General features: G+C 38.4%; 2 protein-coding genes across 2 annotated transcripts; both read left to right on the top strand.

The window, feature by feature from the left end:
• The first annotated feature begins 9,963 nt into the window (after window positions 1–9,963).
• On the top strand, window positions 9,964–34,664 carry LOC139943482 (gamma-aminobutyric acid type B receptor subunit 1-like). Its single transcript, XM_071940293.1, has 6 exons — window positions 9,964–10,200; window positions 27,856–27,993; window positions 32,872–33,042; window positions 33,595–33,696; window positions 34,419–34,484; window positions 34,587–34,664. Exons 1-6 carry the CDS (start codon window positions 9,964–9,966, stop codon window positions 34,662–34,664), a joined length of 792 nt encoding a protein of 263 aa, XP_071796394.1.
• A 588-nt stretch (window positions 34,665–35,252) lies between these two features.
• LOC139943481 (gamma-aminobutyric acid type B receptor subunit 2-like) lies at window positions 35,253–48,528 on the top strand. Its single transcript, XM_071940292.1, has 11 exons — window positions 35,253–35,429; window positions 35,938–36,168; window positions 38,205–38,268; window positions 39,276–39,365; window positions 39,882–40,038; window positions 41,574–41,706; window positions 42,521–42,628; window positions 43,243–43,368; window positions 44,285–44,430; window positions 47,094–47,286; window positions 48,367–48,528. The coding sequence occupies exons 1-11, from the start codon at window positions 35,253–35,255 to the stop codon at window positions 48,526–48,528; spliced, it is 1,587 nt and encodes a 528-aa protein (XP_071796393.1).
• Window positions 48,529–51,614: the final 3,086 nt, after the last annotated feature.

Here is a 51,614-nt window from a genome sequence, read left to right as displayed (position 1 = left end):
GGTGTATGTTGTTTGTATAAAATCAGTAACAAAGGCATGTAATAGACATAAACCATATGCAGGTTTCTTGAGAGATAGCGTGCTTAAAGCAGTTATACAGTGGAGAATATTAGTTATGAAATTGGCACTTATGTAAAGTGATGATAACCTTCGGGACTGATATAAATTGCTTGATTTTCTACAAAAGTTGATGGTTGATGCATGTTGTTGAGTGCAAGCCGATGTCCCAATGCGTATAGCAAACTGAATTTGTATGCAGGCCATGAACGATTGCGATGGGAATATAACTCATCATAATTGGTCAACAAATATTTTGTTATGGTTTCTGTAAATGGACATCATACACTTTTAAATGAACATAATTATAGAGAAAAAAACTCGTCTTAGATCACATCTTGACATGAAACTTACACATAGTCCAATGATGATGACAGTAGAAAACATCCCATTAAATATTGTTGTCTTAAAAAGTCATTTGATGGGAAATCAATAAAACTATTTTCCCTTTTTGAGATTAAGCTCAGTGAGCGTTTTATTATTATTTTTTAATGGATGTCATGCAAAATGTGTATTAATCGGTTTTTCACCTCAAACTTAAGTTTTGTCGGTTTGTGATGAACGATTTAACGTAAAGTGCTTTAAACACTGTGGAGCAACTGTTTTGTTAGCCAAAACCAATTATGTAATGTAAGAGAAGCTCGTGATATCATACGGCGTGTCCGATGTGTTTCAACTGTGTGATAGGCCCCTATGCTGTTTGAGCTCAATTTCATTAAACTTCGTAAGTTATTGGCAGCGTTTTCGTGAACTAATTAATGTTCAATACTTTTACGCTGTGTAATGGCATGTCGGGGACTTTAAGAAAATATCGAATCAAAACATTCTTTATGTTAATTTGGTGGAGCTGTAAAAATATACCTTTGCGATTAAAAACAAACATGATTTGTTATATTAGTCTAGACCAGATTTCCAAAAAGGGCTTTAATTAAGGAAGTGAGCGGCATTTTTGAGTAAAAGTTGGTAACGTATCTGATTTAACTAATTTGTGGGTGCTGAATCCGAAAATGATGGATACCGAGGCAAATTTTTAGTCCTTGTCCCTGAAAAAAAACAAATTTAAAACAATACAGAAAACCTAGCAGACGACGGACTTCTCACGTGAAAAAAGTCAGGTTCTGCTGTGGTTCCATATTGATCTTGTCAGGATACCATACAGATAGATCTACAACCAAATTGCACTTTCAGAGGGACCAACAGGTGCTTTCAATGTCAATTTGAAAGTATCTGAGTTAGTGTTTTATTCTAATAAAGAGTTATTTATTATTTGAACATAATTTATCTGTTGTTAAAAGCACAAACCGTTGATTATTTTTTCTTATAATGTAGGCCTACACTACTTAAGCAGGTATAGGCCTATCCAGGTGTAGTTTAGACTCAACAATGATACTTTATGGCTTGAAATTATCTTACCAGTCAAAACAAATTTGATTTTAAAGGATTTTAAAGTAACTAATTATTCGATTACAATTCTCCCCCGTTTTAAAAAGTATGTATCCCCTAGGTTTTCTGTATTGTTTTAAATTTGATTTTTCAGGGACAAGGACTAACAATTAGCCATGGTATCCACCATTTTCGGATTCAGCACCCCCAAATTAGTTAAATCAGGTATGTTACCAACTTTTACTCAAAAATGCCGCTCGAAGTTTTTTTTTTTTTTAAATCTGGTCTAGACTATATTTGTGTATGACCGGCCTTTCATATAGATTTTACGAGGTAGGAAAAATCATCGTTAAGATGAGTTTTAATATTCTGGCAACTGTGACATCACAGTGACACTGACATCACATGTGTTCTTCCCACTTTAGATTGCTTTCTTTGAGTAACTTATCTGAAGGTGAAACAAGACTAATTGTTGTTGGTCATTTTGACTAGATACAGTTTGCACATTAACACACTATGTGTGCACACAAACGATAGGCGATTTCGTACATACGAATACAAGCAGCTATAGCACGACACAGGCCTATTGTTTTTGTGATTGCGCCCGTGGTATACGTACCCCCCTCTTACCAGTTTTCATGGTATTATGCCTTTTTCTATGAATTGGGAACAAAATAATGATGCGATACATCAACCGATGCCCTAATCATCTTCATTTGTTTATATTAAGTATCCAAACATAAATTAAAACTTGATGGACATTGAAATTTTCACACCACACACCGATCTTCAATGACTTCAACTGGTCCCATTTGTTTTGAGTTTTTCCTGTTTTCAAGGCAAACGAGAAAGAATGGTTTCCCGGTGAAGCCATACGTGGAAGAAATATCTGCAGTGACTGCAAGTGTTCTGTGAGACTCTGTGTATGACTCTATAGCCAGCAGTTGTCTTCATTTTATTCACAATATTTTTTATGACATTTGAAAAATTACCATGGTAATTTGCAAAAAAAAAAAAAAAAAAAAAAAAAAAAAGTTAAATAAAAAGTGTGAATAACTATTGGCTTTTAAAGCCATTGGACACTTTCGGTAAACAGTGTTGTCCAAGGCCCACACTTCGTGTACCACAACTTATATATAAAATAACAAACCTGTGGAAATTTAGGCTCAATCGGTCATGGCGGAGTCGGGAGAAAATAACGGGAAAACCCACCCTTGTTTACGCACGTTTCGCCGTGTCATGACATGTGTTTAAAATAAATCCGTAATTCTCGCTGTCGAGAACTGATATTGTTTTATTGTTTTCTCACAAAGTAAAGCATTTCATGGAATAATATTTCAAGATAGGCTTTCACCACTACCTTCTGTAAACCTCGTAAATTATTTTTAAATCTGTGAACTTTTAATTTTTTTTCTGTACTGAAAGTGTATAATGGCTTTAAATCTGACTTTTATTTATTTATAATAAAAAAAATCCCCTTAATATTTATAATAAAGCATAAAAATAAAAAGTGATAATTGAATCACCAAGCTGATGTTAAAATTTTAATATTTTTTATAATAATATTTCTACGAGGGTTAAAAAAATATCTTAAAAAATAATAGAAAATAATATAAGGCACATGGCTTCTTTAAGCCTCTGTACTTCTTTTCCAGAATGCTCAGCAGAATGTTCAGTCACATGATTTGATCATCGTGAATTGTGAATTGAAATAGTGTTTGATGAAACTTTTTTCGGTGGGCAATTTTTTTTATATGGCCTCAACATTATGACATATTTGTGTACCTTGTAGAAATGCATAAAATACCAAACTTTTTTCATTTACAAGTGCGAACAACCAGTGGAGCCTTACGTGTTTCTAAGTTTTGGTCAAGGGAGAGGAGACTCTTTGCTTGGCAAATAAAACAAAAACAATTGTATCTAGGGACTGTTTACATCGCGCACAGAGAGGTAAAAGATTTGCCACGATTTTAGAGACACCTTGAAAACAGGACCTCATATATACACGCAACTAAACTAGCTCAACAAGCTTTTGTTGTTTCGTCCTTTTGCTGTCGTTTATCTTTAAAATATTCAGACCATACACCACAGTATTCTACATTAAATTCTTGTTTTACAAGTATAAATAACAGGGTGAAATTTTGAGATGTTTTACTTTATTTTACTTGATAAACGTCGCCAGTATGCTGCAATGGAGACATTAAAGTCACCTGGAAATAGGATTTTTTTTCTTTCAAACATAAGAGTATATGCTTACGAACAATAAAACATTTTTTTTAGTAATTGTTTGTCACGATTTATATGTTTAAAAAATGTATAAAGTTGTTTGGGGGGCTGACTCCGCCTACCCCTTTTGTGACGTCAATCGAGGCAGACTTTGCCTGCAATGCGTATAGTAAACACACGTGCAAAGTACATGTACGTCCAAGTCGTGAGTTGGTACATTTCAAAAAGTGTTTTTCTGCATTCAGCAGCAATACACCTGGTCGGCATTGCCGGAAAAAACAATAACATTTTTTTTTTGAACGTACAAACTCACGACTTGGTCCGTACATGTACTTTGCAATTGTGTTTACTCTACGCATTACAGGCAATGTCTGCCTCGATTTACGTCACGAACAGCGCCCTCTCGGGTCGGGTCTACTCTTAAATTTGTAAATAACATAAGAACTGATTTTTTAAAACCTTAGTTAACTGTTTATTCACATTCCACTCATCAAAACACATATATTAGTGACAAAAGCTTTATTTTGAAAAAATACCACTTCCAGGTGACTTTAAACGAAATACCCAACACCATCGTTATGTCAAACAGCACAAACTTGTCCGTGTGCAATGTTTAACGTTACACATCATTGACTTCAGACTATATTCTTTACAGGCAAGTATCATATGATTATTCCAATAATTAATGCTCATCTTCACCAGTCAACTTGAGCTCTCATCCCATCTATCTCAAAACAACAACGTGATATGACAATCATCCGATAATCTGTGCCACGCCCCCAAGCGGGCTTTTGGGAAACCCGGCACAATCAAAAGTCATCCAAAAATTAGTCAAAAGTCATACTGCCGCCCAAAACAATTGGCGGGATCGCGCTCTTAATTAGTCGTAACGCAAAAAGTTAGTCAGTTGGATTGTCATGAAAAAATACTTCGTCATGTCTTGTTTCGTGACGATACTGTCAATTGACGAATTAGCCCGCCCTTCAAATTAGTCCATTATTCAAAGTAGTCTTTGACTTTAAACGATGCGTATTGCACCAATTATAATTTGTCATTCCCTCAAAGGAAATCGTCAATTGACTAATCACTCACATTACTAATCATTTTCGCCCAGTTTAACGTACTTTTCACTAAATAAAACTGTTATAGTACGCTTACTCAAATTAAGATAATTTTCTCCATCATTTCATTAATTATGGAGATTGATCTTTCCTGACTTCATGCCAAGTTGAAGGTTAATGTACTCTTTTGCGCACACTTTCTAATGGAGCTACAGAACTATACCTTCCATTGTCGCCAAACAGTCTAATCCAACATGTCGAAGCCCCCTGGTAAATCCTTCGTTGTTCTCAGTGATGTGCGCCTCGGACGAGTTGGTATATTAAAAGCGTAGTGTAACCGTTTATTATATTATGGCTAGAAAGATAATTTTAGGGTAGATACAATGATCCACACAAGTTTGCCTCGAAATTGCGTGGTTTTCCTTCTACTTTGTGAACTATCACGGTCGGCCATTTATGGAGAGTCAAACATTTGGCCGACCGTGTTAGTCGACGAGGTAAAAGGAAAACCGTGCAATTTCGAGGCATGCTGGGTGAATCATTGTATCCCACTTTTATATAATAGCATATTATTTCTACCCATATGCATGTTATAAAAAAAACCTGTTGCACGGCTATTGAGATAGACCTACAGCTTTCCAAAAATATAACATTGATGATTTAATTGGTAACAAGGCGCGCAACTATTCACCCCTCAAAGGGTTTTGGTTGTAGACTCCCGCATCTACAACAGTCTATTTGTAAGAATATATTCATAAATTAAAATCTAGTATCTGAATGATCATATCTTCACTTTAAAGGCACTGGACACTATTGGTTATTACTCAAAACAACTGCTTGCATAAAAACCTTACATATTGAGCACCGAAGAGATGTTAAAAGCATTGTGAGACATGGTTCCCTCTGAAGTAACCTAGTTTTTGAGAAGCCTTTAATTTCACACTCAAATAAAATTTAAAGACTTCAGGTCTGAAGCCTTTAAATATTGGGCATCTGGAAGCACACAATTACATTTGTGCACCTAGGTTTAAACAAATATATATATTTTTATTTTTTATTCTCTTGCGGATTCGATATGTAGTCAAGTTGCACAGATGTGTCTTGTATGAATGCTTTGGTTGGTATACACAAAGTGAAAATATTTAATACTGTCTTTGACAACAATTCACCAAAAGTGCCCAGTGCCTTTAAAGAAACTCTCATCAGAAAACTCGCGTTACGAGCTGGATACCGCTGCCATTTATATATTTCGTTGAATGTTTTATAACACTCTCGTGGCCTCTTCAAAATCAACAGTATAAGTACTTTAAGTTCTTACTGACAGTAAGTACGCTATATAGATGCTTAGGTTGTTATTACTTTACATCGAAACATATATACGTAACATAACATAAGGACCGGGGATATTCACAATTGTTTGAAATGATAACAATGTTGTTGCCAGACGTCAACGGATACCACGGCAACCGTTTGTGTGACATAGGCTTAAACGACCCTTTCGTGGTTGGAGTGAGGTATAGTGCCCCACAAGTTTCCCGATTGCCTTTATAATTTTTCCGGCAATGTATTACGAAAACAGTTACTAAGGATTGCGAATCATTTACTACAGGGGTTGCGAACCTGACCAACGGATTGTGAAATCCGTAATGCACGGGTTTGAAATGTTTTTCTTGTTGGCGCTTTAATGGCATAGACCTTTAGCCCCCTTTAGGTGTCCGTTTCTCATAATGTTTTATGATCAACAGCTCCCCATTGCTCGTTTCCAAGTATGGTTTTATGCTAATATTTTTGTTGAAAGGCAGAAGTATTTATGATACCGAAGGCGGCTTTTAAAGGCAGTGGACACTATTGGTAATTACTCAAAATAATTATTAGCATAAAACGTAACGTGTAATGTGGAGAGGTTGGTAGTATAAAACATTGTGAGAAACGGCTCCCTCTGAAGGAACGTAGTTTTCCCAGAAAGAAGTAATTTTCCACGAATTTAATTTCGAAACCTCAGAAGGAAATCAAGCAATCGGAAGCACATCACAACTTCATGTGTCGTGTGGATGTTCTTTCTTTCATTAATATCTCGCAACTTCAACGACCAATTGAGCTCAATTTTTCACAGGTTTGTTATTTTATGCATATGTTGAGGTACACCAAGTGAGAAGATTTGTCTTTGACAGTAATCGGTGTCCAGCAGTGTCTGTAAAGAAGTTGTGGATATAACCTTGATGAATATTATTAAAAAGGGGATTGCACAGTAAGAGTCAACATACTGCTGTATACACTAAGCATTGCAACCTTGAGTCATTATTAAATTGAACATGAAGTCGATAAATTGCGAAATGCACTCTCTATAGGCTAGCCTTGATCAAGGCGCTACAGCCAGCCGCGATCTGCAAAACACCAGTCCCAATCACTGAATTCCGCCAGCGCACCCAGATACATAACACAGTGCATATAATACGTGTACAGCGTATGTAGACACAAACGTATACTGTACATGTACATGTACGTACGCGTACGCGTACTGTACATGTGTACTTTGAGCCACGTGTACGAGGTTGAAAGTAGAAAGACACGACCGTACTCAAGACTTCGCTACGCTGTTCTCGCTGTACAATGTACTGTACATACAATGTACTGTATGCACAGCGTGCAGACTGCCGAATCGTGCATGCTGCGCCGGGCCGGGGCACACTAAGACAACAGCCTTAAGTCAAGGCTATCTCTAAGCTCGATGTTTTCGTTCAGTGTGGTAAATAATATTACTATTGCAGAATCCACTTGGAATTGATTTCTTGAAACATAGAAATTAGAAACAAGCTAAAATAATTGTTTCCCATCTTACATCCTGTAAAAAAAATTTTCTGCTTGAATTTTGCCATATGGCATCCTTGCCTGGGGTATATCAAGTGTTTATTTATTGAATCGTATTACTATTTTACAATAAAAATCCTTTTGGAAATATTAACCACGCTGACTTTCGTACCCAATCTATAACCCGTTATCATTAATCATAGAACCCTTCTTACTTCAGCTCTGTATATTTATAAATCAATTCATTCCCAACAGATTACATAAGCCCTTCCAGAATATATGCTTAATTCTGAAATCCACTCATATCCAACTATAGACACTCAGATGGTTTCCATACCCCAGTGTTCATTCACCAAGTCCATTAATTGTGTTTTATTTCGAGGACCTTAGTATTGGAACTTCCTTCTATATAGTGGTACTCGAAAATAAGGCAAGAGCCCTTATATGATTGTATTAATACATTTCTGTTGGACCCACTATTCTTATTAAATTTCCGGCAATAATGTCTCTATCTACTTATCTCATGTTCATATCACCTCCATTACTGAACCATTATTACTGTGTTGTCCTTTTTGTGTTTTGTCTGTGTCTTTTCTTGTCTATCTAGCTTGTGTGCCTTCGACATTTCAGTCTATTCCTGCATTGTTCTTTCTCATAATAAGGGCCTACGGCCTACACAGATTCGGGGGGGGGGGGGGGGATCGGGGTGGGGGTGGGGGCTCCACCCACCAAGGGAGACCTTCCTTACCTGAACTATTTAGTGGTCTCTCCTGTACGTTATTTTAATGATCGAGTGGAACAATGAACGAGAAAAGGTTCATGCTGACAATTAACTTGAGTAATTACCATATTAAGTAACTGATAGTTTTCGCAAAACTTTGAGTTTTGCGAAAGAAAAGCCCGTGATAAAATCTTTCTCTGTGTAAACCATGTGACGTCAGTTGTGATACACCACTGTGCAGTAAATGTGCGCCTAGCACTGGACGCATGCAGGATGAACGCATAGCGATGGAAAGTATCACATTCTTAGGTAACATCGAAAAGATGATCCTCCAAAGTGTTTGGATAACAGCGGGTCTTTTGAGGGATGTGTATAGTTACCGACGACGTGTGCCAAGCACTGCTGGCAATGTAATGAGCTCTCGTTTTAGGCCGATTTTGGTGCTATAATTACTGTGTTATACGTTACCCTGACAACTTATTAAAGGCAGTGGTCACTTTTGGTAATTACTCAAAACAATTGATAGCATAAAGCTTTTCTTGGTAACAAGCATGATAGTTTAAAATATTGTGAGAAACGGCTCCCTCTGAATGTATAGTTTGCGAGAAAGAAGTCGTTTTCCACTGAAATATTTGAACTTGATTTCGAGACCTCAGAATGAGATTTTGCGGTCCCGAAATTAAGCATCTGCTGAAAGCACACAACTTCGTGTGACAAGGGTGTTTTTCTGTTCCATTTTTATCTCGCAACATCGACGACCAATTGAGCTCAAATTTTCACAGGTTTGTTCTTTCGTGCATAAACTGAGATACACCAAGTGAGAAGAATCGCCTTTGACAATTACCAAAGGTGTCCAGTGTCTATAAACATGTAGTTATGTTTAAAGAACATCGGTGCAACTCAAATTTTAAAAAGAGCTTCGTACGTAAAATGACAAAAACACGGCAAGTTTTCCCGTTATGAATGTCGGCCGTCAACTATACTTTACTAATATACTGGTTGACTTCGATTAGCTAAAACGCATGGCAAACCCGAGAACGACAACCTGCATGCCTAGGAGACCTGAGACTTACCGGTACTTAGAAAAGCTTTTCTGGCAGTACCTCATGACGTCACGTTTACCTTGCCCCTAATGAAGCGGCCTTCGTTTTTTAAACGGGACTTTGAAATAAAAGGTAAAAAGTAAGGTAATTAAAATTTTAAAAACATTTGAGGGTCGGCAGCCGAAAATAATAGGGCTGGTCTTAAGTGGATGCATTGATGGGAACATAAAACACACTTACGATAACACACAAATTGAGTATCCGAAAATTAATTGGCAGTACTGGATAAACCAGCAACGATGTCTTTGTCTTTACCACGGAGGCTCTGTGATGATAGCAAGCCTCCTTTTTAGTCAGTAAAATTTCGTGTTATGTTTGGTTTTTGAAGAGCTCGAAAGCTTACGCAGAAGTAAATCGTCACACAAAGGCCTAATGCTCACGCTCACTGCTGTGGATATTTTAATACTGTCCAACGAATGAAATGGAATGGTCCGACAGTCACCGACTTGATACCGTAATACACAATCCATAAACAGGTAAAACCACGGGTTAATGTGATTGATGGCTTAATTTATACGTCGATGTTAATTTAAAAGCTGAATCGACGTTGTAGCTCCAATATATGTGCTCGTTTCATATTTTATCCGTGAAGAAAAATCACAAGATGACGACCAATTTGTGGGTAGCTTTACTGAGTGTGATTGTGGTCATCAGTTTGCTACCCGCCATGGGTGTCCGAACGCCGCTGTACATCGGGGGCCTTCTCCCGCTCTCTGGTGGTTCAAGTCGGGAGTTTGGTCGAACCTCTTTCGTTGGTTCAAAACGGGCTGTTGAAGATATCAATAATAGAAGCGATGTGCTGGCAGACTATGAGCTTGTGTTGGAATGGGCAGATACAGAGGTAAGTTTAGTGAATAGTTAGTGACACTAAATTGGTATCATGACTGGGTACTCAACAAAAAGTCAATGATACTCGTTGTGGTAATAAAATAGTAAAACATAATCTTATATAGCGCACGTATCGACCAACAAGGTACTTAATGTACTTAGTATAGTCATTTTACATAATATAGGCAGTAGACACTATTGGTAACGAGGAATTGGGGGAGGTTGATAGTTTAAAATTTTCTGAGAAACGGCTCCCTCTGAAGTGACTTCGTTTTCAAGAAAGAATTAATTTTACCAATTTGAATTCGAGACCTCTGAATTAGGTTTTGAGGTCTCGAAATCAAGCAAACTAGCTCACATTTTCACAGGTTGGTTATTTTAAGCATAATTTTTACACCAAGTTAGAAGACTGGTCTTTGTCAATACAAATAGTGTCCAGTGTAATTAAAAATACGTTATTGAATTTATGAATGAGACCCACATAATGTGCAGTAGTATCTTATATATTTTTTATAAAGGGTTTACAAAGAGCACTGAGCTCAGGAACACTGAGCGAAACAATTCTCTTTTCGATAAGTGCACTCTGGTTTTTTGTTACCACATTTCAATATTTGGACGGACTGTGCTGTAAGAACAACACAGCCCTCCTTTGTTATCCATTATTTCATTTGTTCCAAAAGATTAATTGGTATATAATTAAAAGAATTACAACACAAAAAATAGTCAAAGTTGCAATCCACTCTTTCAGCGCCTGTGTCTGTGCTGTCGCATCTATGATATTTCGTCATTATACAAATCACTCATCCGAATACATAGTGGTATCCTCCATAATCAAGTTCAAATTAGATGACGTACAAAACGGCAAACAGGCTTCCCAGTTCACCATTTCGGTTATTTGAGAAACAATCTGGCCCTTAAATCAAGGGGGGGGGGGTCATTAAATAACATATTGTACGAAGTCTTGAACGTTCATTTATATATAACTAGGACATTTTATCCATTATGATTGGTCGAGAGGTTTTTAAACCACTAGTTGAAAACCTCTTAACCACACATTGATTCCCTTAATATAAATCGACAGGCCTGATTACGGACATAAGAAAGAACAACGTGGGGGTGTTTGAACGGCTGATTTGAAACCAGTAACAAGTATTAATAAATACCTTGGTTGTTGGCTGCCGCTGTTAACGGACCTCGCCTCCGGCTCGGTCCGTTAACAGCGCAAACCGCCAACCCGGTCATTACCACGCAGTGAAGATCGGGTGCTCGCACTGTTATTTCGTTATTGAAACATGGGTGTGACACGCGAGCTTGCACCTGTTCTACGAGAAAATTTTTTCATTCCCATTGGTCGAGAGTGCCGGCTGGAAGTGTGCCACATCACGCAATACTCGCGACGCGCACAGCATCTCCTTCATAGCTTGAGGGGTGTTGTGTTAAAAGAAACTGTTCTAGCCAGCTAGAAAGTGTACGCAATCTTACTGTGACTGCGCAACTCAGTGCCCGGCGAAACATGACGTATAGAGTGTTTTGTCAACAGAGGGCGGTTTGAATGTAAACATAGGTCACATCGTCTATACTGTAATAAGCGGTAATCAGCTCATTACCATAATGCCCGCGAAAGACGAGGCATGTTTACATTACACACCACCACTACGGACGCATGATAGGGTCCAAAGGTCGTAATAAGGGGGAAGTGCGTGATTGGACGTCAAAATGAATAATTCATTTGCCTCACAATATTATTATTATTAATGGTTTTTTTAATCTGAATAAAAAAACAACCAAAAGGTTGACAACATTCAAATTTACAAAGTTTTTACAGAATTCAGAAAAATTGACTCAAAAATAAACAGGCAAAATCTATACATAAATACACACAAATTTAAGAAAAGAAAAACATCAACTAGCAGAAACATGTCATAAAAATTGCAAAGATATACATAAAAAATAAAAATAAAAAAAAACAGACAAAAAATTTCAAATTTGCCAAGCAGCCCCAAAAACTATTTCAATATTCTAGCTAATGAGGGCAGCGTGGATTTACTATAGCGCCCAGTTTTGCATTTAGGTATTTGAAAGCTAGTAGTTGAGGCTGCTCTGAGATGCATGTTAGTGGTGTTAGATCTGGCAAGAGGTAGTTAGTGACAAAATCTTTGAGAACAACGAAGACTATTACCAAACATAAGCAACAGATTATGGCGTCCAGATATTTAAGTGGGAATATTAAGACTAGTCAGAGCATGTGAGTAGGAAATATATCCTTAGCCTAAAATAATACGACTGGCTCGTTTCTGCACACGTTCAAAGAGACATTTTGCTCCTTGCTTATTGAAGTAAGCCATACTTGGCAGGCATACTCAAGAACTGGTCTTATGTAACAAATGTAAACCGCAAGTATGTCAAAAACAGGAACCTTAGCTTTCTTAAGAATACAAAGAGTGTAAAGTCTGCGAGAAGCTTTAGAAATAATGTCAGTAATTTGCAAGTTCCATTTAAGGTCACTCTGAATGGTTACTCCCAGTAATTTCAAATGACACCTGACTTAAGTTACTCGAGTTAATGATAAGTTATGAAGCAGGTACTTGGCGCTTTAAGAAACTAATCACCATACTCTTACACTTGGAAGGCTCAGGTAACACATCGTTATCCTTACACCAAATAATTAAGTTGTTAAGGTGACTTTGCAATTTTTCCTGTTGCCCATGTTGAATAATTTCCCCCAGAGTCAGATCATCCACATATTTCCATCGTCTACAGCAATCTATTGAAGCATCGTTGACAAGAACAAGGAAAAGTATTGGCCCCAATTTTGTTCCTTGAGGAACACCACAAGAGATTGACTTGGTGGATGAAAATTGACCCATGAGTTTAGTATTGTGTGTGCGACCATTGAGAAAGCTGCAGACGATGGGAACTATGGACGGTCTGACTCCGAGATTCAAAAGTTTCTGAATAACAATAGTGTGGTTAACACGGTCAAAGGCCTTAGTAAAATCAATTGTGCAAAGTTGGGCATAATGGCCGGGTTTATCCAGTCCTTCAACAATGAAATTTAACATTTCAACAAGATAGTGTGTAGTGGAACAGCCCTTAATGTTACCATTGTTTAGCATCCAATTTAGTAGAAATGTCTTGCAAAATCCATTTAGCTATGAATGTTTCAAAAACACGGGCAAATATTGACGTAAGCGAGATGGGGCGGAGCTGGTCAAGAGACGAAATGTTCTTCTCTTTAGGAACTGGAACAATTGTAGTAGTTTTCCAGACATCGGGAAAGATTCCATCGGTAATGCAGGCAATACATTTGTCAAAGGATATGATAGTTCAATGGGCAACTCCTTGATTAATCGAAGTGGAAGATCTGATCGAAGTGGAAGATCTGACATCCTGTGTTGTCTGATAGGTCTGACGAACGATATACATATTCATGAGCTGCATACTAGCATATCCGAGATAAATAAATAAATAAATAAATAAAAAAAAAAAAAAAAAAAAAAATAATAATAATAAAAACTAGAGATTGAGAGTTTGTGAACAAACTCAAGGTGTTCGGTTTCCGGGAGTAAAAGCCTGGATTAAAAAACAAATATTACACCTTGCTTTGTTCTCAAGATTTGTAATAAATGATTCAAATTACAAAAACTGTCAAACCACATGATTACGTCATCTAGTAAAAGTGTATGTTTGGTGACGTCATCGGTAATATTTGTTTTCTACCAGACCTTTGCCAGACTTGTATGGTGTGATGGTAAAGCATCAAAGGATGTTTATTTCGACCTAAAAGACAATAAACCACGCCCTTTCAAATCATTTCACAGTCACCTCCCGTTTAAACAGGTCAAAAGGTCAACGAAAGTTCACCAACATATCCATTTCTGTCAAGTACGTAAAGCCCTTTCATATGATGTACAGATTGTCAAAATAGCTTATGTAGTTTAGGAAATATGAACTTAGGAAATATTGACTGACGACTGAAGAAAAGACTGTAAGGGGCATGTATGTTTTAACCGCCTTGAACGAAGACTATTCTTCATGAAGCTTTTTCGCGCTCTATTGATAATATTTTAAAAAAGAAGTAAAAAAAAAAAACGTGGATCAAAAATAATGATTTTTTGAAATAATAATTTGAATTTTTATAACTCAAGAATGGATGACGTCATCATGACCTAACTAACACATTATTCCACTCCTAATTTTATCTACGATTTTGGGACGTGTGCTTTTGTTCGAGGACAAGGGACGAAGAGAAGAAGAAGATGAAAATCTGGATTGTTTTATTGATTTGTTTGTACTAAAGTTTTGTTTAATCCGGCAGTTTATTTTAGCAAGAACACTCCTAATTGCTTGGGCCTTATACTTTAACCATTCTGTATTCTTTGAATGTTTTGTATTGTAACATCCATGTCTGTGCATGGAGGTAGAAATAGATTAGTTTACGTAACGTCCTTTCCTACTAGAGAAAGTTTGAAAGGGCTTATGTTATTTCAGAGATTTTTTTTCTTCAAAATATTTAACTCAAAATAACTTGGATAGTTGTTTTAACAAATAATCAAAACAATTGATGATTATGCTAAGTTCAAGAAGTAATAGATATCGTAATACTGACGTGAATTCCGTGGGCCCAAAACGCCCTTCACCCGGGGGGAGTGGTCGATCGATGTAACGTCTCTATTCTTCTCGGTGTTTAACCAAAACATGACCAATGTTCGTCATTTTGTACTGTTGTTTTCTCACATCATTAAAAGTTCTATGAATCACTGAAGTAGGTGGCCATCTCAGCGAAACTTCGTCTTCAATTCCACATTGACCACTAAGCCATCAGAAGGGTAACATTTGAACATTTGGACGCTGAAGATTGAAATGAAATCGTTTTCGCAGCGTTCTGCATAGCTATATAGCTCTATGCATATCACGCTATGGCACAGAGTACAACAAACTTGGCAGCATGCCACCAAATAAATTATGCCTAATACACTACACGTGTACGCCACAAGTGTTAGGCACAACCAATGGGGAAATTTCGTAGTTCTTTTTACAAGAAATTGTGAACTTTCAAACTCGATTTTGAACCAGAAGACGAGCTCAAAATGGGATCACGTCTGCGAGGCATTTACGGAGTTTTTAACGAACTTTTCGATGATGTGTCGATTGTAACAACCAATCATGTAGATCAAAAGTTATGATTTTTTGAAATAATAAACTTTGAAAATTCATAACTCAAGATTTGAAGACGTCATCGTGACATAACTCAAACGGTTTCTTCTCCTTATACATATCTAACTATGTGTGAAGTTTCAACTTTATATGTGCTTGGGAAGTGTGATTTTTTTAGCGGACAATCGCCGCTAATAAGCAGAATGGATGATCACTGGAGCGTGCTCTGCTGCACCGCTAATACACTACACGTTGTGTGTATGTATGCCTACGTGCAATGTTTATGCACATACCAATGGGGATTTACGTTGTTCTTTTGACGTGAATTTTGAAATTTTCAACCTCTCTTTTGAGCCGGAAGACAACATCAAAATGGGGTCATGTCTGTGGGGCGTTTACGGAGTTTTCCCATGACGATTCCGATGATGTTTCGATTGTAAAAATCCCTCATGTAGATCAAAAGTTATGATTTTTTGAATTAATAAACTTTGAATATTCATAACTCAAGAATTGATGACGTCATCATGACGCAACTCACACGGTTTCTTCTCCTAATAAATATCTAACTATGTGTGAAGTTTCAAGTTCATACGATGTTTGAAAAGATGTTTTTGTAGGGGGACAAGGGACGTACAGAAGAAGAAGAAGAAGAAGAAGAAGAAGAAGAAGAAGTATCAATAAAAAAAAAAAACCGAACAAAAATAAGAGGTGTTCCGGGCTGTTGGCCCGAACACCTAAAAATTCATCCACTAGTGGAATTTTTTCAATACAACACAGTAAACTCGGAAGATACAGACCCGACAAGGCTGTCGGCCTGACGGCTTCCGCATGTGGTTAGTGGTACGAGGGCGATGACTTGTGTGAACAGTATTCGAACGATCTGACAGTGTGTATACGGTGGGTCATGCGTTGTGACCGCAAGCACCATACCACGAACAGGGTATACGTGTGGGTTTACAGCGGCGTCTTTTCGGAGCGAATAATGCGACTGCCTTGAGCAAGGCTAGGCCTGAATACGAACATAAGAAACAACAAAACTTATTAGACAGAGAAAGCAAAACAATACTAACCGCATACTAGTTTTATTATCAATTTAAAGGAACACGTTGCCTTGGATCGGACGAGCTGGTCTATAAAAAGCGTTTGAAACCATTTGTTAAGAAATGTATATGGTTAGAAAGATGTTTTAAAAGTAAAATATAATGATCCACACAAGTATCACTCAAAATTGCACGGTTTTCTTTTTACGTCGTGAACTATCACGGTCGGCCATTTATGGGAGTCAAAAATTTGACTCCCATAAATGGCCGACCGTTATTGGACGAGGTAAAAAGAAAACCACGCAATTTCGAGGCATTGTGTAGATCATTGTATTCTACTTTTACATCATATCCATTTTATAACAAACGGTCACAAAACGCTTTTCAAAGACCAACTCGACCGATCCAAGGCAACGTGTTCCTTTAATGTTTCTAACTGGTTTGTTAAACATTAGGGGAAATCAACCCCTCTGCCTAACCCTTTAAATTAATGACAACCTTTGCTTGTACAACACGATAGAGGTCACTCGTCCAATAGGTATAAGTTGACCTCCAGAGACTACGAGGTTTTGCGAGAATCTCTAGACTTCGGGGCACCTCCAGCAGCTACGGCGTGTATTGTGACAGTAGAGTTTGAGGACAATAAAGTATTGCGATGTTTTTTTTCTATGAATTTCACCCATTTAATATGGTTTGATTAAATAAAATCTAAATTAAGAAATCTTGGGAAAAACAGTAATATTTTTTAAAGCTGACCCTCAGTTCCACTTCGCATTGGAACATGAGGGTTATAATCAAAATGGCGATTAATTTAACACGTCGTTGTCTTGGCAACGCCATGCAATATCCTGTAGAACCCATTTCTTACAATGTCTGTTTCAGCGCTAAGTAAAATGCTCGGATTTCCTGTTTTAAATCTTCGATTCGTTAGTAATGCAGTCGACAGCCAGGCAATAAAATACAAATGCTACTTCAGGCCGCTGTTTTGGGATGTCTAGCTCTAAGTCTTCATTTCTCTTGAGTTTACAATTTTGATTTGATATCGATATCATATTCTTAGTTTTAATAGTGTTCAATAAACCCAATATTATACTTTAGGATTAAACAGAGTGATGTGGCAGACATAAAGAAAATCACACAAAATTGCCCAAGCATTAATTTCCCATATGATGGTTTAGAGGTGCCTGTCTGTCGACAGGGGCCAGTACGAGATAACCACATAGAGCTATATTGTCTATATATAGACGATGTGACCTATAGACCTTTTCGGAAATACTGGGGCGCGCGCGTAAAGCTTGGAATTAGGTGCATTGTGGTCTAGCTGATTACAAATTTGATTCATATATATCCCACAATGCACCTCATTCAACAGTCTGCGCTTGCGCATTGGTATTTGCGATAAGGTCTATGTTTACATTCAAACCGCCCTCTGTTGACAAAACACAACATACGTCATGTTTCGCCGGGCACTGAGTTGCGTAGTCAAAGTAAGATTGCGTACACTTTCTAGCTGCCTGCCAAGGTTTTGCCCGGCGGTATGCGCGCGAATCATGTTATGGTTTTCGTATGACGTCAGAGGTCACGTCGTCTTTAGCTCTATGGATAACCATGATCAAAACCCCTCCCAATCCAAGCGTGCAGTTCAGAGCGCGCAGTTCAGAGCGCGCAGTTCAGAGCACGCAGTTGAGAGTTCAACGCTCTAAAACTACCACCAGCAAGAATGTGTAGGACGAATGGAAGTCGGTTCCGGAATGAGTCCAATTTGTTTGTATAACTGTTCAAATTCTTCTAAAATATTGCAAATTTGCAACAAATTCGGCAATAATGCATTCTCATTTTTAAAAGACTTTGACGATTTTGGCAATAACAACTGAACTGTGTTTTGACCCAGAAAATTGATTGAGCCCAAATATTAGATCGATTTATCACGATTTATTTATAACTAAAATAAAATACCATAAAGTATTGTGACAGGTATACATGTTGTATTCGGTTTGTAAACAAACCGTGGTCCTAGTTTTGGACTAGGCTGAGGAACGAGATTCGTTTAGAAGAAAGTATACTTCCACAGAGTACAACTGATTGCTCGGCCTAGTGCTACATCACACACACCTCACTATATAATAAACAGATCGACAGTGAACTCGAACTTGACTTTTGTTCGGTGACCTTCAGATTCAGAAGTAGGCTACATTCAATAAAGCATGGGAGCACTATGGGTGAATTAGTAATGTCAGAAATATACAGGTTATAATAAATATAGCATGGGAGCACTTGAAGAACACTCATTGTGAAGTAATAATGGAAGAATTATGGGTTACAATAAATATAGCACGGGAACTCTAACTCGAGGAATACTCATAGTGGATAAGTATTGGCAAAAGTAAATGGTACAATAAGTATAGCATTGGAACATTTGAAAAATGTTCATTGTAAATATATTTTGGCAGAAGTATATAAAGTTGATAATAAAAATAGCATGAGAAAATTTGAAGAAATTTCATACTGAATAAATATATGACAGAAGTATAAGTTGCAATAAGTATAACATGGGCACACTTGAAGAATATTCATTGTGAATCCATACTGGCAAAAGTAGAGGCTACAATAAATATAGCGATGGCGGCCCGGAGGAGCTACTGCAATTATTAAGTTTCATGGTTACGAAACAGGACAAATTGGTGTACATTGTCTTGCCAAAGAAGTATTTGCATAAGATACTAGATGCTCTGTGGCGCAATTAGCGAATTTAAGTCCTTTTAAAGGAACACGTTGCCTTACGATCGGTCGAGTTGTGATAATAACAACATTATTTATTGAATTTTGCCCCCAAATTTAAAGACAAATGGGGTAAATTCAGCATTTTTATGAGATTTGGTCCGAAACCTTAGAAAACACGCGGCGTGAGTCCAAGCTTTTTATCAAATTTGGGTCAAACATTGAATCAATCTCAAAATTTTAGTCCTGCATTTTCATCAAAGTTGCCCCCAAAGTTAATAAAACACATTATTTTCATATTTGGATTTAAATTGAAACAAAATCAAGAGGGGCAGTCCAACACTTTTTTCCCAATTTGAACCCGTAGTGGCAATAATCAAAAGGGGGTAGCCCAAGTTCAGCATTTTGGACCGAAATTTTGGATTTTTTCAGCTAACATTTTAGACTATGGATTTTTATTTTTATTTTGAGTGATATTCAAGGCAATAATTTATTTTCTCAAGGAAGGCCAAGGATGATACTTTGTTGTGATATAAAAGGTTTTTTGAAATAATTTGGCATTTTGGTGGGGTGAAGTTGTAAATATTTATGAGCTGAAAAAAAAAGAAGTTTTTCAGACCCCACAATCGGCCTAAAATGGCCAAAAAACAAAATGAGCCGTAACCATGGCAACGGGCTATATATAGAATTAAAAATGCAATTTTGTTTACCCGCACCCCAGGGCCCTTCCACCCACAAAGTATTTAAAAAAAATCACTTTTTGACCGTTAGCAACTTCTCAATTAGTTACCTGAACTGACTCTTATAAGTTATTAGCCTAACGTCTTTTTTAATAGTGTTATTAGATTCAAGCCAAAACTGAGCTGAGCAAACCATATTTAACACGCAACTAGGCTGTACTAAAACAGGTTGGTGTTTATACTGTTAAGTTTTGGAAAGAAGGTTATCGTGGAAGCAGTTTTAAATTTAAAGACCAATTAAAGGCAGTGGACACTATTGGTAATTACTCAAAATGATTATTGGCATAAAACCTTTCTTGAATACGAGTATGGGGAGAGGTTGATATAAAATATGTATAAAATATGATATGTATAAAATATGATATGTATAAAACATTGTGAGAACCGCTCCCTCTGAAGTGCCATAGTTTTCGAGAATGGAGTAATTTTCCACGAAATATGATTTCAAAACCTCAGATTTAAAACAATTGAGGTCTCGAAATCAACCATCTAAACGCACAGAACTTCGTGTGACAAGGGTGTTTTCTTCTTTCACTATTATCTCGCAACTTTGATGACCGATTGAGCTCGAATTTTTACAGGATGAAATTAAGGATGGAAACAAGGTCCTGTATGTACTTTGGAGAAAGACCATGAAGAGCTTTAAATGTCGACAACAGGATTTTAAAATGAATCCTGTACGAAACAGGCATCCAATGTTATTGACGATACAACAGTAAGCTCCGTGTAGACAATGATCATTGTTGGTAGGCCTACTATGAAAAAGGACACATTTTGACTTTAGAAATGGCGCCCATGCGTGTTTCATGTTTCCAGACCATCCAGTGCGCCCTGTAATCTTTGGTCATGCGGTTAATTTTAAAGGAACACGTTGCCTTGGATCGGTCGAGTTGGTCTTTGAAAAGCGTTTGTAACCGTTTTTTATAAAATACATATGGGTAGAAAGATGTTGTAAAAGTAGAATACAATGATTCACACAAACATGCCTCGAAATTGCACGGTTTTCCTTTTACCTCGTAGACTAACACGGTCGGCCATTAATGGGAGTCAAAAATGGCCGACCGTGATAGTTCGGGGGCGCTGGGCAATACATCTTTAATTAAACTGTTTAGTAGCGCAACGAGTGAAACAGCTCCTGGATTCGTTAAACTTGTATTAACTGTTTCGTACGTGGTTTATGAAAATTATGAAATGACGTCATGATGACATCATCACAACAATTGTTATGTTTTCCCCATTTTAGCACCTTTAAGTCACAAATTGCCAATGGAGCATTGTTTAATCTTATAAAAAATAAAGCACAATAATTAGTTTTGCACTTGAAAGTTTTCGGGTGCAGACTAAAACTTAAGGACGTGTTAAAACGCAAAAGGGAACAACTGTTTCAATTAAAAAAATACAAGATGTAAATAATGATGTAAAATACATGGAAACACCTCTTACAGAGGACAACTTATGTGCTAGTAAAGGAGCTTATAATTTTTCTTATAAAGCCATAAGTCATCTATGCAAAGAAGTTAATTTCGTTGATACATAAATGAAAAAGAAACCGCAAACTAGCAGCAAAATCATGTTCGCTTCGGTGAGTCTTACATGGAATGCGTCAACTGTTTATGGTAGTAGAAAATCAACTGAAGAAAGGTCAAAGTGTAGTCTTGAATGATCTTCAATTAAATTGAATGCATTAAGAGCTAAAAAGAAACCCTAGTTTGAGAGGATAGGGAAAAATGCATGAATTTGAATGCATAGTAATGAAAATGAACGATCTTTTGCTAGAATTGGCCCGGAAAACATAATGTTAAAGAGTGAACAAGCACTCTTTGAAGAGCCATATGAAAGACAACTTTTTTTCGAGTGGTCTTCCACTCTTTTAGATTGAAGTTTGCATCTTTTTAAGTGATTTTTCACTCTGTCCTGGAGTGAAACCCTTCTAAAAGAGTTAAATAACCACCACTCTTTTTGAAGAGCCGTATGGAGGACGGCTCGAAATATGAAGAGTGGTGTTTTTCACTCTTTTACATGTAGAGAGTATGACCTGCCTTCGATTCGTGTTGATTGCAGTAGGTAATCTCCCCTTGACAGTTATTTGACTTACTTAGTACCGATTTCACAAAGTAAAAAAGTTCATCGCAAGACAAGTTGTCAGTATCACCATGGTGATTTGTATTGTGACATCACAGTTTACTAAGCAACTGGGATTGATTTGCAGTACAGATCAATCTAATAGCCCTTTGTGAAGTCGCGCACAGGCATTCCCTATCGTGCTCAAAATTATTGGTTCTGTCAATGTCGTTTCTCTGACTCAAGACAACATCCTGATGGTCATTTACACACAGCTGAACTGTGGTAGAGTTCGCGGAACTTATCCTTTAAGGATTGGGTACTTTTTTCAAAATGTCCACAGGGTTTGAAGATAATGATAGTGGACAGTTTTTAAAAGGTAAAACTGAAACAATTTTAATTTTTACAAATTAAAAAAAAAATACAGCACCTCAGTAAGTAAAATTTCAAGGGAAGCTTTCTACTATCATAAATCTTCACAAACTGTGTAAGTTTAATGTAAATTTGTGGCATTGTTTTTTGTGTTAGGAAAAAGTACATAGACCCTTTAAGGTGGGCTGTAAGGCCTATCCCCTCCCATACAACTGGTGAAGTGATACACATGGAGAGTATACAACTCACGCTGGACCCTTACTCTCTGAGAGGATGCCCACTGTGATCAGCTGAAGGGGATGCCCACTGTGATCATCTGAGAGGATGCCCACTGTGATCATCTGAGAGGATGCCCACTGTGATCATCTGAGAGGATGCCCACTGTGATCATCTGAGAGGATGCCCACTGTGATCATCTGAGAGGATGCCACTGTGATCATCTGAGAGGAGGCCCACTGTGATCAGCTGAGAGGAGGCCCACTGTGAACATCTGAGAGGAGGCCCACTGTGATCATCTGAGAGGAGGCCCACTGTGATCAGCTGAGAGGAGGCCCACTGTGATCATCTGAGAGGATGCCCACTGTGATCATCTGAGAGGAGGCCCACTGTGATCATCTGAGAGGATGCCCACTGTGATCATCTGAGAGGAGGCCCACTGTGATCATCTGAGAGGATGCCCACTGTGATCATCTGAGAGGATGCCACTGTGATCATCTGAGAGGAGGCCCACTGTGATCAGCTGAGAGGAGGCCCACTGTGATCATCTGAGAGGAGGCCCACTGTGATCATCTGAGAGGATGCCCACTGTGATCATCTGAGAGGAGGCCCACTGTGATCATCTGAGAGGAGGCCCATTGTGATCAGCTGAGAGGAGGCCCACTGTGATCATCTGAGAGGAGGCCCACTGTGATCAGCTGAGAGGATGCCCACTGTGAACAGCTGAGAGGATGCCCACTGTGATCCTCTCACGGGCCAATCTCTTTCCCGCCCAGGGTTACGATTCTCCATATCTAATGGGGATCTGCCTAAGGCTAGGGTTCGCAATCACTACGAGCCTATAGCGGGTCTACCAGGGACAGGCTGGCTAGCATACCCAATCACAATCATTTAACTATTTACACCGGCACACACTGAGCCCCCCCCCCCCCCACCCGCATCCACACACACAGCCAGACGAGGCCACTTAACGTAGTTGGGTTATAGCCACTTTGCTGAAAACTGGCATACTTGACTGGGGTATATAATTTGATGTACTCTCCTAATTCGAGCAAGTCTTTGCGTCGTGACACTATTCGATGGTCCTTGCACTATTATTATACATTAGCTCAACATCTGAGTTGAGTTACCTCAGCTTTTAGTCTCATTTTATTCAAAAGGTTCTCTTTGCCTGTAGGTTTAGACCTACATTCCTTGTGGGCTTTGACAGTATTACAAAATAATCTAGGGTTTTGAGCTAAAGAAAATGTGTTATGTTAAGGTCTTTCGACCTAGTAAATACTTAATGTAACCGAGTCACCGAATTACTTGGAATGGGGACGGCCATCTTCAAACCCTTTATTCTTTACGTTTCTTGTAGTTCATGATTATACTTTACGTACTTGCCAACACAGTTCGACATTACAGTTTAAGTTTTCATATTATATTCGTTATTCGTAGCCTTAAAAAATTCACTCGCGTGTACGTTTTTTTTTTCGTAATCGCATGATCTAAACACGCAATGAATCCTAAGACATTGAAATGACAATAATGTTTTTAACACTCGAAAAATGACTATGGGAACATGGCTGATCTACCCAAAATCATAAATACACAAATTTAAAAGAAAAAATATCCGACAAATAAAATTTTCTAAAAGTCAGATTGCAATATTATTCCTTCTTCTAGTCAATATTCTCCCTCAATTTACATTGGTATAATAAGATACTGTACTTTAAGTAGTTGTACTTTTTGTTTATCTCAATTCTTCTTCTTATTATTATCATTATATTCTTGATAATTTTCAAGAACCAGGCCTTGGCGGGTTTAAACCACTAGTTGAAAACCGATTCAACACACTTTGATTCCCTTTCATAAATACCTTTTTGGTTAAAAGGCGTAATAAAGTCAGAAACTCTGTCAAACTTATCCGTTTCCGAGTGCTTGAGCTCTGAATGTTTCCACGAGTCCATGGTATGTCAGTAACATGTTACATGTACATGTACGATGTCCGTACGTGTATGTTTTCCGGTTCCGTTCGTGCGCAGGCGCGTATAGTCTTGGTGCATAATTCGCTGGTTTTCCTTTCACACTCACCGACAGCGCCCGGCCTGCATCGCCCGTAACAAGAAACGTCTTGCATCAAGACTAGCGCGGAGTCTCCGCTCACAACCGGTTATAAACAAAGGTTGAAACACCTACGTGACGTGCTCTTCACCAATATGAATAGCGAAACTGTCTGATATTTATGAATGACCTTTTTTATCCTTTATACAGATTCGTTATAAATCAACAAAAAATATATAAAGTTTTTACTCGGCTAAACTTGTGATTATATTCGTATAGAAGTCATGTACCGCGACAAAGCGTTGGCTATTGCCTGTGGATCTTAACTTCATTGTTCCTCTTACTTGAAGGCCGAACAGGCAGCCTGCGTCTGTGTGCCAATCGCGTTCAAGCCAGCTCAACCCAAGGGGAAAAAAACGAGACGCGAAACAATACGGGTTCATCAGTGGAGATCACATCTTTCTTCGTTACGTTTTCTCAAACACATCTATATTGTTTTCTGCAATCGCTAGTTTGAGGGATGGATAAGCATTTATGTTAACTTTTTACCTCTTGCTTTATTCGACAGTTCTCATTTCGGTAGCACCTGCCACCAAAGTTACATTACTTCAACAACTTCAAACTGTGCACAAACTGTGCACAGCTTTAAAAAGTACTTGAAAAACACGTGGTCGACACTAGGTTTTGCATGTACTTGCGCGTACGTGTGTTTGATGTTCGATCGAGGCAAAGTTTGCCTCGATTGAAGTCACAAAAGGGGGGGGGGGGCGGTAGGCAGAGTCACCCCAAACAACTTTATCTATTTTTTTAAAACATATTATAAAGCGTTACAAACAATTACTCAAAAAACTATTTTATTGTTCATAAACACTCTAATGTTTGAAAAAAAATATTTGTTTCCAGGTGACTTTAAAGGTTTGTTTCATGCACTGATATTATATGCGTCAATTACCCAAACCTCTTCGCTTACTGCATCGCCGGTGACTAAAATGGTCATAAGGCTAATTAACCAAAGCTCATCGGTTAACCATTCCATGCAGTCTGTATTCTTACGAATCACCATTTCGTAACTACGTGCAATTAGTGAGAAGATAACGAGGGATAACGAGGGCTTTTATGGTAGCCGAATGTTTTTTTCTTCTTATGCTTGTGCTATTATTTATAATTATAATGACGACAATCAACATTTCCGTTTTACTCCGTAAAACCTTAGCGGAGTTTTCACTGGATAAAAACTTTACTCTTGTATTGGGCTAAACTATATGAACATAGACGATGTGACTGTGACATGTGACTGTCCACAGAGCCTGGACTTCCTGCAGGCATGATTTGTACACAACCTAATGGAAGAAAACATTAAATCTTATATTTAAGATCGCACCGTATTCTTTTCAACTTTTGATACGATGAAAGGGGGCACATCTCAAAAAGTGTCCAGCTATATACTTTCATAATATTGGATTTATGTGAACATTATTCAATTCAATTCAATTCAATTCAATTTTTATTGGTCCTACAAATATTACACAAAATTTAAACTTTCCCATAGGACCAGTGCAGTATCTTGCCTGCCAGAAAATCCAAAGAATGCACACTAATTGTAAACAATGTTCACATGGTCTATACCACAGCGGGTCCGAATCGCAAACTTTCTCGGATAATTTCAACCGAGATTGACCGGTTTGACCAACCGTCCCAAACCATTATTGCGATTTTTAAATAATGCTAGACTTCAATTTATGCTATATAGTGCACACTGTTAAAACTGTGTTTAAATTGTTGCCTTCAAGTGCACTTACTTTACCAAGTCTTTATTTTCTGTTCCTTGTTTCACGGCATTCGCTTAATAGCACTAAACAATAAATGTTTAATGTTTTTTTCATTGTAATTTTTATAACTGAATTACAGACAACTGCCTCAACCTTGAAGCGAGATTTGTTTGATCATGTGTTGACATTATACGGCATTTTGAAAGCAACCTGCAATGATTACAAAAGAAACTCATTACTAGCACCCATGACCAAACCCGGTCTATCTATGCGAAGGTTATGTAATAACCTTGATTCTGATTTATTCATTGGACGTTGTTAAGAACGTCCTCGACATCGCAGCTTCGTCGTATACATATTAAATCGGCTGGCCACTATAACCGTCCAAAGATATATGACCAAACGACTCTCTCTGTAACGCTTTAGAAGAAGGCATGTATCGTACAAAATATTGTGGATTTTATCTCTAAACAAAGTAACTCAAATTTCCAACACAAGCCGCATGTAACTCAATGCATTAATATAACCAACTCTCTCAAAGTTTCAGATTGAAATTCATTCTAATCTACAGATGATCTTGTTAATATTTTCAATCATTAAAATGAATTTCACTCCTCGGTCAGTAATATGAACCTTTGCATTAATATTGTAGGAATTATAACAAATATAATTTAAATGCGGGTATGTTCTCCCCAGGGCAAACGGCATGGCGCATGTTTGTTATGTACAAAATGTCCCTAACACTATATCTTGCGAAAGACAGTGGCTTAAACCCTCATAAACAATGGGAGGGGTGTCCCGGTGTACGTCCCCCTGTAGGTCTACATGTTTCAATTGGTCGTCCATGCTTGATTTAGAGACCTCAGAATTAGCTCAGAATCTAACTCTGAGGTCTTGAAATCAAATTCGCGGAAAAATATGTCTTTTCTCGAGACGTTACCTCAGAGGGAGCCGTTTCTCACAATGTTTTATGCTTTCAACAGCTCCAAGTTACCAAGTAAGGTTTCATGCTAATAATCATTTTGAGTAATTTTACCAAGAGTGTCCACTGCCTTTAAACTCCAAGTTTACAAGAGACTATCAGATTATTAAGCCTATCTCTTCAATCCAAATACAAAAGTACACTCGTTGACATAGCAAGCTATAAAACGCGGTGGATTTGTAACTCGGCAAAGTGGAGGTATACAAATAAGAGCGGTTTGCGGTAACGCCATGTGCATATCTCTTTTGGATCGTGTTGGTTCTTAAAGGGGAGGTTAGAGGAAAGTGAGAAATTACCTTTTTTCAAAAACTATGTTACTTCAGAGGGAGTCGTTTCCCACAATGTTTTATACTATTAACTGCTCTCCAATGCTCGTTACCAAGTCAGTTTTTAAGTTAATATTTGTTTTGAGTAACTACCAAACGTGTACCTTACCTTTAAATGAACCGTTGGTTAACGACTCATCACTGACAAGACTAGTAGTCTTTACACTATTTTTAGTGGCCGACAAAACAAAATAGTAAAATTCAAAACAATTGCTTATTTTTTTCACCTTTTTTTCTTCAGCAAAACGTACCGAGTGCGCTCAACAGGCTTTTTGAGTTTCTGTATACACCACCAGTTAAAGTCGCTATCTACGGCCCGCTAATGTCTTCAATGACTACGGTCCTTGCAGAAGTTGTTGGTCAATGGAATCTTGTCGAGGTAAGTATACATCGTAGAATTGTCATCGGTATGATATACATTCATGCACATATGAAACAAATTGAAGTGGAATATTGGTTATTAGGCCCCTTCTGTGTCATATTTTTGCCCGAACGTGTATAAATAGTGGGACGGACCAGTGTCATATAGCTCCTTGTACAAAGTTATAGCGAAAAACAAGGATGTGATTTGTTGAAATTATGAAACTTGTTTTTATGTAAAAGTTATGAATTTTGTCAATGTTCCCTTGGGTTTATTTTTTTTTTGGTTTTTTTTTTACTTTGGGGGATTCCGTAGCTTTTAGAATATTGAGTTCGTAAGCTCGTCCTCTCTTTGGTTCTGTATCAAATTAATGCTATTTGCTTCAAGCCTATACTCGCAACAAGATTGCCAGTGGACAATTGGAGTTTCTTTTAACCGTTATCAGTAATAATAATGATTAGTATATTGCTAATTTGCACTGAATATTTCGCTTCAATATGAAACAGTTATTCAAGAAGGTGACCTTGACGGAATGACAGTCATGCCGGTAATCTGTAATGTATCCATATCACATAATGAATAGGGTAGATGGCCTTAGCTTTCAATCCAAACCGGACCTTCTTCAGAGGCATAAAACAAGTACAAACAAATGCATATCCATTTATAGAAAAAAAAATGAGAAAGGGGTCGAGGGAAGGATCCAGGAAAACGCGGAAAAATTATAGCCAATAAAAGTTTGTCTTTAAGAAACAATAAAATTGGTGGCTATAAACCAATAGGAGTTAAGTGATGAGGACGTATCTCTGTAACAATTATAGTTGATCGAGCTGTTGCAGTAGCCCTTTAAGAGTAGGCTAGAGTACATTTTGTAGTTATTCCATTAGTGTTAAAGAGTTGAATCCAACACTTGCATGAGTTCGGTGAGTGACTACACTTTGAAAGTGTACGAATCCAGCATTTTATATGTTAGATCTAGCATTTTAAAGTATTCGGTCAACAATAAAAGTGCCAATTTAACGTAAAGCTACTCCAACAATTCAAAGGAATTTATTTGAAAATGTTAAAATAACACTTAAACTGTTGAATTAACCCTTTTTGCGTTGGATCAAAATTTCAGATTTATCAACAAAACGGTTCCAACACTTTCGAAGTGTATATTCACTCACCGAACTCATGCAAGTGTTGGATTCAACTCTTTAGTTTTTTTTAGTGTATACCGTAAGTGTAGCATAACAATGATTTTTACTGAGAATTTAACACTATTTAACAATGGCTATGGGTACAGACACAAACAATTTATTGTTATATTATAGTTTTGTTCAATTTGAGTGCCGCCATCGATACCCTAACCTATGAACCTTTTACTACACCGCAAGGTTAGTGCCACTCACATATTATTTTCAGTACACCGCAGCGGAGGGTGTTGTACTAATATCAATTCATTCAATTTATTATAAACATCACGTTAAAACAAGAACATTGCCTTCCAGTGTGCATCAACGATAAAAACAAAAACGATTATGTTATACTACGTCCAATTTCAGTCTTGATTGGATGAGACAACGCCGTTATGCAAATGCTCACACTCCTTTAAGGATTATTTTCAAAAAGGGCAAGGAATCCTGAATTTCAAATTATTACTAGAACACCGTTTGCACACCTTCCATATCTAATTTTTTTTCAAAAAGCGTTACCACGTAGTCTCTTATCCAAGCCAGGAATTTGCAGTGTACAGTAAAACCCCTCACACTGCGGTGTAAACAAAAGTACCGCTCTTAAGGCCCTGTCACACCATGGCGTATCGCCTGAACGTAAGCAAACGTATGCGAAATATCGAATACGTTGGTGTACGCTGATATAAGTTTAGGGTAAGTTGGGGATACGTCTTTTACGTTAATAAGAGCACGCTGGGATACGCTGTTAAAATTGTGAACACGTCGAGCCCGCGAAATAGTTTTGAGCATGTTCAAAATTTATCGGCGTACTGAACGTGTGCTTCATACGTTCTGCATAAGTTCCCCGTAAGTTCATGGTACGTTAGACATACGTTGACATACGCTGACATACGCTGGCATACGTTATAGGAACGGTACTCGTTGGTTGGCATACGTTGATGTACGTCGGCTACCGGGAAACGTACAGCCAACGTAGTGAGAACGTACATATTGTGTTCTACAGTACAGCTAGCGCATTCGCCGTACAGCCAGCGAGCATTCGGAGTTTTATGAACTTATGGGGGGGGGGTCAGTATAGTGGATCCCTTGAGTAACTCATCCTCATTTCGTTTTTAAAGCTTGCCTCTTTTGCGACGCAAAAAAAAAATGTGTTCCCATTTTCCCGCAGTACAAATTTAAAAACCAAACAACTGCAAAATTAAGAGCAACTATAAACATAAATATGAATAGTAAACTTGCGGGTACAACCATGGGTAAAAACTCTTTTGAAGGAGTGGTGGCTCTGAAAAGAGCCGGTTTGGTCTCGACTTTTCGAACAGTATACTCTGCTCGTGTTCAGGAGAATGGAGACGAGCAGAGTATACTGTTCGAAACGTGCGCGCGCTAACGAACACTCGCATTTTCTTGTGAATTCTGAAAGGGTTCGAGAGCGCTTTTCTGATCAAGATTTTGCAAAGAAACTCTGCGCGTCAGCTTCATTATCTCGAAATTGCGCACTGACTGCTATGTATACGTTCAATACGCTACGGATACGTTATCATCTCGTTATCACAACGTTGGCTGTACGTTTCCCTTTTAGCAGACGTACATCAACGTTTACCAACCTACGAGTAACGTTCATTTAACGTTTGTCAGCGTATGTCAACGTATGTCAACGCATGTCTATCGTACCATGAACTTACGGGGAGCTTATGCAGAACGTATGAAGCACACGTTCAGTACGCCGATAAATTTTTGAACATGCTCAAAAAAAATTCGGCGGGCTCGACGTGTTCACAATTTTAACAGCGTATCCAAGCGTGCTCTTAACGTAAACGACACGACGTATCCCCAACTTACCCCAAACTTATATCAGCGTACACCAACGTATTTTCGATATTTCGCATACGTTGGTTACGTTCAGGCGATACGCCATGGTGTGACAGGGCCATCACTAATCCTCATTTCTTCATGGTCGGTCGTGCTGAACACACCAACCCATCAATACGTTACTCATACGCTTGCATACGCTGCGATACGCTGTCATAACTTTGTTATTTAGTTACGTGAAACGGTATCAATGCGTTAGTCATACGCTATGTATCGTTCAACACGCTACGGATACGATATGGATACGTCCTTTCCAACACCGATGTCGACATTTTCGATGCAATTCGTTGGGAAGTTGGACGTTCTTGGACTTTGAAAATTTTCGAACTATTTTGTGCATACGTCGGCATACGTTCAGGCGATACGCCATGGTGTGACAGGGCCTTTACCGCGGAGCACGCGACGTGGACATTCAAATTTCACACGAAATTAATAGTCATTTTGTTTAGAGGATTCGGGTACCCTTTCAAAAAAACTTACACGGTTTGAGCATAATGAGAGTGGAGAGCTTCCCTTCAAATAACTACTGAGGTACCGTGCTGCAGTTTTTGAGAAAAGAGTAAAACAAATCACAAAAATGTTTAGGCTATTATTAAGAAAGAAAGAAAACCGCATAGCGCAGGCCCCCCCCCCCCCATTTACCCAAATGAGCGGTATGTATAGTTCTGCGAGTGAATTATATTATCCAGTGCAACGTTCATTGTGCATTATTCAGAACTGTGTGTACGCCAAATGGAATAACTAGGTACCCATGTGACACGTACAGGCTTATCAGATGCGGCCTAACTGCACACTCATGGACGATATGTTTAGGTTTCCGTACGTCCTTTCGTTTACGTTCTGGTACATCCCTACTGAGAAGAAAATAATTTTAGCATGTTAAAACTCATTAGCATAACATAACTGGTTATTACTTTTTACATGCTTAAACTGAGACGAAAGTTATTTTCGTGACATTGTTTTACTCGTTTCTCAAAAACTACACCACCTCGGTAATAATATTTCAAGGGAATCTTTCTACTATCATCTTCAAACTGTGTAAGTTTAATGTAAATCTGTGAACATTGTTTTTTTTTTTTTTTTTTTAGAAAAAAGTACATGGACCCTTTAAGTAACCTTCCAAATGATATTATACAAACATTTTCTAAAAGTTCCTTGTAACGGTTAGAATAAAAGACATTTCGTATAAAATTAGCAAATTGCAAATTGCATTGTGGTGGCGTGTCATATTATATTAAGAGTTTATGCTTGTGTGTGTATGTACAACATTCGCCCATAATAATACGCATGCTTGAATGTAATGAGTACTTGATGGAAATGCTAAATAAGGTAAGTGCGACACTAGGGTGACCACGGGAGTCATACTGTCTTGAAACATGGGGTAGGGGGGACATCGTCAGTCATAACATTTACGGCGGGGTCCGGACCCGCTTAAGGACCACGAGAAAATGTTAAACCGTAAATGCTCTCCCTGGTGTAATCTCTATGGAGTCTTAGGGGTGGTATGCGAAATACGCTTGACGTAAGCAAATACATCCCTCTTCCGTAAAACTGGGCCTAGCTGCACAAAACTTCTGTTTAACTATGGAGAATGCCTCCATGGTTTAAACACAGCGGAATCACCGCGAGATCGCACAGTGTAAACGCGACAACAAAATGCGGGATCAGCCTCTCTTGTGATGATCTTTAGCTCATCATGGCCGGACCCAATGTCAACACGGTGCTGACGTTGGAGCATCAAGCCTGCATCAACATTTTAACCACGATATGTCACATGAAAAAACAAGCTGTCTTATTTTACTCATGCAGTTTTGAATAAAAGCTAATTTTTGGTTGTTTTTGTTTGGTTGAGATCTCCCCAGGTGCATCAGCACCCATCCTGACTGACCATGACAGATACCCACACGTCTACCGAATGGTCGTATCCTCAGCGGCCTTTGGCTCTGCGCAAGCTCAGATTGTCAGCCAGTTCGGCTGGAAACGGATTGCTACGCTACATGAAGCTACGGAACCACACAGGGGAGTATGTCATCTTTGAATATTTAACAACTAATTCAGCTGCATTGGCAGTCTCATAAAGAACGTATTATTTATTACCGAAATAGTGTTATAAAATACGAGAAGTTAAATATGTATCCGCTTCAGAAACCGTGCCTAGTATTCAAACAGGGCCAGTATGCCTTTCATATTATTCACTTCAGTTTGGCGAATAAAATTTAAATTAGCGCCCACCTACAAAACTTTCATTCCAAAATTTTTCGATTTTTATTGTTATTCTTTAATTGTGCCCTAATTATTATCCAGCAAATAATTAACGATAGAAACACTATCATTGTTATAGATTTAATGACCAAAGAGGGTGGAACACCTAGACTTTCAGGGGTGGATTTCACGAAGAGTTGAGACTAGTCGATATAGGACGAGTTACTCGTCCTAACTTAGGACTAGCCCTTAGTTTTTTTTATATTTCCTGAGGACTAGTCGTAAGTTTAGGAGTTTATAGTCCCGACTTTTGTGAAATCGGCCCCTGACCCGCTGTATGGAATGCTACTTTAATGTATTACATACCTTGCAGCGAATCAATCAGCTCCGGGAAGAGTCAGCGTTATTCAACTTCTCTATTATAATCGGGGAGAGTTTTCTTACCGACCCTTATGAAGCTATGGTTCTTCTCAAGGTACGATAATTACATATTTGGCTCAATAATCGTTTTATCAATTCATCGTGTAAAAATCATCTTAATAATTAGACTACACCGTGAAAGTTCTAAAAAGTTCTTTGTGAACTTTGTCCCGTACTTACGCACCATTGATGGCGTGCACCCAGACTTAAACTTACAAATGTAACATGTCTACGTGACAACTTTAGGTTTTGTTTTAACTATTTACATTTTCACTCACATTAGAGTATCTTGATAAAAGAAGTGGTAAAAATGCCACACAAGTACTATGAAAAGGGGTTTGTTTCAGAGAAATGCAAAGAAACGGACTATACAGCTTTTTTTTTTGGCCAGAAGTGTACCCCCATATATTATGGTGCCCCCCCCCCCTAGAATCTTATCGTATGTTGTTTTGGCGCCGAGTTTTTCCCTTTTGAGTCTATGGAAGACCCGTGTAGTGTACCACAAGGTGGAATTAGGCACTCGCAGGGAATGGGTCACGTTTGTATAAAAAATATATTTAGCTCTTTGTTCACATGGTCTGGTTATTTCGTTTGTTTGGTTGTTAACGTTTAAAATGTTTCATGTTTGAGAAAAGTCACTTTCCATTTTTTCTGCTCTGTTTTGCATAGTAATTTTGCCCCGATAGTCGACTTTTTGGAGTACGCTGTTCCGAAGTTATTAAAACGAAGTTGTTCTGAACTGCCAATTGTTAAAGTGCACATTTTATCTTTTAACAGGAAAAGAATGTGAGAATAATAGCTACTAGTTTCTACGAGAACATGGCTAGGAGAGTGTTTTGTGTCGTAAGTTTAACTAAGAGTATTTTGTTATTAGTTTTAAAACGATAATATTGTTTTTCGAAAATAATTATTTTGTCACCACATTTTTTGCTTTTCATTTTTCAGTCTGTCGATGAATACCTGTTGGTCAACAAAACGAGGGTTTTAATGATTCAAGTTTCCAAACCAATGTGCAGGAACTGAAGTGCGCCCTAAGACGCAACGATATCTCTGACAGTAAAATATCCCAATGACTGTAGCTCACAAAACATCGGGAGTATATCCAGATTGATGTTAGTTCATAAATACCTCAGACAGTTTCGCTATTCCTATTGGGCGCTGTTGGTTCGTTGGCCGCGCTGTTCGTGAAAGGAAAAACGGAAACGTCTTGCACCAAGACTTACTACGTGCGCAATGCATACTCGAAAACTGTCTCAGTCATGAAAATTCAACACACGTACAGAGCTGAAGGATGTCGGAAAACGAATAGTTTTCTTACTTTATCATGTCTTTTAACCAAAAATGCATTTATGAATAGGAATAAAAGAGTAGTGACTCGTTCTTAAACTGCCGTTTAAAACATTAAAAGATCTTGGCCGTGAAATAATAACCCTCGCTTTCAGTCCGGGTCTTTATCGCACGGCCACGACCCTGCGAGGTTTTAAACGGCAGTTTAAGAACGAGTCGCTCCTTTTATTCCCTTATCGGAAAAGGGGTTTATGAAACCAAACAACTTTGATTTTTAATTCATATCCACATTTCCCCTCCTCTTTGAAGGCCTACAAATTGAAAATGTTTGGTGCATCCTACGTGTGGCTGGTACCCGGGTACTTCTCAGCAGATTGGCAGTATGTACCCGCTGAGGAAGTGAGTTGCTCACCTGAAGAGCTGCTGGAGGCCAGTGAAGGTTACGTCACCGTTACGTTCAGTATGTTTAGCATCAACAAAGAGGTTGGCCGGTGTGGAATGGTAAGCCCCTAGTGAAGCCCAGTGCGAATAATAATTATACGAAATTTGACGTCACAGAATAATCGCAAAGAATATTTTGCTGAACTACTGCGCTGTGAAGTCAAAAATACGCTCTGCATTACATTCGCAACGGGGCTTTAAGTTAAACTTAACTAATTAACGGTGATGAAACAATGGCGGGGTTTTGACAATGTACGTTTTATTCGCCTGAGTTTTAAATTAATGTTAAACATCGCGTGAAAGAATAACCTTATTGTCAAGGCGTTTTCGTGGCTTGGTCAGCAGCTTCGTAAAAATGAAAGTCATCGCCCCTCCCCTTGAAAAATAGTCACCACATCGCCCCTCCCCTAGAAAAATAGTCAGCACAACCAAACAATTGTGCTCCCCGCAAAAAAAAAAAAAAAAAAAAAAAAAAAAAAAAAAAAAAGAAGGTCACCATGCGACAAGTGTACCTTATTTTGTTCTGCAGATAATAAAATAACTTGTGTTTGAAACCTTGTTTGTATAGACACCAGCAGAGTTTCGGCGGGCAATGGGGGAACTTCTGGGGAAGAATATTTCAGTGAGTGATCCTGGATTTTCTGCTGTGAGTTATGACGGTGTGTGGGCTCTAGCGTTGGGAATGCACGACGTACAACACGAAATAGCAGGCGGGTTGGCTAATTACACCTACGGTGACGAAACGTATGCTAAGAAGGTCGGCAGGAGTATACTCAACCAGAAATTCGCCGGGATGTCGGTAAGACTTGACAAAGTTATGATGAAGCTAAAATGGGGCACTCGGCCCAGGTTAATGAGCTGTCTGTTACGATCCTTGAGCCCAATTCAATAACCGTTAAACACTCAGTTACTTGAACGATAACTTTTTAAAGGAAATGCTATTTAATATTGCCTATGATTTGTTGGTTTGTCTTTTAATTTTAGATTTGATGTGTTTTCCCTCTTTTGTTTTTCCTAAATATCGGCAAACAAAGGTCCCCAACATCAAGGTTTTAAAAACCATAAATACTTCTGCTGTTGGCGGCGCGCGTCCATGTGACTCCGTACACAAAGTCAAAGCAAAGCAACGTTACCCGCGTTTACATACAGTGCACAGTGTGACGTCATGTGTGGGAGTTTGGGTTTTGAGTGATCAAATACGACACTGGTTTTGTGGAGGGGGTTAGATAGTTTCACGAGGAGTTTTTAGTTAACTGTTTTCAACCTGTGCCGTTTGTGGATGTTTAGAGCTTTTTAGAATCCGCGGAGGCACATTTTTTCCTGCTTTTTGTTTTTTTAAACTTCCTATAATAATGATAATAATACTATTGGCCTGTTATCGTCATAACCATAATCACCATAATCAACATCATCATGTCCTTGGACAAAATAGATGACAAATGATGATGATGATGGCCTCTAGGTTTCAAGTCCGTCATGCATGACGCTCCTGGCGCCCGTACAAGCAAATCATAAATACAAACAAAAGTGCAATGCATCAAGAGTTTCGAAAATTGGCATGTATGAACTAAGGAGGCCCTTAAATGCCAAAGGACAGATTAAAATGTTTATGGGTAAAATTATTTAGTTCTCTCCAAACATAACTTGAAACATATTACTTTGAGGGGACGAAATCGAGTTGTTTCGATCGCACTTTGCTATCATAATTACCAGCAGTGCTTCTTCCATTACAATGCGTACAATGCGTACATTGTGCAGAATTTATCAACAAAAAGCAACGTTGAGCTGTGGTCAAATGATTTGTTGATGATTTGTTTATGTTTTTTCGAAACCACTTCCGGTGGCAGCCTCGGCGTTGAACGGGTGCCGTGCTCGAGCTACCATACTGGGGCCAATTTCATGGCTCTGCTTAACGTAAGCACAGAATCGGCGTTTACGGAAGCAGGGAATTCTGTGCTTACGGCAAGCGTATTTCACGGGTTAGCGGCGAATTTGGGCTTCTGCGCGTGCGTACTTCACGTTACTAGGCATTCTACGCTTACAAGGCTAGCGCAGAAATTCGGCGCTTGCATCTAAGCGGGGAATCGCGATCGTAAGCGCAGAGTTCGGCGGTAAGCAGAGCCATGAAATTGGGCCCTGATCTCTCGTCCGGTTCTATGTCATCGTCTGACTACCTTGCCACATAACACGAGTTGTTGCCAAATTTTAACTACATTCTTCGTCAGAACTTTCCAAGTCTTTTTTGGAGTTACTTTAGGCAAAAATTTTGGTTAAAACCTTGCCGTGTCACGAACAGCCATAGTTCATAAAGGCGACCCCTATACAAAACACGCCATACACTCAAGATACGCTTTCAATCCCTCAAACTCCGATTTCTTTCCCTTGAGGGACGCTTTCACTCCCACAACTATAAGCTATTGGTGAATGCACTACGCTCCCTCGATATTTCGAAGAATAATAAAACAATAATTTGGGGAACAAAATATTTAGCAGAAAACACAATATTTTTTAATGAATTTGTTATGTATTATCATGGTGCACTCGTTTAGTTTTGTATAAGTACACTGCTGTAATGTTCTTGCTTTCGTTAAAATAATTTATCATCGCCTATACGGAAGCAGGTATAGCCTACCATTTAAATGAAGCAAAAGCCTATAGCCAGATTCTTCTGATAAACCTACATTCGGCAGAATAGTATATACCAGAGTAGTTTATATGTGTTTCTTCATGTTTGAAAAGTGAGGTGTCATGAAAAAAGAAATCTTTTAAATACACACACAATTACCAGTTCGGCAAGATATCAACATTGTTGTGTATTTTTGTTTTACCTTTTAGGGTTTCATCCGCTTTAACCCTGCTGGACACATCGTTGGAAACCTACTCATAGAACAAAATATCGGTGAGCTATAAGCGGCACTTTTTTAGTGGTACGGTTAGCCGTATCGATCCACACTAGCTTACTTTGGACAGGTGTGCCACAAGGTTCTTGTATTTCTGCATAGAGGCATTTTGTCCAGAAATGAAAGTGTACTGGAAGAAGTAAAATCAGAACCAGTGGTCTGTATACGTTGTCTGATGGGCACCATACAATGTGGACTACCGCACAGCAAGAGCTTTATTGACTATCGTGGCGCGGCCATTTTGCTTTTTGCCAAGAATCCGAAAACATGAGGCTTGAAAGGAAACAGTATCGTCTGGTCCATGGAACAGGAACTACCTGTCAATGTCAATTTTTGAGCAGGGAACCCTAAAGTTAAAAAGGTTATACTATGATAAAGGTCTTTATGTAGCCAGCAGCATGCTCGTTGACACCTTGCGCTATACCCCATCACACTTAACTCTTTCTCACTACTTTCTGAAAAAATTAGTCTTGCTGCAAGACATTCTTATTCACACTAAGGGTGCGTTCGTTTAGCTTCCCCCTGGGTCGACCCCGGTCTGCCCCGGTACGTTCGAATAGCTTTGACGTCATTCAAGGGGCTCACCCGGGTCAGTGCCCTGCTTGTGGAGTGGTTCACTTTGGTCTGGCCCGAGGTGCATGACGTCACCACGAGAGGGCAAGTGTGATCGTTCGATATAGCTCTTGTCAGAGGCTCACCGGAGTTAGCACCGCGTGGTCGACCCAGGGAAGGTAAAATCAAACGCACCCTGTACATGTATCACTCAATATCATCGCGTTCCCCGCTCGCTCCCTCCCTCCTCGCCGTCCACGCACTATCGTCTTGCACCAAGACAACGTAATGAGAACGAGTTCGGTGTAGAGGTATTTGATATACATGTCCTGCCTGATATGGGATACGTCCAAAAGACCTTCTCCACATGCTTTGCTGAAATAGTAACGACAATACCGTAACCAATGAAGTATCTATTTATTGTACTGTATCCTTTGCTTGTTACATTTGACAGGAGGTAAAGAGGAACTGATTGCAACATATGATACTATTGCACATGAGATCACGTGGTCTGTTTCACCAGATTCACTGTGGTATTACAGCGGTGAGTCAACTTCTGTCAATAATAATAGTAGTAGGCTATAGATTGACAGTCTGAAGTCAAAGTGCATTGTGTCATCTCGTTTTCATTTATTCGATTGGTGTAATCAATCAGAGGTTAGTATACAAACATTGACTGCTTCGAGTTTTATAACACCCCAACAGACTATATATCATCCTCGTACACGTAACGTTCGTACGCGCGTTTCAGATACACAGATGCACAACTGATTGGGTTCGAGGTGGGTAAAAAGACGTGTGGGTACTGCACGCCTTGCGAAGACTAGCACACGGCAAACGATGCACTATAGGCACACGGCCGCCGTTTCTAGTAAAACTAAAACATATCATGTGACGCACTCTAAACCAATGAAAGGGCAGAATATTTGTATGGGGTGTTATAAAGGCAATATCCCAACACGTGTTTTACACGAAATCATAAAATTTGCTGCAGTAGAATAGTTTAGATGATATTGTTTGATTGAATGTGGTTTGATTCAATTCTTTGCTTCATTAATAGGAGGTCAGCCTCCATACGATTCAGACATAAGAGAAACTGTGACTATACTCCAGACAACACCCATCGCTATCATGGTGGTTCTGTCGGTGTTTTCCTGCATGGGTCTTATTCTTGCCTCAGTGTTTCTAGGATTCAACATCTGGAAGCGTAAAAACAAGTGAGTCATGGCGCACAGATTAGGGAGCTTTCGTTTCGGACGACGGATGGTTCTGCGGCGGTAATGATGACATTGCATCATCTGCCCATGCGTCGTCCCTCAACGTGTAGAAGAGTACTTGGGATGAATATGCGTTGTGCTCAAAACTACATACCGTAGCAGGAACATCCGTCGTTGGAAACGACAGCTCCCTTCAGTAAAGCGCCGACTGAAGTGTGGAAATGTGCAATGAACACGTGCCGTGTTAGCAATAAATAATAATAACAATAATATTTAAAATTGTTATTGCGCCCCCTACATACAAAATGATCAGAGGCGCAGAACACTTGTTAAAAAGCACAGAGTGGAAGAAAAAGACAAAGAAAAAATACTGGTCACCAGGCTCAAACAAAAGTATGGGGATACGTCTGTCCCGCCAACAGAGAACTAATTAATTATTATTTTATTACATAGGCCTTTCTCTGCTGGCCTCGGTAGTGTTTTGACCTTTTCAGGAGACAGACGCCTCTAACCCTATCTATGCTAAAATTCTAAACTAACTGGCAAGGTGACCATAGAAGAAGACATTAAAAAGCTAAAAAAGCGGTATTAAAAAGATAGGTTTTTATATTGCATTTAAAAGAGATGAGTTTCTGTTCGCTACGTATGTTAAGCGGTAGCGCATTCCAAAGCTTAAGGGCTGCCACAGAAAAAAACCCTATCACCTGATGCAGTCAACATTTTACCAGAAGGATACTCCTTGCCTGACCTAAGTTTATAAGAATATACTTTCCGGATGGAAACAAGATCCTGTATGTACTTTGGAGAAAGACCATGAAGAGCTTTAAATGTCAACAACAGGATTTTAAAATGAATCCTGTACGAAACGGGCATCCAATGTAGTTGACGAAGTATATAGCAAACAACTATTTCGATACAAGAGTAAGCTCCGTGTAGACAATGATCATTGTTGGTAGGCCTACTATGAAAAAGAACATATTTTGACTGTTGAAATGGCGCCCATGCGTGTTTCATGTTTCCAGACCATCCAGTGCGCCCTGTAATCTTTGGTCATGCGATTAATTTTAAGGTAACGTTAAAGGCAGTGGACACTTGGTAATTGCTCAAAATAATTATTAGCATAAAAACTTTCTTGGTGAAGAGTAATGGGGAGAGGTTGATGGTATAAAACATTGTGAGAAACGGCTCCCTCTGAAGTGCCAGTTTTCGAGAAAGAAGTAATTTTCCACGAATTTGATTTCGAGACCTCAGATTTAGAACTTGGGGTCTCGAAATCAACCATCTAAACGCAACTTCGTGTGACAAAGGTGTTTTTTCTTTCATTATTATCTCGCAAGTTCGAGGACCGATTGAGCTCAAACCTTCACAGGTTTGTTATGTTATGCATATGTTGAGATACACCAACTGTGAAGGCCAGTCTTTGACAATTACCAATAGTGTCCACTGCCTTTAATAACAATATAAGGACTTAAGTTATATAGAGAAGAATTGCTCTTCCACTTCTTTAGATAGTTCTATTTATTTTGTTTATGCAGACAGATAAAGATGTCGAGCCCTAAACTGAACAATTTGATTGCTTGTGGTATGATGGTTGCGTACGTGTGTGTCATACTCATTGGAATTGATGGAGGTATGGTGGATAAGGAATCGCTCGTTATTGTCTGCAGGGTAAGTTAATCACGTAGAATACCAAGCCGCATTTCATTATGGTATCGTTCAAGTTCAATTTTGCGCTGATTTGAAAAGTGTATGCCTACGTAAGATGGCGTGCACATTTTAAATTATTTGTTAATTTCCGTCGAGTGCGAGTAGCAGACACATATATGAAGTCAGCACGATCGAGCTCATAAAAGCAGCTGGCGCTACTTTTGACTTTCTACAGGCCGCGGGATTTTCGAACGGCATTTTGGTGTATGCTTAATACACAAACAATAACGTATAAACAAGTTACTAAACTGTATCTACGATGTTTGCTCAGTCATTAAAAGGTTATAACTTGTTTAAGAAAAGTGCGAAAGAGCCACACTTTAACTGCCATCAGTTTGACCAATAAACACTTCTGCGATTTAAAACAATCTCCTGTGTACGAAAAATTTACCCGGTTCGAGCCTGACTAATTGCTGGGTTGAGCTGAAATGGAATATTTTGAAACTTCCTACCGAAGTTTTTGAAGTTTTACAGATGAAGCGCTTCTTATGAACGGGCCATATAACCTTTTAAAAGTTCTACACTTGCGTGTTTCTTTCTCAAACACTGGATATTTTGCAGTAGTTGACGACTTACGACAAAAACACTAACCGGGAGGTTTGAGTGTAAAGATCACAAACAATGGTTTATAATTTGATTTCAGTCATTAGTTTCCAACTTTCTAAGTTCTGGCCACAGCCACCGAAGGCCCTCTTGTTTATATCTGTTTGTTTCATTTCGAATCCGTTAATCTTGGGCACTCTTAGTCTTGAATGAAATCATGCTTTTGTCGCAGGCTCGTTCATGGCTGATCGCTTTGGCATTTACCTTTGCCTTTGGGGGAATGTTCACCAAGATGTGGCGAGTATACAGCATCGTCATCACAAACAAAACTAAAAAGAAGGTAAATATTATGTCAATCTAGACAGTATTATGCCTAACCTTTAAGTTCCTTTGAGGGGTTAAAGACTTTGAAAATGCAAGTTTCATCGTACGGTGTTGGCATGCCTAACATATAAAAGCAATGCATTTGCACGCAATCGGTTGTCCATTAAAGTACCCTGCCCCTTTTATTTAAAACTTACAGGCCATGGTTTTTAAACTATGTTTACCTGTAAAAATGTTAACAAAAGGGGTTTGTTTAGGAAAAGGGGTTTGTTTAGGAAACAGGCAAACGGAAACTTCGTCAGAAATCCCCACCCCCGAAAAATTGTGCAGTCCCTGTGCCACCCTCCCTTACCTTAACTGTTACCCTACGGTGGCACAGCGCAACATTGCGACGGCACAAAATGGATACTGCTTAAGATCCAACTAATAAGGTAGTAATGGAATTCCATATCCGGGCTGTACTTGTCTATAACACACGTTCTCCCATCCAAATGACACGGCAAAGACTAAAAGACAAATACTATAGTTAAATTTTCAAAACTAAATGAGGAGTATTTCTTACCTGTTCTTAATGATTAATATTTACTCTCTTTAGAATTGATTCCTTCTTGTCTCTTTCAAATCGACTAGGTGATAAGGGACCGTTCTCTATTTGCAATAATATGCGTGATGTTACTTGTGGATGTTGCAATCCTCCTACCTTGGTTGATAATTGATCCAATAAACGCCAAGGAAGAAAGACTCGCACTTCTTCAGGTTCGTACTTTCAAGACTTTAAATCAAGGTCAAATGTTCTCCAAACATTCCGTTTTTTTAATGTTTACTTTAAATCATCAACTTGTTGTTAACTGAATTATATTAAGGACGTATTTTGTTTGGGACGCATTTTATTTGTTTTCAGATTTGGTATGTTCAAATAGTCTGTTTTAAGCAGCCGACTTAGATTAATCCCCCTATCTCGAGTATGAACGAGTAACCTGTTCTTAATTAGGATGGGTTTAATGCGTCCTAACGTCTTCGAATACGGGACAGAATTCTTCCTACAGTTTTGTGAAATCGACGAATGTGCACATACTCGTAAATGTTCCTCTCTCTGTATTCCTTATAAGGATTTACAGTAGGCCTACCATTTATTTATTATTTAATGAACCATTGGCTTTGCAGAAGTGTTTTTATTTTTTTTTTTTATTTTTACTATTATCTTTTTTTGAAAAACGATCGTCAGTTTTTGCCAACTGTCTGAAGCTGTAAGCAACAATTCAAAAAGATATAGTTCTCCAAAAGATGAACCAAAAATGTCAACACTTCCACCACAAATCAACATCCCCTTTCAGAGTTCTGTACATTCCTCAGTCCACCCAAACCAGATAATGAATTCCAATGGTCCATCCTGTACTATACGTGTCCAGTGACCATCAGTCAGTGTTAATATACAAGATGTATTTATTATTTTGTTACTATTTGCTTTCCCTGCTGTATCTTCAAATCAGACCGTCTGGTTTGTCGACTATAGTATACACTATATCCAACTCAATCCGCCTTGAATCCCGAAACAATTTCTATTAAGAATTTGCTGTCATTTCATTCTGATGAATTCTGATTCTTTTTTATACAAACTAATAAAATGTTTCTATCACTTTGATCTTATTTTTGTATTGTCTTATTGCATCAGACAGCTGAAGATATTTCACACCGGCAGATACGAGAGATGTTAAACATCGTATGTACATCGGAAAACAACACCATATGGATTATGGCTATGCTTATCTACAAAGCATTTGTGGTCGTCTTCGGGGCTTTCCTCTCTTGGTCAACAAGGTATAACAGTATTTCAGCACCTTACTTTTTGTTTTGTGATGTGTATCCATCTCCTTGGGTGTAACACTTGTGTCCTTAAGCAAGACACTTAACCATTGGTTCGTCCTTCGGATGGGACGTAAAGCAGTTGGTCCCGTGTGCTGGGTAATGCATGTAAAAGAACAAAGTGCAATTATCGAAAAGAGAAGGGGTTCGCCCGGTGTTCATGGCTGTGGCTGCTGTATGCACCGTATCACCCTGATGTAAACTCTAAAGGTGCTACATAATTGGGTCCCAGAATTCATCACTGCAATAATCTTTATGAAAGTTTGTATATTATACTCAGCGCCTTGAGTACCTTGTTTGGTAGATACGTGCGCTATGTAAGACGTCGTTAGCTTATTGTCTCGCTGAACCTTTTCAAACGACACGTGCAATTTGTGTTTTAAACCGAGGACACAACCACTTGGCTAAAATAACCGTGATTATTGTAATGAAACTGTTTTGTCAGTTGGCTTTCTCAAAGTTCCTTCCAACCTTGTGATTTTCACAAATGGGTTTATTTTACGGATTACAATAAGTGAGCAGAAAAACAACGAGGAAACACGCAGTTTTGTATTCAAGAATTATTTGCCTGTCATGTACGTGGTTCAAATGTTTATTTTGGTCAATCCTTTCCCATTCGCTTTTATTTCCTTCGTCTTTTGCCTTTGTTTGCTTCGTGACCCTATAATAGTCAACTTTATGTTATTGTTACCACGTTTGTTTTGCTTATTTAAAGTGGCAACCATTCTGAAGATGAATGTTTTCATTTCATATTTTAAACAAAACGCCGAGAGACTAACATTTTCAATTTATAAAGACTTGCACCAACGTTATTATATAAATTTACGTACAACTTATCAATAAAACATTTTGCAATTACTGACCTTGTGGATTGGAATATTCTTCACTACAACATTTAAAGCATATTATGTTTCTCTTAGATCCACACAGTTTCTGAAACTGAGTGTTGGTGAAAGTCGCCCCATTTGTCCATTCAAGTTGGTTAGGTCGTGGAATCCGAGTGAGGCACCTCTTTCGTACTATATACCTCAGACAGTTTCGCTATTTCTATTGGGTGGAGAGCGCGTCACGTGGGGGTGTTTAAACGGTTCAAAATAATGACCAGATAGAGCTGTTTATGACTGGTTGTTTTAGGATACGTTTGTGCGGGTTAACCCATAACCTCGTTCCCATGGGTGATCGATCTCGCCGTGCAATCTTAGCCCATGAATACGAGGATGCATAGGCCTACTACGCACACGAATGCATATCTGAAAACTGTCTCAGTCATAGAAATGCAACACACGTACAGAGCTCAAGGCCGTCGGAAAACGGATAAGTTTTACGGAGTTCCTTACTTTATAATTACGCCTTTTAACCAAAAACAAAAAACCTTCGGCTCAGGCCTTTATCGCACGACCATGGCCCTGCCGGTTTTAAACGGCAGTTTAAGTGTCCTTCAACCCTAACTGCGAATCGTGTGTAAATCTCGTTTGATAGTGCCCCTCGATCCTTTACCTCTGCTTCCTTCGTCCCATGATGCCAAATGTCCGTATATAGGATCACGTGCACCAAACCGCACATGAAGATCCGACTGCAGCTCGTAAAAAAAACCTTCAACATCCTCTCAGTATTGCAACGAAGTTAAAGACACTGGATACCTTTGGTAATTGTCAAAGACCGGTCTTCTCACTTGGTGTATCTCAACATATGCATAAAATAACAAACCTGTGAACATTTGAACCCAATTGGTCGTCAAAGTTGCGAAAATGGAAGAAAAAACACCCTTGTAACACGTACGAAGTTGTGTGCTTTTAGATGCTTAATTTAGAGACCTCACGCGCGAGGTCTCAAAATCAGTAAAAGTTTTATACCATCAACAGCTCTCCATTGCTCATTGTTTTTATGCTAACATTTATTTGAGTAATTACCAATAGTGTCCAGTGCCTTTGGCAGGCGTACGTTGTGGCTTTTTAAAATGTAAATCCTAATAGATCCTGCTGTTCTAGTGACATCATGACGTTTCGTTGTGGGGTATTGTGGGGAAAGACCATGGTTCACAGTTTGTAATAAGGGAATCAGTTTGTGGTGAAGAGTTTTTCAACTAGTGGTTTAAACCTGCCGAGGCCTGGTTCTTGATAACTTTACACAGACGAACAAGAACCAGGCCTCGGCGGGTTTAAACCACTAGTTGAAAACCGATTCAACACACTTGGATTCCCATTCATATATACCTTTTTTTGGTCAAAAAACATCAAAACTTTTTGGTCAAAAAGAAAAATAAATGCAAAAATAATAATTGTTCAATGATTTCTTTCAACACAACACCCCCCCCCCCTCCAGCTATGAAATGGTAAGGCCCCCGGGCAAACAACTCCTTATACGGAGATTATTGTGTGCGTCGCGCGTATCGCGTGATGTGACCCATTTGTCCCGGCCGTTGCTCTCGACCAATAGAAATGAAGAAACTGTCTTATAGGCACAGGTGCAAGCTCGCGTGTCACGCCCATGTTTCAACACTTTTTACTGCTTTATATCATCCGTTCAAACACCCCCACGTGATGCCCTCTCGACCAATCAGAACGGATAAACTGTCTTAGGTATTTATGAATTTGTCTTCATATACTTTTCGATTGTAGGAACATTAAAATGGAAGGATTGAACGACAGTTATTACGTTGGGTTGTCTATCTACAACACCGTCATATGCTGTGTGGTTGTAGTCCCATTATCCTTCCTCAGTGTGGCATCGGTAGGCGTGACCTTTGCCCTCGTTTCTGGCTTCCTCCTGCTGTGCATAACGACATCTCTATGCATGATCTTCATTCCAAAGGTACATGTTGCTTACAACCAATTACAGATACTTAACAAATATTACAATTCAAACATATATATTGAGCCCCTAAAGGGAAAGGTATACAATACTGACAATATTTCGTTCCTTGAATATATATATATCTTCATTACCTCGAAATATAATGTCATTACCTGGAAATAATATTTCGTTCCCTCAAAATCATTTCGTGGGAACGAAGGTGTATGCCGGCACGGAGTCACTGATGCGCAAAGAGAATATCTTGGATATTAAAAACATTATTTTAGTGTATCTTTTCAGAGTTTTCTTACAAACATATCAGGTTGGTTCACTGACTTTCCAGATTGAGCGACACGATTAAAGCCATTGGACACTTTCGGTACAGAACAAAAAATGAAAGTTCACAGATTTACAAATAATTTACAGGGTTTACAGAAGGATGGTGAAAGACTTCTCTTGAAATATTATTCCAAGAAATGCTTTACTTTTTGAGAAACAATATAAATTCTCGTTATCGAGAATTACGGATGTTTTTTAAACACGTCATGACACGGCGAAACGTGCAGAAACAAGGGTGCGTTTTCCCGTTATTTTCTCCCGTCTCCGATGACCGATTGAGCTTAAATTTTCACAGGTTTCTTATTTTATACATAATTTGTCATACACGAATTGTGGGCCTTGGACAATACTATTTACCGAGTTTCCAATGGCTTTAATACAACGCTCAACAGAATGGCTGACAATCCTTTTATTACCAAGAATGCCTTTATCTCTTGACACCTTAAATTGTTCTACAGTTGCATTATTTTGTACGCCGCAAACTTAACTGAACAAACCATTCCCCCAACTCTGCTATTCTCACTCTAACTTGAGACTACAATACTTGAATTTAAATATAAAGAAATAAATCTGACCCCAACAAATAGCAGCAAAAATTAAAACAATACGTACTTAAAGAGTCATGTCACGTAGTGTCCCCTGATATGTTTTATAAACATGGGTAATTGTTTTACAGTGCCGTGATTAAGCTGCTAGGAAATTACATAGAACTGTTGTTATTATTATTATCATTATTATATTTGAATATTTTTTCTGCAGGTAATTGCCGTCTATCGCAAAAACCAGGTCTCAGAAAACACCTTTACGGGGATAAAACTTGGTTCTGTGATTCCAAAACCTACGGCCATTGGTAGAGAGATACCTACAACAAGTGCACAAGTTGTATCTGGTTGTGCAGCAGACCCAACACCATCTGACTGAACTCCGTAAACATTCGAGTCTGACACAAACAGACAAGCTTCTTCTTTGTTTTAATTCTCATTTAATGTACATTTCAAATATCACAATGTGGAAAGACCCACTACTATTGTAGTCTTGGTTCAAGACTCTCCTGGATTTGTCACAAGAGGGCGCGCTATCACCCCGACGCGCTACCAACCACGAACCGCCATCACCCAGAGAACCGCCATCACAGGAGTAATAGCAGATATCGGGGCTCTAAGCTAGGCACATGAAACACGGAGGCACGTCACTAAATCAAAGTCCTCTCTCGAAACACCATATAGAGTCTACAATGTCATAGATAGTTGAATCTCTGACAATTAGATGTAATTTCCTAACAATTCAAGAAAGTGCACAATCACATCTCAAGGGATCACTTAGTAGCAAGGCCAAACAACACATGTATCAAGAGACCCGCACATAAGCAACCAAGCACATGCCAGAGAGCAAGGCCATGGCAACAAACTAGAGATAAAACAACCATAGTTATGTTTTTATATTGTTTTTATAGATTATTTTATTTCATTTTATTTATTATTTAAAAACAAAAACGTAGAACAGACTTGTTCATGTATTATAATGGATTTGTTAAAATTAACTGCACATTGCAGCACACCTGTTGAATTACAAAACAATTTACATTAAAATAAAAAGATATAAATAGTTTGTTTTTAATGGAAAATGATGGAGGGCACTATCTACAAGGGATGATTACACATGAGCACAGAAATTAGAACAGACTTGTTTATGTATTATAATGGATTGTTAAAATTGACTGCCAATGGCTGCATATACCTGCCGAATTACAAAACAATTTACATTAAAATAAAAGGATATAAAATATAGTTTGTTTTTTAATGAAAAACTATGGAGGAGGGCATCATAATTAGGGATGAATACAGTCAGACGATGACAATCATATAAAAAACTTTGTTGGAATATAATTAATTTTTATGAATGACTATTCTATCTAGCCTGCTCGTCGCCTGCTCGTCGATGACAATCATATAAAAAACTTTGTTGGAATATAATTAATTTTTATGAATGACTATTCTATCTAGCCTGCTCGTCGCTAAACTATACTTTCTGCGAATGGTGGGTAGGCATGCATGCCTCGATTACAGCTCCATGTTCTTTCAAACACTTTCTAAGACTTAAAGGCACTGGACATCTTTAGTAAAAAATTTCAAAGAGCAGTATCATTTGGTATGTCTAAACGTAAATGCATTGAAACAACAAACTTCTGAATGTTTTGACTCAGTTGGTCGTCGAAGTTGCGAGAGAATAAGGGAAGAAAAACTTCCTTGTCGCACAAGTTATTTGCTTTCAGATGCCTTGAAATCGAGACCCCAGCTGAAGTCTGTTTTTAAATTCAACCAAAATGAGATCACTCTTTCTCAAAACTATGCTACTCAAGAGGGAGCCGTGTCTCACATAATTAGATACTTTTAATAGCTCCCCATTACCCGTTACCTTGTAAGTTTCTATGCTAACAATTATTTGGAGTAACTACCAAAAGTGTCCAGTGCCTTTAACGTCACCTGGAAATAGAATTTGTTTTCTTTCAAACATAAGAGTATATTATGCTTTACGAACAATAAAACAATTTTTTTAGTAATTGTTTGTCACGATTTATATGTTCAAAAAATATATAAAGTTGTTTGGGGGCTGACTCCGCCTACCCCTTTTGTGACGTCAATCGAGGCAGACTTTGCCTGCAATGCGTATAGTTAACACACGTGCAAAGTACATGTACGTCCAAGTCGTGAGTTGGTACATTTCAAAAGGTGTTTTTCTGCATTCAGCAGCAATACACCTGGTCAGCATTGCCAGAAAAAAACACGTGCAAAGTACATGTAGGTCCATGTCGTGAGTTGGTACATTTCAAAAAGTGTTTTTCTGCATTCAGCAGCAATACACCTGGTCGGCATTGCCGGAAAAAAAAACAATACACCTGGTCGGCATTGCCGGAAAAAAAACTTTCTTTTTTGAAATGTACAAACTCACGACTTGGTCCGTACATGTACTTTGCAATATTGTGTTTACTCTACGCATTACAGGCAAAGTCTGCCTCGATTGACGTCACGAACAGCGCCCTCTCGAGTCGGGCCTACTCTTAAATTTGTAAATAACACAAGAACCGATTTTTTAAAACCTTAGTTAACAGTTTTTCACATTCCACTCATCAAAACACATATAGTGACAAAAGCTTTATTTTGAAAAAATACCACTTCCATGTGACTTTAACAATGTTCAGCGGGTTCCAAGCCAAGCGCTACACCTTGTATTGAAGTATTGAACTTACCAGAGACCTCTTTTAGAACTAGTCCCATTGTATTAAATAGCATGGTGTAGAGATGGCAAAACTGATACACCTTCCAAGTGTAGAGAGGTGTGTGGATTATCAGTGTTAATGCCCCCCTTTTAATTTTGTAATAGAACTTTTACCCTACCTTTAGAATTAATGGATCAGTCCAAGATTGCCACATCAGCAGAGATACTCTGGACAGGATGTTGGGTCTGGTCATTCTTATACCAGTGATGACCAGTAACAGACATTAAAGGAGTTTCTTCTAGATATATATCGTGACAGTGGTTTTTCATTATTCTTTACAGGTATGTTGATTTTATTTTCTTTATTAATGCCATTGTGCTTTTTAATATAACTATCTAGATCATTGAACTTCATTATTTGATTTGTGTTATGAACTTGATCAAGACAATGTCACTTGAAGACTCTGTGCTTGAAGACAGTTGGGAGTTTTCACTCCAAGGTTACAAGATCAAGAAAGGATTTGTTTCAGACTTGGAAGACAGTTGAAATGTATTTTAGAGTTTCCTTTGTTGGTGCCCCTTTGTTAAGTCATAATGGACAGTGATATTTGATTTAGATGAAGTGAAATTGCTTTCTTTAAATACTGCGTGGACTTTGTTTAGTATTTAAAGGTTACTTTTATTTGCTAAGGTATCACTTTTCTAAGTTTGCTTTCAAGTGTTAAAGTGTACTTTATTTTTAATATATAAATTCATTACTAGTTACTGTTGAAGTATTTGTTGGAAAGAAC

The sequence above is a fragment of the Asterias amurensis genome, chromosome 10, assembly GCF_032118995.1.
Source record: "Asterias amurensis chromosome 10, ASM3211899v1".
Taxonomy (NCBI): domain Eukaryota; kingdom Metazoa; phylum Echinodermata; class Asteroidea; order Forcipulatida; family Asteriidae; genus Asterias; species Asterias amurensis.
The sequence above is the reverse complement of the archived record's forward strand: the minus strand, read 5'-3'. Positions and strand labels throughout refer to the sequence as shown.

Bases quoted from the DNA above. Each gene is read 5' to 3' on its own strand.
- LOC139943481 (XM_071940292.1), top strand. From the start codon at position 35,253: ATGTTTGGTGCATCCTACGTGTGGCTGGTACCCGGGTACTTCTCAGCA. The intron at 35,430-35,937 runs GTAAGCCCCTAG...TTGTTTGTATAG, and splicing joins AGGTTGGCCGGTGTGGAATG to ACACCAGCAGAGTTTCGGCG. The intron at 36,169-38,204 runs GTAAGACTTGAC...TTTACCTTTTAG, and splicing joins AGAAATTCGCCGGGATGTCG to GGTTTCATCCGCTTTAACCC.
- LOC139943482 (XM_071940293.1), top strand. From the start codon at position 9,964: ATGACGACCAATTTGTGGGTAGCTTTACTGAGTGTGATTGTGGTCATC. The intron at 27,994-32,871 runs GTAAGTATACAT...TGTTTGGTTGAG, and splicing joins GTCAATGGAATCTTGTCGAG to ATCTCCCCAGGTGCATCAGC. The intron at 33,043-33,594 runs GTATGTCATCTT...CATACCTTGCAG, and splicing joins CTACGGAACCACACAGGGGA to CGAATCAATCAGCTCCGGGA.